Source organism: Cyprinodon tularosa, unplaced genomic scaffold, assembly GCF_016077235.1.
Source record: "Cyprinodon tularosa strain WSP-4 unplaced genomic scaffold, ASM1607723v1 ctg600, whole genome shotgun sequence".
Classification (NCBI taxonomy): Eukaryota; Metazoa; Chordata; class Actinopteri; order Cyprinodontiformes; family Cyprinodontidae; genus Cyprinodon; species Cyprinodon tularosa.
In genome coordinates, this window is record NW_024039342.1 from 324,197 (window position 1) to 396,285 (window position 72,089).

The window sequence follows — 72,089 nt, forward strand, 5'->3', positions numbered from 1 at the left end:
AATAATATTCACCAATTTAAGATAGACAGAAGCCCCAGCAAATCGCATAAAAGAGTTGCAGAGTTTTACCTGATTTATGCACAGGTACATTTTCCAAACTTGGAGATGTTGTAGTAACGTAACACAGAGGAAAGAAGAAGCTTTTAGTTGAACAATATAGGTTGGATAAATTCCGGAAACTAACATTTATTTGGATGAAAATGTGTTTCGATGAAAGACACAGCAAAGGTAAAGTAAAGGTAAAGGAGTTTGTTGATCGTTTATTTGCTGAAGAGTTTGACTTTGGAGGATTCAGTCTCTTTTTGCCTTAAGTAGAAATACACAATTCAGCACTGCTATATATGAACTTGAAACCATCCCCCCCAAAAAAACTTGGTTGTAAACTGCATTTTGGCTATCTGAGTACTCTTGTGGCACAGTGTTGGCAATAGAGTTAATTCCTTACCGCAATCATCGCAACCCCCACCCCCTTACAGGGGAATTTGCTTGTTTTCTAAGCCAAAACAATGCTTTGTTGGGCTACTGTATAAAGCCTTGAACTCAACACTAATTCTGACATTTTGAATTGAAAAAGCTTCCTCAATTTAAAGTTTGATCTATTTTTCCCATCTGTCCTTTTCACTTCTCTTTTCACCACACTACACTAGGATGTCGAAAATACAGCTGTTTACAACTTTATCAAAGCCTCTTTATGCTGTTCACTTTTATGGAGTTTTTCAACAATGTTTTTAATAGTGGTGATACCTATGAGCTAAATCATGGGATGTCTTTAAATGTTTACATTTCCAAATCCTCACCAGCCGGAGCTGCTGCTCGTTCTCCATGTTTTCTACATGGATCCATCCGCGTAGAACAGGGCAGATGAAGCTACTCTGATGAGGAAAGGCAGAGTTTGGGGGTTAAACTAACAAATACTTCAGATATGGAAAATAGAATTAGATAAGCAGAATGATGAAAAGTGGTCTTGTTGTCCTCCAGCAGCCTAACCCTATAGCAGCATAAATGTAGAGAGAGCTCAAGACAGACTAAGATACTTTTATTTTATCAGAAAGGAAAGCTTTAAACTAGCCTTAAATTTTGGCAGTTTCTGCCACAAAGACACTGGGGAAATGCTTACTTGCTTGGCCCCATTACTTTCTTTTTAAGGCCATAGTGGCCTTTACTGTTCTGTCACTCCTGAAAGTAGGCAGACAGGAAATGGGACTAGAGAAATGGGAAAAAGATGAAGAAAAGGTCAACAGGATGGACCTGCATTGGTTGCATCGAGCACCAAAGTCTCTGCACATGTGCTTTGCACCCAACCCCTGCTCCACCGCTGCACCCTTAGCTCCATTACTTATGCATGCACAACATTTTACCTCTGATCACATGGTGTTATGGTAAATACAGAATGGGTTCAAGTCTACTAACAAATAGACCCAACCACAGTGAGCTACTGGTGCTGAAATTCATAAATGTGACTGGGGCCCTTTAAAGCAATGAAATCTAATTAGGTGATTGATAAAGTGACTCCATAAAATAATTTAAGCAATCTGGACTTTCTCTGATTAGTGCTCCTATCAGGACTGCTTTACTGATGTGTGTTTCTCTTTGTTTGGAGCTTTTCTCTGTCCTTATTTAAGTATTTCTCTCTCTACACAGTTTTGTAGGGATTTTATATTGACATCTTACCCAAGACTTTACAGAGCAACTACCCATTTTACTAAACAAGTAGGTTTCAGGACTTCAAGTAATATTTACCTCCACCTACTGTGGAGGTAAATGAAGCTGAGCAGAGGTCTAATCAAAATAATCACAAACATGTGTGGGTGGGCACAGCCAATTTAGATGTGATGTACAGCGGCTCAGTAAAATAAAATATACAATTATGTGTTGAGGTTAAACTGGTACACAACACTTGACCTGCTTTTATATACTTTCAAATTTAGTTTGTTCTCTCGGGAGTAATTGGCTTATTTGTCTGTATGTAGATACCTCTTTCTATGTATCTGAATAGATGTATGCATAAACATACACGTTGCCCAGTTTTTCTTTTTCTATAAGGCAGCAGTTGTTCAAAGGTGTACCTAAAAGTAAATCCACATCGGTGCTATCAGAAGCTTTTAAGGCTGTTGTTTTTCTCTCAGACAGAAATTATGGAGTAAAATTCATTCCATTATTGTGGCAAGCAAATCTTTTTTTTTTTTTTTTACTTTTGTTTTTTTAATAAAAATCCAATCCAAAGTTGAAAATGTAAAAGTCTTTTTAATAAAAAAAAGAGTTAAATTGCTGTTTGCTCAGATTTTTTCATTCAAACAGATATTTTTTCAGATTTTGTATTTTATTTTTTCAAGTGTTGTTTTCAAGTTTTTTTTTTACAGTTTGTATATTTTGACTTTTACTTTTAAAGTACAAATTCAAGTCTCCTCCCATTACGTTTCACAGATCACATTCTTTTAATTTCAAACGCTTTCTCCTGACGTGCACAGTGACCATAAAGAGGATGTCGGTAACGTCCTTACAAACGCATAGAAATACTTCATTGCTCCTTACTCTAGAGGAAGGCTCGCACCCAGGGGTGAAGAGAGTGTGATCTGTAAAATGCAATTTTAGAAAAATGCAATTCATAAAACTCAATCTGAAAAAGTGAAATAAAACAATGCAAATATAAAATCTATACCAAAAAAGTTGACATATTTAAGTACATAGTACAATTTGAAAAATGAAATGTGAAGAAGAAATCTGGGGGGAGAAAACTAAGTCTAAAAAAGCTAAACTTTTTTTTCTGATTAAAGCTTTTATAAAGTCAAATTTCTGGATTGTTTTTTTCTTTTATTTTTAAAATGTGGTCATTGCTTGCAGCAGTATTCGAACTAAACTCAGTGATAACAATTCACAACAACCATCATAACTATCGTTTATAAATGGTAAAGAGACCAATTATTAATATTTGATCATCATTCATAGACTGCATCTAAACCAGTTATGAAAAGTAAAAAGTTATAAAAAGTAAACGGTTCAGATGCAGTTAATAAAAGGTTAAATTATCTGTTAATCATTACTGTAAGGTAAATTTTCCAACTATAAATGATGGTTATGATGGTTATTGCAAAGTGTTACCAACTCACTCCTACGTAGATTATTTTCTACCAGTTGGGGTGTGATAAGGAACAGCCTGAACAGTTCATCAGTATAAAAGGGCAACATGGAGGCACACAGGAGGAATGAACAAAAACATGCATGCACCTAATCACTGCTGAGGTATGGCAGAAATATTTATAAAGGATATAGAGAACCCACTCTCCAAGGAGAAGAAGATGATAACTCCATGCAGAAAGACAGCAGGCTGGGATTCGAACCCAGGACCTTCTAGATGGAAAACAGAAGTCTGACCAACTGTTCCACCATACTGCCCTCAGCTGTTAAAAATTAAATAAAATATGTTTTATCCTTGTGTTTTTGTGCAAAATGATTAGCCATACTTAAACACATACACATCTGTGTACTTGATTTTTACACACAACTGCTATATTTGTGTGAACGTGTGTTGTAGTAGCTGTTAACAGTTAAGAGTCTATAAATTCACACTCATGTTTTCATCACCCATTTGCAATAAAGGACCAGTTCATTTATTTATTTAAGCTGTAACTTATAACAGTACCCTGGAATTATTCATGAACAAGTCCAAACCAGAGCTCAATTTGTTCCATATGTCAACCAAGCACAAAAGAAAAACATCTTGTGAGCATGTTTAACTTTGAAACGTTACCCTGTGATCAACTTCCAGTCCTTGCAATGTATTGTGAAGGCTGCCACCGCAGATGTAAAGTGAATGGTGAGAAGTGATCCCAGAGTGATCGTTTTTTAAATCACTCTACTCGTTACTTTCCTAAAATGTTTGCTTTCGCCTTTCACTGAAGCTGAACTTATAGCTGTTGTTAGCTTTTCCTGTAAATGGTTGGCTATGTATTTATTTTATTTATTTTTGCAGAGCTACAAAGCTGAAGTCAGTGTTTCTTTAAATGTCTCTTTATCCAAAGAAGCTTTTGGTGTTATTAATATCACTGACACTAAAATGAGCTAAAAATACATCTAACGCTTCTTATTCCATGACTGATAACATCCTTTTGAAAATACAAGTCTTGACCTGAGACCTAAAAGTATTAATATCTTTTGAACCGTGTCACTTTTTTTTTTACATTAGAGCCACAAATTTTAAGATGTTTTAATAATCATATATGTGACAGACCAACACAGAGTAGTATATTATAGTCAAGAGGAAGAAAAAGTGATTCTTTAAGGTTTGTCTCCTTCAGCTGTGAGACAGTTACTGAACAGGGGTTGTCATAAACGGCCACAGATTCTCAGATTGACATCTAATTAATTTTCACACATCAATACGCTTCAGACAAACCACTTCTTTAAACATCTTGCCAGGCCCAGTTTTCTTTCCTAAACTTTTATTAATTTATTCATGCTCTGTATTTATCTCCACCTGTGTTTTTAGTTTAATGAACTTCCTGCTAAAAAAAGAAGCGCTACGTAGAGCATGATGCTTCCATTGCTGTGCTTTTTAATCCAGGGTTTCTGCCATATGAATTTGATTGCCACAGAAAAATAAAAGCCACCACACCTTCAGCATGAATTACAAATATTCAAAAACAATAATAGGTATATAATATGGGATGCTGCTTATTTGTGCAGTTATTCGAATCATAAAGTTCAAAAGAAATTTAAATATCATAACACTTTGAAATTGCTTACATTTTTTCTTTTGCCATTTGGTAATTTTTCAGACCTCTCCAGCAACTGTATTTAGCTGACTAGAAACAAATCTCGTGGCTTTTCACTGTATTTTAGCAAGTAGTTTCTACTCTTACCTTCCTTTGATAGCAAGAAGAGCTGCTGTAAGTCTACCCTACTTCCCTAAGGTTTGTCTCACAGGCAGCTGTCTTGTCCTGAAAGTGCTGCATGCAGTCGGAGCAAAGAGTTATGAGTGTGTCATTATACTAATGTATACTGAATGTGAAACTTTGCTGTAAAGTTACACTAATAGAAACAAACAAACAAACAAAAAAATTTAATTAATGGCAACTTATACCTATTGAGATTCTTTTTGAATTACATGAATCTTCACTCCTATAAAATACAGTCAGACAACCAAGTTGAAACCTTTAATTAATGCAAGCGCTGTTGCCTGAAATCCTCCAGTTCTAACATTAGAGGGGTTCCTTTTAGATTGGGGGTCCTGTTGCTTTAAATGTCTCCTTGGAGCAAATTCTTTTTCCTGCTCTTTCTTTTGTTCACTCCTCTGTGGAAGTTTGCATCCTTTCTCTGGCCACACAGGCTGCATAACAAGTAAAAACCACAGTTAATCCCTAATGTTTTGATTTTTATATATCTCCCTCTTAAACCAATGTTAAAATTTAATTTTTAAACTGCTTGCAATTTTCTCCTTTGTGTTAGCTGCATTTGAAATTACTTTATTTTCTAGACTTGTGCAAAAACATCTGCACTTTTGTGTCAGTCTTCCCTTATTCTTTTAATTGATTCTTTCAGTCATTTATTGAAGGAAGAAAAGTGCAGCTTTCATCGCTTTCATGGCCGGCCTGTCCATGCTGGGTTCAGAGATGTCCCCCTGGGCCATTGTTCAATCATTACAACATAACAGGATCGGTAAGAGTCAGAAATGGGGCCTTTTATTATATATTTGCTACAAATCACTCACAGAAAGCAGATTGTAGCAGTTTCCCCTTAAAACTTATCTCCCTTTTTTTTTTTTTTTTAACAATGAAATGTTTCTGGATGCAAGCCATTTCAGTTCAGCATTGAAACCTGGGACCCAAATGACTAAAATAAATTCTTGCCTAAGAGTGACCTCTAGTGGACAGAGTTGGGCCTTTTTAGTGACCCTATTAGTTTTTTTTAATCGCTGTTCTGGTTAATAATAAGGTTAATTATCTTATTGGTCAGCAAATTATTTAAAAACCCTTAATTCCAAATGGTTTTAGAGAAACCCAAATAAATTTCCTATAACCCTGAAGATGTTCTTAAGGTGATAGAGGGCTGTCTTTGTTACTGTTTTTATGAACCTCTGAAGGTTTAACAGGTCTGAAATAGACAGTGGAGTCTGCGCCATGGATGTCAGTCTGTGATGGAGTACTGACTGCGGCTGTACAGCCTGATCCTGGACCCACAGGTTCTGTTGCAGATGCTGCAGGTTATAGTTTAGCTATGGTTATAAACACTTTATTAACCACATACTAACAGTTTAAAAACTGCTTATTAACACTTTGTCAACACTAAAACTAAACAGTTTATTAGCAGTTGCATAACAGCTTATAAGCAGTTCTTTAACTAATGTTATTTTATTAATAGATTAGCTTGATTCTAGGAAAAGTTGAGCTACAGCCTTTAAACAGTTTAGTAACCAATTACCAACGGTTCAGCTATAAACAATTTGGAAACAGCTTATAAATAGCTTTCATGTTCAAACATCTTTCTCATCTTGAGATTTGTTTTGCTCTTTAGTTTATTTAGTGGCTTTTTGGTTTACCTTTCATGATCTAATAGATTTACTTAGTAAAATTTGAAGAATTTGTTAAATCCCCCACACACAAATTTTCAGCTTACTATGTGCTGTGAGAATGCTGCATTAACTCTCATGAACTTCCATTCGTTTTAAACCCTGAGACCACCTCTGAGACATTACCTGACCCTGACCAGAACGCAGTTCATAAAAAATAAGGTGGGGATCAGGAAAATATTCTGTTTGCAACAAAAGCTCCCCACTTCACCGGCAAAACACAATAATGGTTTTTACTAGCAGTGCAAATGGAATCACACACACAAACACACATTCATGTGTAAAGCATAAAAAGAGAACACGTCAAAAATTAACAAAAGTTTCATTTTATTGAACCGTTATTGGTATAAAATATAGAATTTAGTACAAAAATCAGTAAACAGGTTTTTTCCTTGAAAAATCTTAGACTTTGGCAGCTTAGTTAATACTAAAGCAAAAAAGTTTAATAATACTGTAGTGTTTAAAAAAAAAAAAAAAAAAAGGTAAGTTTTATGTTTAGGTGCATAAAGGAAAAGAAAATTGTAATAGGTGGCCCGTATTTCAGCTAAGAGAATGATAAACAAGCCTTTAAAACAATGTATACAATGCTATCAGCATTCTGTCAGTAACGATGGCGGATCTATGAAAATAAGAATACACGTATTTGTTAGGTTTATAGTTTGGTTATAAACAAGAAAAAACAGCAGCTACCTGGCAGAAACATTTAAGGCTGTGGACGTGGAGAGGAAAGCCTCTGGTGGTTCAAATCGAGGATCAGATGAAACAGAAAAACGTTTTTAGTATAGGACATTTTTTTTCCGGTGGCAGCCAAGGTTTGTCTGACTGTCTCAATAGAAAGGAGCTGCAGTAATGAGGATGGAAATGCATTGTCAATGTCATAGGTCAGAAGAAAATGTCAGAGTGGTTTAGCCTCTTTGAATGTTCCACATATAAACCCTTCTATCAGATGGGAAACAGCAGCAGAGAACCAAAGCAGGTTAAAATCACCAGAAACTGAAGCAAAAATTTCCACCAGATAGTTAAAGTGAGAAAATGAAAGATAAAAAAAAAAAAAAATTACTGGTTTGAAGGATCCTGAGTTCTGCTGCTACAAGATCTGCATCATGGATTTACGGTCAGCATCATGTCGAGCAATGTACCAGATAGTTTAGCATTTAACTTCTACAATCCTTCCAAAAATGTCTTTAAATTGTTGTTCCATCATGTTTAGAGGAAACTAAATCAATTAGAGCTCCTTCAGGCTGTTTTTTCGTACCCCTTTTTTTCTTGCAAGCATATGTACAAGAATTTGAATACAGAAGCAGGCATTCAAAATGGCCCTTACCAGTCAAACGCCAGCCGAATGGAAGCCCAGTTGCCTGAAACTCCTGGGCGTGCATATTTTTTACTCTGACTCCACCCTTTCACTGAATTACAGGGTCTGACCAGGAGATGATGCTTCTCTTTAGATCTTAATGTCCACAAATCATGACAGAAACAATATTTTCCTACAGAGATTGATGTTTAAAAAATAATTTTTTTTAAGGGACAAGACAAGGGCCTGCCAAGAGCCCAGCAAGGAAAGTGGTGGTATTTTAAATGGCTACTACTGTATAAGTTGGTTTGATGGGCTGTAGCATTAGCCATGTTAGCAGTGAGCTAAATTTACCATTAATTCCTAATTTTTTACACAATAGGTAAAAGAAAATGTACACAAGCAGCAACGTTTAACTAGCTGCTTGCAGCCTATGATTGGTGGAAATTGGCCGTTTTAATGAAATAGAAATGGACGTGGTGCTAATTAATTTGAATTGATGTAAATCGAGCAGAACCATAATCTCACTTTGAGGAGAGTTCACTTTTGTGGGCTTTTCTGGTTTGAACAAAGTGTCCACTTACAAAAAAACAAAAAAAAACAACAACACTCATTTAGAAAAAAAAGTAAATCCAGTTTGCGGCTGATGGCTGATTTCATATCTGCATTAAAGATTTAAAGTAACTCTAAACCCAATCCGAGCTGCTAAAAGATACTACTAATAAAGTGAGTGAATATCGTAAATATCTTTGGTTAATTCTTAATGTTTACCTACTGCATTATATTCAGTAACTTTAATCCCTTTAATATTGACAGGCACTGGTTTATGCAGAGACAGAGAAGGTACCATGGAAGCCATAAGGCATGTTTACAGGCACGTTGGCCCGACCCAGCTCCTCAAAGGTTCTCGCATCCAGAACCAGGAGAAAGGTTCCTTTATCCTGCAGAGAACATGAAAAAGAAACAAAACAGGCATGTCAAGAACGGCCAAAGCAAAGTTCTTTGGAGTTTACTTTAGTTTATATTTTAGTGCATAGTTGACAATAACCTTTTGGTCACATTTGATTAAGAATTTAATTCAAAAGCTTCTCACATCTTGAGAAATTGTGAAATACCATCCATGGTGGGCAAGTTATATTGGGCCAAAAATAACTCCTGTTTTCTTCTATTAACATTTTCTAGTTGGTATCTAATAAGGTGCTGAAATAGGAAAATTCAATTCCATCCCTTTTTTTTTTTTTTTTTTAAGATGTGTGCTTTGGAAATAAAGAAATTCTCTTCTTTTTCAAGTCACTCTTAATTCATATGAAAAATATCATTCAGGGTTTTCCAAGGCTAAGGTAAGTTTATTAAAGTAGTCTGTAAGGAAGAAATTAATTTAGAAAAGCAGAAACTTCATAATTGAAATAAATATTTAGGGACACAAATACTAAGTTTGATCTTTGTTTTCTGAAATGTTGTGTTTATTGAGTAAACATGAACAATAAATGACATTTTTTCCTTTCTAACGTAAGTCATGGTGTGATTCACAATATATGATTCTGTCAAAAAATATTTACCAGTCCCCTTCTCTTACTGTTCAAGTAAAGTATAAATAGTAGAAATAGGTGTTTGAGTATAAAATTGTGAGGTAAGTAAAATGATCTGCATATGGAAAAAGAAGTTTGCACTACGAACGAAAAATATTCTTTTAATTTAGTTGCAGGATATATCATCTTATCTGACAGGCTAAAATGTTAAATCTGTTGGCAGATACTTTGAGTTAGCCAATCAAACTAAGAGCGAGTAAAATTATATTCAGAAAAATCAATTTAGTTTTAGATCAGTTTTTTTGCAGGGTTAAATCCAATGTTAAATTCTTGAACACACCTTGGGCAGATGTTGCTGTTGTAATTACATAAGTACATTTTATTTATTTAGCAAGTTTCACAGATGAAAACCACAAAGCCCTCGATGTTAAATATAACCTTCAGTTATCTAAAAATTTGTTAATTAAAAAAAAACATGCAATTAAAAACTTAGACATACATATATTTTTCTTAGCACAAACAAGATATTGTTGTTTATAGTATTTAAAAAAAAGACTTCATTTAAGTACAAATGAGGCCGAATGAGGAGAGATGTACCTGTGAGGGTGTGAGAACCACAGACAGGATGACTCCATCGTCCTCCTCTACTGCATCAGGCGACGGCACAAAAACCGGCTCTGATGGGTAGAAGCCCTTCTGGTTCCAGGCCTGCAATCATCCATCATTCACACATCAAACCTCACTAATTCAAATCTCCAGCATGTTTTATGAAAACCAGCTTTCCTGGTTTTGCAAAGTTTTGCAAAGTTAAAGTTAAGGTTCAAAAGAGTTTTATGCCTGTTGCTGGTGAATATTCTTAGTCATCCAGTTCATAGTCATTCCGAAAAAGTAAAAAAAAAAAAAAATAATTTCAATTAAAAATGTCAGAATTTCAGAATTAGTGTTGAGTTCCAGGCTTTATAGAGTAGCCCAAACAAAGCCTTGTTTTGGTTTAGAAAACGTGGAAATTGAACCGGAAGAACAGGTCCGCCCCTTAGTAACGGGGAGTTGTTGAGATCTTTGTTTGCCTGCAATACCTGATACTGGTCTATGCCTCTAAAGTTATTTAATATTTAGTTTGCTGAGTTACTTTTAAAAATAAATGTACTTTTTGAGGTAGTTGTATTTTACCATATTCCTACTTAATTAATAATCTCAAAAATAAAAGTATTGCTATTCTCACTCAAGTTTATTTTCTGCTTGCTATTTGTAAATCAGAGGAATATGCAGTGAACAGATGCATATGCAGTGAATACATGTCAGATTAAATAATACTACTTATACTTCAGCCATAGTATCTAGTTGTTACTTTATTGTATGTCTCGTATAATGTCCGTTGGTTGTGCTGTACTTTTTACATCTCTTTGCAGGCGATTAAGCAGACTGAAAATGTTTTATCATTGTCTCCCTTTTATCTTCTCTTTCTTTCATCTTTTCCCCTTTTTTTCTGTTTTTCCTTTCCTGTTTTACTTACATTGCAGTGTCCATATAATCTGTAAAACTCCCTGCATAATTATAATAAAGCAATTTATATGCATAAAACAAGCGGAACACTGTGGCGATAGCCGTACTGCTCCACTTGTGAAAGCAAAATCTGTTGGGCTGTTTTTGGCATCAAGACAATTATTCTTATTGCCACATTGCCAGACAGGACACTGTTAATAAAAAAATTTAAATAAAATAAATAAATAAAAGTAGTATTAACTACTAAAATTAAAACAACTTAGTTGCAGTTTTTATTGGTGTTACACCAATCAAAACCCTTCTTTAAACTGCTGCCTAGCATTTTTGATTTTTTTCTGCTATTCTGAGTTTTAGTGTTCGATAATGAGCTCCTAGTCTTTAAAATTAAGAGGCGATGCTGTGGCTAAAATCTTATACTTTAAGCTACAGTTTAATCCTCTTAATTTTTCGTTCCTTTGTTTTTCACTCAATTAATATTCAATATGCAAATGTTCCTTTTGACTTGCAAACATATTCATTTATTTCTCTGCCAATGTCCGTTTATTTGGCCATCTCTATTTTTAAACAATCCACGATGACTTAAGCACATTCAGCAAAGTAAAAACATAATTGCCCTTTCTGCAACACTGGGTTCAAACCCACCCTTCTCTTCCTGATATACTCACAATACAAATTAAAATGCACCGCCTTGTGGGGATAAACACAAAGAAACCTGGAAATGATTCCACAAACCTTAAGTGTCTTGTCCTTTAGGTCCACCTTGAGCAGGGAGTCTCCCACCATGTGTCTGAAGCCACAGCCATAGAAATAACGATATGGTTTGGTGTTAAATCTGCTGTAGTTGATTTGAGGGAACTCCAGGCCACCGTACTGGTATAGGTCATCTCCATGGAGATCCTCATGTTGGCAGAACACCTGTGGACAAAAACAGGATCATCAGACTTTTGTTAGATCCACTCATTTAGAGGAACGTTGAGTCATCAAATTCCATAAACAGAAAAGTTAATTTTATGAATACCTGTATATACTAGTTTTTGGCCCCGATACCATACTGGCTGATACCGATACCATACCAATACCTGTTTGAAATTGATATGTGTGTATATATATATATATATATATATATATATATATATATATATATATATATATATATATATATATATATATATATATATAAAGAACTGCATACAACTTGGATGTAAAATAATTGCCATCATGGCTTTGTCAAGCTGCTGTCTACCTTTGTGAAGCAGGAAATAGACTAATACAAAGTAATTCCAGTAGAACCTTTTATTGCCTACCTGGAATGGGTGACAATATTTGAATAAACTTTTGGCTCTCAAAATGGCATCGGTGCCCTATTTGTTGCTACTAACCAATGCCGATACAACCATTTTAGTGCTGGATCGGGGCCTCGTCCTATACTGGTATCGGTATCGGTGCAACACTAGTATATACAAATATAATGGAGAGCCTATGAGGTTGTTGTTGGCCTGCAAATTAACCCGAATCTGGCCCATGCCTCTGTAATGGGGAATTTTTAGGGTGGTTATCTGCCTGGCTTACAGCAGAGATCTTCTGACCACCTGCATGGCGATGCGTTTGAGATGAAAGAGGCAAGGCATCAACTCTAACACCATTACAAAGGGGTGGACCTGTTTTCGGTTAAATTTTCATGTTTTCTAAGGCTTAACAGAGCTTTTGTTAGGCTACTCTATAAAGCCTGGAACTCAACACTACTCCAGACATTTTGAATTGAGAAAGCTTTCTGGATGGGAAGCGAAAGGTCTTCAAACTTGGAAAACAAAGTCCAGTGGTTTTTAAAATGTTTTTTTGGAATGACCATGACCTGGATGACTGAGAATCTTCACCAGCATAGAAATCTCACTCGACACAGGATTTTTTTTCCTCTTCCAGCACAAACTAAAGATGGTTTGTTTGTTGACTAAAATACCCTACAGCTTGGAAAGTCACCAGGGCTAAGAAAATATCGAATTGAGTTAAGCTTGTTTGCTTAACTGTTATCACCTAGAGCCTCCTATTAAGTTTGTTTACTGCTACCTTCTCTAACATAGAAATTATTTATAGATCGGTGCTTCTATGTTTCTTTTGTGTATCTGCTTCTGTCTCCTTGAACTCCCAGCTGGCCTCAGCATAAGGAAACTCACACTGAGCCTGGTTCTGCTGGAGGTTTCTTCCTGTTAAAAATGAGTTTTTTCTCTCTACTGTCGCTGCATGCATGCTTGGTGTGAGGGATTGCTGTCGAGTCAACAACACAATGCAAGGTAATATCTATCGGCTCTACGTGCTCATCTAGTAGGAGTGAATGCTGCAAAATCAATTACTGGATGCAATCGGCTGGTTTTCCTTTGACAGAAAACCTTAAACTAATCATACATTGTTACAAAACCTGTCAGTGGAATTAATTACATTTTGAGGCACTTATTTCAAAATGTAGCTGCATTTTATTACCTTCGGACATTTGAATGCAATCCATTATTTCATAATACAGTGTTAAAACTGGTAAATAAGAGTGTCCCTATTTAATAACAGAGATTAAGATTTTATGAATCACCAGTTAATAATGGATTTTTTTTTCAACAAGACCAAATGTGACATACAGTGAGGAAAATAAGTATATGAACACCCTGCTACTTCTGAAATTGTCATCGTAGGTTCATGTCCATTGTGAGAGACAAACTTTAGCGAAACCCAAAAATTCGTTGTTGGGTTTAGGTGTGGAGACTGGCTAGGCAACACCAGAACCTTGATATGCTTCTTACAGAGCCACTCTCTGGTTATCCTGGCTGTGTGCTTCATTTCGGGGAGGGGTGGCCTCAGGGCCGGCGATTGCTACAGGCGAGCTAGGCAATTGCCTAGGGCGACAAATGTGTTGGGGGCGCCCTCTAGCGTCGCCCTTAGGCTCACTTCCCATTAATCATAGAGCGAATTAAACATTATGAAGCGTCCGTCAGTTTGACTTAACCTTACGTATATATAAATAGCAAAATATGAACAAATAAATATACCACCGTTTTTTTATTTATTTTTTCACATTTAAGAGAAAATCGGAAAAAATTCTGATCACTTTTCAAGCGCCCTCCAACCCGGAAGTCGTGACGTCAATCACTGCAGCATGTCCACCAATGTTTTGGAATGAAATTGTAAGCAAACGTACTTGCTTAACTTTGCTCGCGGTCGGGCTCGTCTTCATCATCCACTCAGAGTACCGCTGGTAAGCGCGCACACAGACTTTGTAGCTTGTCCGGTCAGTTAAAAATATTAATTGTGAAATCCGTGTTGTAATCGGAAGCATACAAGCTAGTTAGCTTGAAAAGTAAATAAAGTTTCAGACGTGCTGCGTGATGATGTGTTCAGATTGGCTCAGTAAAACGACAATTAGGTTATCATGATGCGTTCAAGTGTAACGTAAAGAAAACGGGACATTTTGTTTTTGGCGAGAAACATGAGTAATACAGTTGTATATTGCTCTATATATAATTAAACTACTGATGCCAACATTTATTAAAAATTACATTTAATTTAAAATACAATTATTTATTTGTTAAATATTTTCCTAATCACTAAAAACATGATGAAAAGTGACAGTAGACAATACATTAACCAACAATTGTGAAAATATATTCTAGTTAGTTTTATGTCATTTCGAAGTGGCCTATTACATTAGCCATGTTTATTGAAGGCTAGAAACGTTTTTGTTATGCTCACTTGTTAAGCAATAGAAGCAATACCAGTTCTGTTAAAAAATTTTGTTGCCACGTCTTTCCACCAAATAACAGAAAAGTATCGATAGTGGTATCGATAAAGACTCGGATCGATAAGGAGTATCGATAAAGGTATCGATATCAATAAATATTAACGATCCCCATCCCTAATGTTGACATCATTTTTTTCTCAGTATATATGCAGCAGAATTATGTGCTATATTATTAGCTTGAGAATGGGTAGAAGATACTAATATAAATAAAATATTTTGTAGTGATTATCTGCATTGAGTATTCAAAAGGGATGTACAAATAATCATCAAAATATATGAAGTTATGGCTGTTCATCATAGAATATGTGAACAAAAAAAAAACAACTTCAAACTTTTAATTTTGTAATGGTATTCATAAAAGCACTTTTGTTTGTAGAGGGTTAATCCTTTCTTTAATCACTAATCAATGTCAGAAATCAGGGTAAATATACCTGATATATTTTATTTAGAGGAAAATTTTGTTTATCTCATTTCTATTTATGTTCAAATGATTTAATTGAACTGGAACAGAAAATTTAATTTAATGTTTATCAATTACTTTTTTATGTAGTCCTTGGTTGAAGAATTTCTTAAATTTATAATTTTTTATTGTTATTTGGTAATTTCTGAAATTGATTTATTTAATATTTGTTTAATGTGTGTTAAATTTGTTAATTGTCTGAAATAAATTCATTCATTGATTCAATCCAGTTTTTTAGTTATACTTTACCTAAGTGTCCTTACAGATGGTTAAAAGTGTTTCTGCACAGTCCGAACCCAATCTCGCCTAGGTCAACAAAAGGGCTGGAACCGGCCCTGACCGTGGCCTAGTGGTTAGGGCATAGAGCTTGGAATCCAGAGGGTCTGAGTTCGAGCCCCACTCCCACAGAGTGCCACTCTGGGTCCCTGAACAAAGGCTCCCCGAGTGCTGCACAATGGCAGCCAACTGCTCCCCATCATGATAGGTTAAATGCAGAGAGTTCATTTTGTTGCTCTGTACTTGTGACAGTTTAAAGACAATAAAAAAGCATAAAACAAAAAGAACCTTCCGTGCCATGCATTATTTAAGACCATGATGTCTTACTGTATTACCAACAATAACCATGGAAATGGTGGTCCCAACTACTATCAGGTCAGCTCCTCCCTTATAGCTCTGGGCTGATTTCTCACCTTTTATTAGAATTATTGAGACCCCACCAGGGGAGATCTTGCATGGAGTCCCAGTCAGAGGGAGATTGACAGTCATGTTTAGCTTCTTCCATTTTCTAATGATTGCTCCAACAGCTGACCTCCCCCCCCCCCCCCCCCCCCCCCCCCACCCCCCCAAAAAAAAGAAAAAAAGCTGTTTTGTTATTTACCCATGGCCCTTTCCAGCCTTGTGGAGGTCTACAATTTTGTCTCTAGTGTCTTTGGACAGCTCTTTGGTATTGGCCATTTTAGTAGTTGGATTGTTACTTATTGTATGGGGTGGACAGGTGTCTTTATGCAGCTAATGACCTCAAACAGGTGCATCTAAATTAGGATAATAAATTGAGTGGAGGTGGACATTGTGAAGGCAGACTAACAGGACTTTGAGGGTCAGAATTCTAGCTGATAGACAGGTGTTCAAGTACTTAGATTTTTTCAGCTTATGTGTATCACAGTTGACATGTACGTACAATTACATTTTCAAAGCTATGGAAGTAAATATGTGCCATCAGAATTTGAATAAAAAATACCTCTGAAATTTGATTGTTGTATATCAGTGCTTACTTTTTCAGTATTAAAATAAATTCAGAATATATTTTTAACCTAAAAAAAATTCAATGTTATTATTTGTACATTAAAAAAAAATTCAGTGTAATTTTTTTAACATGGTTGCAATTTTCAGTTATTAAAAAAATTCACATTCCTATTTCAAAGTGATCAAATTTTCCATATACATATTTTTCACAGTTTAAATTTTCAGTGTTAAAAAATTCAGCATATAAAAAATTCAACTTTTCAAAATTCAAATGCAATATTTTCGTTGTCCTCCAATTCAACTTGCTCAAATTCATTGTCTCAAATTCAGCGTCTAAAAATTCGCTGTAAAAATGGCCAAGGTTACTTCAGGTCACAGACATTAGCAATGGATGTCCGATTCCAACATCCACCTAATCACGTGACACAACCGTCATATTGAAGAAGTACTAGTATCACCCAGGCTGGCGACCATGGAGGCGAACTCAAACCCAACGGTGAGTTTAATGCTTTCATATTTCTGTAGTATATTTTATTTTGCACATGAAGTTTGATACATTATCTTAAAGCCTGATTTAAAACACTGGTTTGGGCCGTTGTTAATCTTACACCGTGTAGTGCCGGCATATTGCCCCCTCCCCCCACCCAATTTCCCCCGTTTTATTTCAAAAAGAAATACCACTTTTCCAGGCAGTCTTAGTAAAGTCGTAATTTTTCAGGAGATGCTACCGCTAATGTAGTAAGCTAATATGGCTGTCTTGTGTGCTTCAAAGAGGGGCTGTGAACAGTTCCGACCCCACTCTGATCAGCTACTGTATTGTTAGCTCGGAGGTAGCGAGAAGTAATATGCCGGCACTACACGGTGTAAGATTAACAACGGCCCAAACCAGTGTTTTAAATCAGGCTTTAAGATAACGTATCAAACTTCATGCGCAAAATAAAATATACTACAGAAATATGAAGCATTAAACTCACCGTTGGGTTTGAGTTCGCCTCCATGGTCGCCAGCCTGGGTGATACTGGTACTTCTTCAATATGACGGTTGTGTCACGTGATTAGGTGGATGTTGGAATCGGACATCCATTGCTAATGTCTGTGACCTGAAGTAACCTTGGCCATTTTTACAGCGAATTTTTAGACGCTGAATTTGAGACAATGAATTTGAGCAAGTTGAATTGGAGGACAACGAAAATATTGCATTTGAATTTTGAAAAGTTGAATTTTTTATATGCTGAATTTTTTAACACTGAAAATTTAAACTGTGAAAAATATGTATATTGAAAATTTGATCACTTTGAAATAGGAATGTGAATTTTTTTAATAACTGAAAATTGCAACCATGTAAAAAAAATTACACTGAATTTTTTTTTTAATGTACAAATAATGACATTGAATTTTTTTTAGGTTAAAAATATATTCTGAATTTATTTTAATACTGAAAAAGTAAGCACTAATATACAACATTCAAATTTCAGAGGTATTTTTTATTCAAATTCTGATGGCACATATTTACTTCCATACAAAGCCCTCCATGATTTGTAAGTTGGAGAACTTGCAAAGTAGCAGGGTGTTGAAAAAATAGTATTTTCCTCAGTGTTTCTCAAATGTAAATTTCATACCTGTTGACTGCACTGTCAATGTCTTTTACCTTGTCCGCACTGATTTTGACACATGTTGCGCTGCTGGATGGCCGGGTGTTCAGGTTCTGGTCCAAAGGCGTCTCATTGGTCACATTTAAAGGCAGAACAAACCTCCGAGGAAAGGTTCTGTCAGTGGTTTTATACACCTGGGAATATTGCGAACATTTCTGTTTTAGAGAACCCCTGACATCAGCTACAGCTCATGTTTTTCATGTCTTTATAAGCAAAGCTAAATTTTTGTACAAACACAGCGCATAAAGCTGATTCTAATTATTCAAATTAATACGACAGGTTAGGTTGTTTTACTGACTTCATCCAGTGCCTCTCCTGATTTGCGTAAGTTCTGAATGAGGTAGTTGCTGATGGCTTGGCCGCCATCTGCGCAGCACATATCCACCATGAGGAAGCCGTCCTCCTCAAAGGCATTGATCTGATGGAAGGTGGAGATCGCTTTGGTGTGGTACCTAATGGGAGTGACCTAGACGACAATACACAAAATCAAAAAGGGACAAAAATGACAATAATGTTGATCTAAAATGGAAAAATCCAATATTAAAATTGTATCTAACCTCTCCTGTACGCTTGTCAATGAGATGGAAGACGGTGTCCTGTTTCGGGTCCCAGTATATTCCCTTATTCAAAGCCTTTCCCCTTATCTTGCATGTAACTATCTTCAGGAGGTCCATCTTAATTGGCTGCTCGATGAAAACGACGTAGTTCTCAGACATGGCTGGAAAGGAAAAAGATGAAGAGAGATGGTGTTAGAGCTGAGAGCCAAAAACGACAATTAGTTAAAAGGAAGAAGGCTGGATCACCGAAGCTGTGGTAGTAGGAGGGATGGGACTTGTTTTCTGGAACAATTGAACAGAGAACTTTGGCTCCTTGCAGGGTTTCATTGCTTTCTGTTTTCTTAGGGGGCACTTTGATGATGTTGTACAGAGCTCCTGAAACAGATGAGATAATTGCCGGCTTAGGGATGAGCATTATATATAAGATAAGAAAAGAAAAAGTAGAAAAAAAAAAGACAAAAACACTAATATGTGTTATTAAACTGACCTTTGCTTCCATAGGAGTTTCCCATATTGTAGGCTGTGCCATCTGGGTCGTAATGGGGATGAGCAGTGGCTCCATTCACTGCAATAAACTTGCTCCAGTCAACCTGGAAAATAGAAGGCATCTGTCTGTTTTTAACGTGTTGTACAAAAGTTTTAGCCTGGGTGCCATTCCTTACTAAGTCCTGCCCACAACGTTTGAGGTCGGGAAGTTCGGTCTGGCATTGCTTAATAGTAGCGCGAGTATGCTCGCACAATATCTGGTGGGCCAATCAAATTGTCAGGGCGGGCTTTATACGATGATGGACAGATGATCAACAGTAACGTAATCAACCACGTCACCAAAGCGCGCTTGGTTGACAACAACAATGGCTGCCGCTGGAGAGTTGAGGTGTGTAGATTCTGCTATTAGGTCTGTTTGATCATTTCATTTCATTTATTTATTTATTTCGAACACTTAATAAAAAGCAAATATAAGTAAATTAATGAAGTCATAACAAAACAAAACAAAAAAGAAAAAAAAAACATTAGGATTCTGCCAAAAGTACCCAAGCGTAATTCGTTATTTAAACTACTCTGTACAAACATTTTGAATATTTTTTGAGTGCAGATTTAATAGGCCCCCCAATATTTCACAACCATGAGTCTAAGCATCTTCTCCTGCTTTTTATGCCTGAGTAAATTATCTCCTACTCCTTTGTGGATTTTTTTACGTGTACTTATGTCAACTTTTGTCACTTTGAGAATGGAAACAACCAGAAAAGTAAACTGCCTGCTTTTGTCTATTTTTTAAGAAATTCCAGCCACTAGAAAGAGAACTGTTTCCCTTCTAGTTGTGGATAGTTTTAACAACATAATATTATCAATTTGTTTTTTTTACATTCCCTGTTCATAAATGTTTATAAAATCTTTACCAATTCTCTCTGATTTTGTAAATGTATTAAATGTTAATAAAGCCCCTGCAATTAAACCTTTCTCTTAATATAGATCATTGCGAAACCCCTACTAACTCTGCTATCTTTTTTTAATTTATATTCTTTGTTTACACAGTCTGGTGAAATACAAAGTTAGGGTGATATTATAATGTACAAAACCTTTTTTGTGTTCTGTTTTTGTTTTTGTATTTTGTTAGAGAGGTATAATGCTTGACCTGGATTTTTTTTTTTTTTTTTTACAAAAATTAATTTGTTTTCTGTATCTTTTGTCTGTGATTATTTTTTTTTATTCCATTTGTTGTTGTTTTTCTCTCCATAAAAAGAAAAAAGGTTCTTAAATTAGCTTGAATTTTTTTCCATTGTTGTTGAAATTACAAAACACATTTTGGAAATGAAAATTAAAAAAAACAATCCATTAATGAAGCTTTAAAGAACTTACTTAAAAAAATGTAGATTAAATTTGTTGCTTTCTCAGATTTACCTTTTCACTATGTTTTTTATAGATTATATATTTACAAACTTTATTTTTCAAGTTGATCTTTTTCAGATTGAGTTTCAGGAACTGCATTCTTTTCAAATTCAACCTGTCTTCACTTCATGGGTTGGGAGCAAAGATGGATTTCTATTTATCTGCAAGAAGGTCAGCAACATTTGTATTGGGCTTGAAGTGCAGTAAATGTGATCTTTAATACACATTTTGGAAAGAATGCAAAGAGAATGCAGGTAAAGCTGAAAAAAACAGAAAAAAAACGAAAATTGAAAATATAAATTCATAAAAATAATAATAAATTCTGATAAAATAAAATAAAAAATATAAAAAAAAAACTATTAAGAAAACAGCAAAGTAACTTATTTTTTATTTTTTACTAAGAGGTTTCTGAAAACTGGATTGATTGTTCTTAAATTTCCATTTTCTTCTGCTTGCAACAATAACTCCAATATATTTTTGATGATGATGATGATTGTACCTTTTCCACCATTTCCAGGGTTTCAGGGTTCACTCTGTGCATGAAATTGGTCTCTGTGCTGACATAGTAGTCACCCTTGTATTTTACAAAGCTCACGCTGGCATTGTCTGTGGGTTCTGTAACAGAAGCGAAAAAAAGGACATATGTTCTGCTTTTATGCTTATGAAACAGAGTTTTCAGCTTGAAGTTATTCTGTGGAGTTTGCGGGTTATATAAAGCGTTTTCCCCTCCCTAGCTCCCTGCTATATTTCATTATTATGTAACTGCAGCTTAGACAGAATTCCTTAAGAGGCTTCACTCCAACACAGCTGGAGAACAGAGGGGTTTGCACAAACAAGGATTGAAATGTATTTTGTTCCTACGCTTGATGCACATTCCTTAAGCTAAGCTGTCGACTGTCTTTATCTCATACTTCATCATTTTTAAAGAATAAACTCTGTCCTTTATTTAGAGCCTGAAAGAAGTTTAAAAAGTTAAGTGACAAACTAAAATCTAGCAGCATTCCTGGATTCTGACAAAGAAGAACACTGTGTTCCTTCTTCTTCACACTCTGTCAAACATTATTTAACAATCCATCCATTCTGCTGCTTACCCATCATCTCAAAGCGAGAGAGGAATCTCTGGAAGAAGTTTTTACAGGGATCAGGCATCGCCAGAGTACCGAACTCTGACATCATGATGCGATCCCTCTCACTGTTCTTCTTGTAGGCGTCGCTCTGTAGGAAGCGGCTCATGTACGTCACCTGGCCCTTCTGGATCTTAAACTGGTGGAGCATGGCCATCCCATCAAACCAATGGTTGTAGCTGATAGTGAAACACTAATGTCAGGATGAATGTTGAGAAGCGTGCACAGTTAACTGCTTTCTCTACTTACTGTGTGTTTCCAAATTCAAACTTCCCCGGTCCATTGCGAAGGAAGTTACCATTGATCCAGGATGGGATAGTGCCTTGGACCGTGGTGGTGATTGGTTCAGGGGTTTCCTCCGCTGTCTTGATAAGTGGAGCGATACACTCCAGTCCTGTTATTACTTTGGTCTTGGTATTGTCAGTACACTTGGCCTCATCTGGAAGAAATACAACAAGTACCTTCTTTATCTCTACAGATATAAAATAACTTGCTGCTAATTTGCTTGCTCAGATCAGATGGGTGTGCAAAGAATAACAACCTTTCACCAACTGACTTTTCTCTGCATTGACTAGCAACTACAATTAAGCTGTTGTGTTTGTCAAGACTTTTTTTAAAGATTCAGTTGGTACTTTTCTACATTTCTCAACTGAAATTGGATCTTTTCGTAGATTAGATTAAAAATTTTTATAATTCTTGAGCTATTAAACATTCTATTTTAAATGAATTCCTGACATCAGAGATTCTGGTAATAATGGTGTGTAGTGGCACAGTAATTAGTACCATTTGCCTTAAAGCAAAAGAAGTCCTGGGTTCGACTCCAGGCCTGATTTGTCCTTTCCCTGATTAACTAATACAGCTTCCTTCCAGGGGTGGAGCTAGATGGGGGCCAAGGGTGACCATGGCCACCCTTAATCATTGGCCACCCTCTTTTTTTTTCTTTTTTACAGGAGAGTAGAGAAAGCCATATGTCTCGTCAAGTCATCCAGGAGCCTTCTATGTATCACAGATAAAAAAAAACAACAACTAAATCTATGTAAAAGTATGCATTAGTATATGTATATATTACAATTATGCAGAATAGTTACTGACAAAAGTATATTGAACATTTTTTGCAGAACTGTAAGAAAGAAATGACCAGTTTGTTTTTTGAATAACTGTGGATCTTTAAGACCGTCCTACCTAATAATACCACAAGTACACTCAGATTTATATTTCCTTCTTGTGAGGGATTCCTCTTATTTTAATGAGCTTGAAAATCTTCTTTTTGTAACTCTGACATTTTTATAGTATACAGTGAGAACTGGAGCTAGCTGAACCCAAATCTAACTGGATGCATAAGCACCAGAAGGGCTCATGCACAGCAGGAGCAGACCAAGCATAAAGACCCTCAGAACTAGAAGCTGAAAGATCACCCACTATACTTTTAATTTGGAGATCATGGATGAGTAAATATATTTGTCTATTTATTAGCAACGGCTTTAGGAGAGGCTAGTTTGTCTTTATTTGGAAACTATAGACATTTTGATTTTTTATTTTCCTGTTGGTGCAAAGTAGATTGACCCCTAACTGATCCGCTATCATCCACTCCTCTCTGCACATTGGTTCCTGCCTGTCCACTCCTATAAAATAATTCTGACTTTTTCCACTCACATACCCGAAATATACATGTTAGACCAATTGGATGCTGTAAATTTACCACATTTAGACTGGGCTTATTTATGTGGTATAGAGGAATGTAGAGGAAGTCTTTTAACGACTTGTTTATGATTGTTAATAATCAAAGCAAAAAGCCCAACAACTTTTTAGATCAGTTTCAGACAGTTTTTACAACATTGCATGACAATTACAGAATAACACAGTGTCATTGTTTGTCTGCTTCACAGCATATCTTACTCCCCTGGTACCAGAGGAATGACTTCAATTATTGAAGACATCCAGCTGAAGAGTTTGAATGCTTCTTTACATTCCAAATGTCATTTGTTTCTGAATGCAAAACATAAAAATATGTTATTGAAATTGAGAAAATCCTAGAAGGTATCTTTATAACTAGAACTGAATGAATGAATCTTATATTTAGTGGTACTATAGTGATGAACGACTAAAATAACCATTTATAAAACTTAGGGACCTGCATAGCTGTGCCTCCCACAGCATTTATAACCATACAATCAAAATAAATACAACTCTTTCAAAATATAAAAGATTAAACAGGTTTCTTTGCAACAACAGTTACATAAAGATGTATGATTTATTTTGCAAAAATTACAATTATTTAATTATATTATTTTATTTTTTAAGTCCTCCAATGAAAAAAGAGAAAGAAAATGAATGAAGAAAAAAGTAAAAGTAAAAATAAAAAGACAATTCAACAGTATAAAACATTGATAATTCTAACTTATCTGATAAACTATAAATCTGTGTTCTGATTAGAAATGTGTCATGAAAACAATAAGCAGTATGATAAATGCCCACTCAATTTATGCAGTTTGCTTGCTCTTTTTTTTTAGATTTACCTTAAGTCAAAAAGAAGTTTGAGCGCAATGAGGACAGATATTTGTATCACTGGTAAATAAAATTTACAATTAAGATTTGTTTGATTTAACACTAAGTCAATTTAAAGGTCTAAAGATGGTATTCATCTTTTAGTCATGGAACTACACATAGAAAAGAAAAAACAATATGGGGGGAATTCGCTGTTTACTCAATGGTATCAGTTAAAGGAAATATTTTAAAATAAAATAGGAGTCTGACTTAATTTTTCCTGGAAAGACAGTAGCAAAAGTTTAAAAGAAAAATCAATACTTTTATTTATTCGATCAATGATGCCTTTTTGCACAATCCACTTCTTTAGAACAAACAGGACTTTATTTTTGATCGCCCACGATACGTGATAGGCATTCATCTAATGTAAAATGTTAAATGTTAAAACAAAGATCTGACATATTAAGATTGTACAACACTGATCAGTTTCCTGTTCCTTCTGTTCTTCCAAGCTTCCCTTGTTCCATCAGTTTTTTCATTTTTTTTTCCTTGACAAACCAACTTGTGAGGTTTCATACTGTACTAAAGGACGGCAGGATTATTTCAGCAAAAGAGCAATTCAAAATAACAGAGGTGAAAACTATAACAAGGCAAACTTGTTATTACTCAAAAATGAGATTAAATGTACAAAAAAGCAACAATTTATCATTAAAACACACGCTGACAACCAGTTTCTTAAGAAAACAATTGCTTAGCTGCTATTTTCTATGTAAATATTGAAGGCTAATTTGTTGTAAGAAAGCAGGAAAATCATATTTTTGTTTTAACAGGATCTTTTAAAAGAAAAGAGAAGAAATGTTTAACCCTAAACTCCCAATAATCAGTATGACACGTGTTAAATTAAAGAATGTTAATTCGGCTCGCTTTTTAAATAAAATATAAAAATGGAATTTAAAAAATGTGTTTCATAAACTGTTGTTTATTCACCTTCTTTGGTAAAATCATAACAGTGACATATAACAGATAGGCTCTGTGGCCACAGTTTGGATACCCCTGTTATGATGGTGGAGGAGATGGCTGCTAATGCTTTCAATAACCCTATTATTGCCTGAATCGAATCTTCTGATTTTAGAGGAAATCTGCGATTTAAAAGGACATGTGGAACAATAGTGGGCAGGAAAAGTTTAGATTGAAAGACTTCAATGTTATTGGAAAAACAGAGATGAGTCATGAAGAGGCCACAATATTTTCCATGTGAGATAACTTCTTAAGTTCAAAATCTGAACGCTGTTTAGCAGCATCAGATGATGTAGTTTATAGCCACAGTCTGGACAGCATTGGTATGTAAACAGTATGACACTTGTTGAATTAGGAATTTTTACATCCTGGTGTAAAATATAGTGGCCTAGGGGTGCAAATGCACAAAAATGAGACGTGCTAACTCAGAAATTAGACCAACACAGAGAAACACATTCAAAGGAAAACAATGGCTGAAGCTATTAAGAACAACTAATAGTCAAGAAAGCCTGCGAACTATCTATGATTGTGAAAGGACTCCAAACCACTAGGAGGAGATAATCCAATAAGCTGTCTGATCTAAGATATCAAGGAAATTTTACCTTGTTTTTTTTTTTTTTTTCTAAATCATCATTATGTTATGTTTTTGCATCAGATCTGTTTTTTTAGACATAATTAAATGGTGATGTCAATGTCCTGGTACCATATATGCTTATGAGTCTCTCCTCTTATTGGTCTGAAGCACTTCTGAAGAGCTGGTTTCCATCTCTTCTTAATTTGCAGTCTTGTCTGCTTTTTGCAGGGTTTTTTCTCCTTTCTTTGCATGTGGTTTGAATGTATTTTGTCTTTTCATGGCATTTCATATTTCCTGTAAATTCATCCATTTGCACTGTGTTTGTACTTCACGATGGAGTATTAGGGCCAGGTACGAGATTTTTTTTTTCTTTCGATTTTGAGATGTAATCGTAACATTATGAGATTAAAGTCATAAAATTACGAGAATAAAGTTGTAAAATTAAGAGAATAAAGTCGCAACCAGAATAGTCATAAAATTATGAGAATAAAGTGTAAATTTACAGTCATATGTTTTTTCACTGTTTTTATATATTTATTTTTTTTTAACTATTTTTCAAGGCCGCATTTTTAAAAAAGATAAAATTGTCTAGAGAGCTGTTCCAAACGAAATTTCCTTTTGTTTTATACTATGACAAATAAAATTTGGGTAAGTCTAATCTATCTAATAAAGTCGTAATATTATGAGAATAAAGCCATAAAGTATTGAGAATAAAGTTGTAACATTATGAGAGTAATCATAAAATTAAGGGAATAAAGTTGTTATATTAAGGGAATAAGGTCCTAAAATTACGAGAATAAAACTGTATTTTATGACAACTCCTATGAGAAGCACTGTCTTCCCTAAAATAAGGAATGTTGAGCATTATGTGAAGTTATACTTTGGCTCTGGTTTCACAAATAAGGAAATCTTTTAGCACACCAGCATCAAATTGGGCAGCAGGTCAAAGTGGCCTCAGGTTGCTGTTCGGTGGTGCTGGTCGGCCTTCATATGCTGATCGGAGCTCAAAGGTTTCTTTCTGAAACGGGTTGTGGTATGATGACTTCATTCACGTAATATTATGACTTTTTTCTTGTAATGTTACAACTTTACTCTTGTTATACATGTATTTAGGTTTATTCCCAAAATAAAAAATAAAAAAAATCTCTAGCCTGGCCCTAATACTCAGTTGGAGTACCTGTCTGCTACTGTACATGTTAGACATAGAACAGTATTTTAGCAATCTAATCTTTTATCTTTTTTTCTGCCAGCTGGTTGCCTTCAATGCACAGGGCAATCAAACCATAAACAGACTCTGCACATCTGTCTCCATTTAATGAGTTACAGTGTTTTTCTAATTAAAAACACCCTGGAGACCTGTTTAAAAAAGTCCCCCTCAATTTTATTAGCTTATTAACATTCTTCATTTGGTAACTTACTTAGATCAAATATATCCAGTTTAGCACTGAGTTATCATGTATTTACACACAAGAGTGGCTGTGCTGGATCAGAGCAGCTTCATTGTTTAAAGCAATGTGCTGCACATGCTGTCCCTCACTTTAATACATGTATTCAGGTTGTTGCTGGCTCAGGTGTGCGTCAGCAGTCAGTCAGGTCTCTATGCCCCAGTATATTCACATATCCCCTTTACCCATGTGAGAAATAGGCTGAGGAGGAGTCAAACATGAAATGATCTCATTAAACCAATATGCACTTTGTTTCCTCGGATCAAAATGTCTAAAACAGTAAAACATCCCCTGTTACCAACTCTCACACCTAGACTGAAATCAATGTTGGCTACAGCTGCTGGTGTGTTTTTACAGTTTTTAAGCATGAAAAATTATTTATATAACTACTGTTTTTGCTAGACAAGTAAAAGAGCCACATCACAAGGGATGTTTACTTTGTAATGATTCTCCTTAAAGTGTATTAAAATCATTTTATTCTGAAGAAGGTGTGAAGGTACTTTGGGGAGTATTAGGAAAGCAGGTTCAGTGCCTATTTTTGCTGTTTCCTTTTCTATACATTTATGTTCCTACTGCAATGGAAGAACTTCCCCTAAAGCAGTTAAAAGAAGTAAAATTTTAAGATTTACTGTTTGTATATTTATGACATAACAAATCCCTATTTACATGTTTTTCATCATTTTAACGCATCTATTAAAAGCTTACATGATAAATATTCTTTTGGTATAATAAAGCTAATTTATTTACGATCTGCTGCTCCGGGTTTTTGGTTCTGTTTTCAAAATTCTTAATATTTGGGTGAAATATTTATGTGAGTGCATCACACAGTAGCATTTGCAAACACATTAGATGTGACTTTTTCTTAACAAGAACAGTTTCTCCACAATATTACAAATTTTTGACTCTTCCACAAAGAGATAATTTCCTTCCAACATGTGGAGACCAGAATCATCAATACCTAAATATCAGGTTCCTATGGTATGTGAATATCTAAACAAGTTTCTATTTTATGAATTATACAATTTTTGTAATTTTGAAATTATTAAATGTATTTAATTTATGAGTAGTTGATTTTAGTGATGAATGTATTATGCATTCTATGGTATTCAGTAGAGTAATTAAATGTCTCTATGTCTATTGACAGGACTTTATTTAGCCCATTAATAGACTTTAATTTCTAGCTCTCTTTCTCTTTTGTGAAATTCAGTTAAAGAAGTAACAGTTTTCTTGTTGGGTGTCTGACTGACATGGCCATACGTCTGATTGAGTTTGCTTCTGATTGGTTTTTCAGTACCATGTGACTCTTCCTCTCCGGCTGTTGGGGAAGCTGAGACCTGAGGGGTGTTTCATAAAAAACGGACTTGGACACCCATTTCAGACTTAACTTAAGCACAAAATGTGAAACCCTGATTACTAGGCTTCACCAAACACCAAATGCCTCTTTTGCTTAATTTCACCAATACAAGACAGGTTCAACTAATCAGTTTTGTCACGCACATCAGCATAGTGTGCGGTCTATCACAGACGTTATTAAGAATTCCTGGCGGAACATGAACGTGTACCTTATTTATTGGTTAAAGGCTAGCAGGTGGACAGAAATTTACTTTAAAAGTAAAGGGAAACACTGCTACCCTCAATAAAACTAGGGAGAAGGAACTTAATTGCTAAGAGATTAATGCCTAAATTGTCACATTTTTCAACACACACATTTTTTCCAGAGATATTTCAAAGTTAATTGTGACATTGAACCATTTTTTATTCCGACAACGTTTAGTCTTTTGATGTAAATATGGAAATGATTTTAGGAAAAAATTTAGTTCAATACTTCGTTTCAATTCAAATCTAGTTTCACTTTGGAGATTTTACTCATATTTTTAGTCCCATTAACTTCTTATAGTTCATATTTCGTGAGATGTTTATTGGCAAAAATCTTACTTGAAGTGAAGAAAAAATGAATTATTGCAATCTAAGAAATTAACACTGTTTACAGATTTAACTGTAGTGAAAAACACAAAAGAAGCACTGCTTATGGCTGACTAAGTACAAAAACCTAATTTAAAGCTACAGTGTGTAATTTTCAGCGACATCTAGCGGTCAGACTACAGACCGCAGCAACATGAACATCTCCCCCCCACCGCTTCTCCCCCCCAACAGTACGGCGAGCGTTACGGGACAAAATTTCTTCTACGACGTCCACATCACCTACCCTCTCAAGTGATGAGGTTTGTTTACATAGATAATTTTACAGATAGTATTTCATTAGTCTGTGTAGGGTATAGATTTCATGTAGACTTAAGATAATAAATATACCCGTTATTTTTTCTACATCGTTGTGACGTCTTGGTGAGCTGCTTTGCATGGTGATATAAACAGACGAAGTAATTGTAGTCATTAGTTTAACAGCGAGATTGTGTTCGCTGGAAGAATATATATCCCCCGTTTACAGAGTCCAAGTCATTTTGGTGGCACGGGGGTTACAACGCGAGGGAGAGGGAGAGGACGAGGGCGAAGGCAGGGAGGCCGTGCAGCTAGGGCCAGGCGAGAGAGGGGAGCCAGCGGGGTGAGAGCAGAGGAGGAAAGGCTTGAAGATCTCCAAAGGAGCCGGAGAGAAGTAACCGAGGTATATATCCAGAAAATTATTTTACAGAAAATTACTGAATCATTACCTGTGAAACGTCAGGGACGTTGCTGAATAAGTATACTGGAGAGTAACAGCATCATCACGCAGCATGTTATTGTTTTAGACAGGTCTGAGCATCCTGTACTCCAAAAACTGCAGTGATATTAGACAATTGTGTGTGTAGGATTAATTACCTGTCCAAGAGAAAACTGGCAACTTGAGCGTCACTTTGAAAACCTTTTTCCTCCATCAGTGACTTCCATCGTGTAAATGCCGTGCCAATGTTGATCCGTGTTTTTTGCCGTTTCTTGTCACGCTTGCGTTTATTCTCGTCGTGTTTCCGCTTCTTAGATGACGGGGGTTCGGTGTCCGCCGCTTTTCGTTGTGATACAGAGTAGGCATGATCCTCCATTCGTCTGATGTTTGGCCACACAGTGCCAAACAGTTTGCAAAGTCACTCACGCCTGCCGCCTTGTTCACCTTTCTTGTTACTGAGGCGCAGTATACCTGCTTCTTCTTCTTCTTTGGTTTCAGGCAGACTAAACGATTCTCAGGCATAATACTGCCATCTACTGTTCAGTACCGTCTCAGTTAATCTCTCTCAACTTGCCGTAGTTATTTTCGAGCGTCATGGGAGATCTCGCAATCGCTAGTTTGTTGCCTCTGCGCTTGCCGTAGCGCAAAGATGTCAGCCTCCATGGCTGCGAGACCCGCTCCTATGTAATTATAAATAACGAATTCTAAGGCAACGCAAATATTATGGTTAAAAGGCTGAGCTCATAGGTGATGATAAATAACATAGTTATGTATAATATATTAAATTTCTGACTTTATATGCCTGTAATTATTACACACTGTAGCTTTAAAATAGTAAGCTTTAATTAACAGATTCAGGCCTGAATGAACAGTTATTTGAACTATTTGTATTAATTAAACTGCAGCTACAAAAAAGAGTGATGTCATATAGACTTGGGGAAGACTGTCGATGCCCGACTTTACCCTATACCGGTGAGGAGGTGCAGGCCCATGCAGTGTCAGGAGAATGGTTCTGCTGGAGTGCTGAGGTCCAATTAAGGCATTCATATAAAGTAACCCTTTCTAGAAAACCTGTGACATTCATGCAGATGTGACCCAGGAAAGACACAAAGGTTGGTTGATTCTAAGCACTCCTTAAAGGAATAGTACACCCAAAACATGATTAGCCTTCATTTTCTACTTACCTCCATGCTGAACAACACTCTGGAGTACTTTTTTGATATCTCAAATGCATCTGGAGATCTGGGAGGCTTCTTGCTGTCTGCTGACATTCAAATAATGGAGGTCCATGGCGCCCGAGACAGAAAGGTCCATAAAAGTCCACAAAAACGTGTCAATATTCCTCCATACTGCTCGTCCAATGTAATCCAAGTGTCCTGAGTGGGTAGCATCCAGAATTTACTCGAAACGAAGTCATTTAGAATGTTTTTAGAGCATAAACAGTAGTGTATAGGATTTCCTAATAGCGCCCCCATGCGCGCTCACGATTCTACGGAAGCCGGCAGACCAAACCGGAAGAAAGTGCGCATTCAGCGTCTGGTCTGCCGATAATGCAAGCGTAGAAGAAGAAATGTGCTGTTTACCTGTGCAAAGAAAGAAACAACGAAAGAAAAATGTCTGAGGACTTCAGTGTTGAGGAAGAGCATGAGTTCTTTGCCGAGCTGAATGCGCTGGTTTGGTCTGCCGGCTTCCGTAGAATCGTGAGCGCGCATGGGGGCGCTATTAGGAAATCCTATACACTACTGTTTATGCTCTAAAAACATTCTAAATGACTTCGTTTCGAGTAAATTCTGGATGCTACCCACTCAGGACACTTGGATTACATTGGACGAGCAGTATGGAGGAATATTGACACGTTTTTGTGGACTTTTATGGACCTTTCTGTCTCGGGCGCCATGGACCTCCATTATTTGAATGTCAGCAGACAGCAAGAAGCCTCCCAGATCTCCAGATGCATTTGAGATATCAAAAAAGTACTCCAGAGTGTTGTTCAGCATGGAGGTGAGTAGAAAATGAAGGCTAATCATGTTTTGGGTGTACTATTCCTTTAAGGTAGCTCTTTCCTCTATAAACAGACAGGCCATCTCTGAGCCGCTGTGAGGATGCCTTTTATTGGCAGAGGGGAATGTTCATCACAAAGTCAAATAGGCGATTTAAAAATTTGGTAATTCTGTAAATATTTGTTTAAGTTTCAAAGAAACCAAACATTTAGTCCAAACGTTGAAGTTGATACCCTTCCTGTCAGTTACAGCGCCCCCTGGAGCTGGATTCAAGAAAGAAGACACACAGTTTGAACCCAGTTGGCTGTAAACCCGGTCCCCATCAGGCAAAGTGAACTGGGATAATTACCATAGTAACAGAGTCAGACTTAGAGCGATCCAGCTTATAAAAACCTAAAGAATAATAAAATAAATCAGACTTGGAAAGCTAAGCCTTACTTATGCCAGTTTTATGAAACAAACTAACACAAGAAAAACAATAACCTACCAAGCTAGAGGTTTTTGTTCTGCTGAATCAGAACCAAAGTCGGACCAGTTTTAAAAAATATGGTAGCAACAACTGTTTGGTTGATTGATAGATAATGTTTGGTAGATTTAGAGTGTATTTTGCTGATTTTTTTTTTTTAACCCATCTGCTTTGCTTTGAGAAATTATGGTGGAAATTAAAACTGGCTGACTCCCATTTAGAAAGAGGTAATATAAGATCTAGGCCACATTCTGCTTCTTCTGCTATTTGTTGCTTTCTGGAAGCTTTAAATTCCTTCCTTTCTTCTCATTAAAACTTGTATATAAATCAAGGTATTAAAACTCAGCACTATTAAACTTGCTATTTAATCCCCCAGAGAACCAAGTATTTTTGCATTTTGAATCATACCTAGAATATTATTTTTCTGTAGCAGTATGTTACCTAATCGATTGCATTTTAATGTAGCAGGACTTACTAAGAAGGATGATTAATGCAGTAGTTGCAAGTAACTTTACTGGGGAAAAATAAGTCATATCCAGAGGAAAATGCAGAATCGCCTTGCTTCTTTATAAGAGTAATGAAATTCATTGCATAGAAAGGTAAATAATTCATTCATTCTGACTGACGTCCTGAAATGATTATGAAACTGGGTGGCTACACTGTAATATAGGTTGGCAGGAGCAACACTTTAACTGTAAAAAGTCTAATTAACATGTTAGCAAGGAAAATGTACAATAAAGTGTTAGAAGGAAAAAGTAGATATGCTGCAGGCAGCGTTTTTCTGTATTTTTATTTTCTGTATTTTTTTCTAACCAATGCACTTCCTCTTAAAGCCTCCCTTTTGCAATGACGTAGGTATGTTCTGTAAAAATAAAGTTTTGAGTTACCTGCTGTTGCTTCCGTGTTTACCAATCATCAGTTATAAGAGGTGCAGTTTACAGCTGCCTGAATGACCATAGAGAGGCAGCTTTATGCAAACCATTGCAGTAGGACAGCAGTTCATAGTAAAAGGGAATGTCCTGCTGCATCTACAGTATATTTAATTTAAAAGTTCTGTTGAGGGAGGGATGCATTTAAACAAAAGAGCGTATACAAATGGAACCTGACACTCTTGGAGTTTAGCTGCAGAGAGAACATTATGTCCTGTATTGTACCCATCACTGTCCTAGTCCACAGAGGAAAACCTTATACTGATCTACATCATATGCAAAAGCAAAAGTTACAAAAATTAGATGTGTCCAAGATCTAATCCAAGATCAGTTTACTAGTACCATCCTGATATCACTGTAGGTGCTTTCTCTCTTATTTAAAAAAAGCATGCAGAAAGCTTACCTGGATTCCCCTCCTTAACTGGAGCCATCAGGATAGATTGATTCAGATTATCTCCTCTATATCTGCAACCTGGTTGATTATAAAAGCTTTATAGCTGTGTGGGAAGGTTTTTAATGCTGTGCAGTAGCTCCTCCTCCTCCCCCTGATGTCAGCTCTGCTCTATGCGCTGTTGTGTAATGTCAGCTGAGTGTGTGGCACAGCAAAGGCAAGGCGTGCGAGGAAGAAGTGGAGCTCCATGATATGAGTACAGTAGTTAAAATTTAAGTGAGCAGAGGAAGAATATTTTCTTCACATTTAGACAGAGACATTAAAAGGATAACAGCAGGAACTTGATCAAAATAATTAAATTAAACATCTCTAATATATTGGTTCTGGTGTCGTATCATATGTCACAGAACTGCAGCAGCAGTTAGTTGTTATATAACACCCTGCTCAAGAGGATTAACCCTCTGCTGTGCTGTCAAAGTGAAACATGTTCATTTTATTGTTTTATTTTGCCTTTTTTCTCACAAAGATACATAAAGTCACACCTGTTTTATAAGTGGTACAGTATGAATTTATGCATTTCATAGCTTCAGGGTCACAATGTGTCTTTATTCAGTTAACAAGTATTCTAACTGAATTATTTTATTTTTATTTCAAATGTATGATTACTTTATTACCTGAATTGAAGTATTAAAAAAGTTTTAAAAAGCATTTTAAAATAGGAGAGGCAGAGAAGCTCACACAGCTTTGTTTTCATAACATATGGGGACATATTATATATATATATATATATATATATATATATATATATATATATATATATATATATATATATATATATATATATATATATATATATATATATATATATATATATATATACAGTATATAAGGAGACCCAACCGGAAACCCTGGAGCTGTTCAGTATTTCATAATCAGTTGGTCCTGGATATCATGGACTATATTTCGGCTTTATTTATGAGCAACTGTGCATCTAACTGCTGGGACTCACTCATTCCAAGTTGTTACAGAGTCTCACACCCTAACTGCAATGGCCTTGCAGGTAGGAGTAGCAATACCTCATAAGAATTTTACTCAGGTGAAAGTAAGAGTTATGGTACCATAAAACTACATCTAATTAGATTTTTTTTTTTAAATGTTACTATAGCGAATATATCTGAATAAATGTAACTTGTTACTACCCACTTCCTATGTTTATCTATCTTGACATCAATATTTGACAGGTCCCCTGTTTCTAATCAAGAGAAGCATCTTCAAAGGGCACATTTGCCACAATGTTTCGCAATACAAGGTATTTTGTTTCATTATTGCAGTGAACTCTTCTGGATAGAAACCTGCTGCCTATATGGACAGCTGACTGGCTGAGAGAAGCTATATATATGTATTTGTATATACATATATATATATATATATATATATATATATATATATATATATATATATATATATATATATATATATATATATATATATATATATATATATATATATATATATATATATATATATATATATATATAAACTGTTTTCTCACCCCTCGTGGGGTGGTATGTGTCATCCTCAAGCTCGGGTCCTCTACCAGAGGCCTGGGAGTTTGAGGGTTCTGCGCAGTATCTTAGCTGTTCCTAGGACTGCGCTCTTCTGGACAGAGACCTCTGATGTTTTACCTGGAATCTGCTGTAGCCACTCTCCCAGTTTGGGGGTCACAGCCCCCAGTGCTCCAATTACCACTGGCACCACTGCTGCTCCTAATTTCCACATCTTTTCTAGCTACTCTTTCAGCCCTTGGTATTTCTCAAGCTTCTCGTGTTCTTTCTTCTTGATGTTGCAGTCACTTGGGATTGCCACATCTATCACTACTGCCTTCTTCTGCTGTTTGTCGATCAACACGATGTCTGGTTGGTTAGCCATCACTAGTTTGTCAGTCTGGATCTTGAAGTCCCATAGGATCTTAGCTCGGTCATTCTCAACTACCTTAGGAGCTGTCTTCCATTTTGACCTTGGGACTTCCAGCCCATACTCATGGCAGATGTTCCTGTACACTATGACAGCTACCTGGTTGTGGCGTTCCATGTATGCACTTCCTGCCTGCATTTTACACCCTGCTGTTATGTGCTGTATTGTTTCAGAGGCATCTTTGCACAGTCTGCATCGGGGGTCCTGTCTGGTGTGGTACTGTAGACCCCAGCCTCTATTGATCTTGTATTGAGTGCCTGTTCTTGTGCTGCCATGATTAGTGCCTCTGTGCTGTCCTTCAGTCCAAAGTTTTCCACCTACTGGTAGGATTTTTTGATATCAGCCACTTCTTCTATTTGTGTTTGGTACAGGCCGTGCAGCGGCTTGTCCCTCCATGGTTCTCCTTCATCTTTCTCATCCTCACTTTCAGTTTTCTCCTGCCTGAGGTATTCGCTAGGCCAGAGTTCTTCAACAGGGGGTCCGCGACCCCTAGGGGGTCCGCAGAGGTACTGCATGGGGGTCGCGAAAGTCTTGGTTGATTACTTTTTTTTATATTCCCTCCTGCAACTTTTTGCACTAATTAAAATGTCTTTAAATACACATTAACATGAATTCAACGCACTGTAGTAAACATATAAATGGAAGCAGAAGATGTCCTTCAGTCGTCAATGCACACATTTAGCGACACACAGGAGCTCTTTCAAACCTGGGCACCATTTCATTGACCAGTTTGATAGAACACAATTTCATACAATATATATAATTAGGGGGTCCCCGCTCCATCTCGCAATCAGTTTGGGGGTCCTTGGCCTCGAAAACGTTGAAGACCCCTGCGCTAGGCCATGTGTCTTTGGGAGCCGTCTTTCTGATGTATTCCTGGATCTTAGTTGTTTCACCCTGGACAGTAGTCTTGGCACTCACTAGCCCTCGGCCTCCCTCGCTACGCCTCCTTGAAACCTGGAACTGATATATATATATTTATATATATATATTAGGGATGGGACGATTTATAAAAACCGTCAGAATCGTTCGGTTCGACTGTCTCGGTTCGGTTCGCGTGTGTTTCGTTCGGTTCATGCGCTGCTCCTCTTTCTCATAGAGGAAGCGTTTACACTCCAGAGCAGAAGGTGGCGGTACTGCGACCAAAGCCAACCGCCAGTAGTAAACAAGAAGAAGAAGAAGCAAAGCAGCTTAGCCGAGTGTAGCAGGGGAAAAAATCAGTTGTTGCGGAGAATTGTGTCGGACTGGCGAGTGGGAAAGAACAGGAGTTGGAAGATTTTTTTGGGGGGGATTTTTTCATTAATTTCATAATTTTTTATGGAATTTCGGTGTAACAATCAACATGTATCGAATCGAACCGAAAACCGTGACCAGAAACCGTGAATCGAACCGAACCGTGGATTTTGTGAACCGTTCCACCCCTAATATATATATATATATATATATAATCCCAAGTGACTGCAACATCAAGAAGAAAGAACACGAGAAGCTTGAGAAATACCAAGGGCTGAAAGAGGAGCTAGAAAAGATGTGGAAAGTAAGAGCAGCAGTGGTGCCAGTGGTAATTGGAGCACTGGGGGCTGTGACCCCCAAACTGGGAGAGTGGCTACAGCAGATTCCAGGTAAAACATCAGAGGTCTCTGTCCAGAAGAGCGCGGTCCTAGCAACAGCTAAGATACTGCGCAGAACCTTCAAACTCCCAGGCCTCTGGTAGAGGACCCGAGCTCTACCCACGAGGGGTGAGAAAACAGTTTATATATATATATATATATATACAGTGTTGTGCCTGAACGCGTTCATTGAACGAAAGTTCATGAACTCGTTCATATTTTGGGCGAACGTGAACTGAACGTACTGCATTATTGCCTGATGAACGTTATTGTGAACTCGTTCATTCTGGCGTCTGTGAACGGCACGCTCTCTCAGTTCAACTCCGTTCAATAGGTTGCCAGATTTCTATAGAGTCCTCCAGGCGAAACCCCGGCTAAATCACACCGTAAACTGGCCTTAATATGTAGCGGGAAAAACACCCAATCTGGCAACACCAGCTACCAGCGTCGTAGCCTACAGCCGCGTGCGTCATCAAAACAAAATGCAGCGTGAAGCCACAGCAGCATGGAGGCGACTTAAAACAGGTTTATGACCAGGTGGTCGGTGAGGATGATGGCAACAAGTTTGCCCGCCGGCTTTCAGTAAAAAAATCCGCACTTCAGTAACCTTAATTCCTACCTCAGCCTGGTCCCTCAGTTTGTGTTAGTAAAATCTTCTTGAGCGGAGGTCTTCAACAGGGGATCCGCGACCCCTAGGGGGTCTATGGAGGTACTGCATGAGGGTCTGCATGGTTAGTTGATATTTTTATATTCCCCCTGCATTTTTTCCCCCCACTAATTGAAATGTCTTTAAATACTCATTAACATGAAATCAACACACTGTAGTAAACAGATAAATGGAGGCAGAAGATGTCTTTCAGTCATCAATGCTCACATTCAGCGACACACAGGAGCTCTTTCAAGCTGGGCACTGTTTCCTTCACAACAACCAGGAATCAGAATCAGAAAAACTTTAATAATCCCAGGGAGAAATTTATTTCTTTACATTACTCCATCTGTAATAGAGTGACTATAGGACACAATTTCATACAATATATATAGTTAGGGGGTCCCCGCTCCATCTCGCCATCAGTTTGGGGGTCCTTGGTCTGGAAAACATAGAAGACCCCTGTTCTTGAGGGTTTTACTATCCATGTAACTTGTTTGTTAAACCTGCCTGGTATAATTTTCCAGGATTCCTTTTTAGTATGTATTGAAATGGAATTTCAAATGGAAAAAATTATAAAAAAAAAAAAAAAAAACATTTGCACCTTAAAGACTACTTTCCTATTTTTCTTTTAATAATTACTCATAAAAAAGACCATTCAAGCAGCACATTTTTCCTGATGTTTTTGAGAATATACTGTAGGGGTGAAAGCTGCAGCTGCTACTAGTGTGAAGTGAATGGACAGCAACAAAGCATTAAAGCAACAATGGGGAAATGCTGTCCTCTCAATGCTAATGTAAACCCTGGTTGGATAAGGATTCAAAACTGGATATGAAGATGAAATCTGACGCACAGTTTCAGAGTTACAACTGATAAAATAATTGCTGTCTGTGGTTCTACAGTAGGCTATGGTGTAATTGAGCAATATATGAAAAAAAAAAAAAAAAGAACTATGAACTAGTTCATTTTTTGGAATTGTGAACTATGAACTGAACTAGTTCATTTTAAAATGTGTGAACTGAACTTTGAACTAGTTCACGTAGAAAGAGAACTTTCCCAACACTGTATATATATATATATATATATATATATATATATTAGTGCTGTCAAAAGTATCGCGTTATTAACGCGTTAACACGAGGCCATTTTAACGGCGATAATTTTTTTTAACGTGAGATTAACGCTATGTGGTTTTATGGTACAATTTTCCAAGTACATCCCGCTGCAGCCTGCGAGAAGGCGGGGCTATTTTCCCCCAGTGTATGCATTTCTCATAGGCTTCGAGAGCAGAGCTCCTCAAGGAAAAAAGACGCTCATACACTGGGTGACGCTAGTCTCTTTTCTTTAAGCCCCACCACCAACAAACAAGTTGAGTGTCTGGTAACTAGTAGCAACCTGAAATACGCTGAGAAAACAGATTACTGAGGTGAAATGGAATCTCGTAGCAGCACTCTTGCCGTCTGTGTACGCCACAGGTCGGTATCGTGTGTGTGTGTGGGTGGGTGTGTCTGTGTGTGGGTGAGTGGGTGTGTGTGTGTTCTCATTTTTGTTAAGAGGCTGAAAAGTAACTTTCTAGAGCATAGATTACCTTCATCTAGTGATGTCGGTCTATTGATTTTGATGTATTGATTGAAAATTGTTCATTATTACCTTGGTTAATTAACATCTAATGTTAACTCTACTGCATTTTATAGCAGTAGGGTAAAATGCTTGTCTTTGTTCAAAAGACTGTATTAACTGTAAAGACTGTCTTTTACGTCAGCCTGTTTTCAGGGCCTTTTTTTTGGCTACATATTTGTTATTTTTTGCTACATGCCTCCCCATCTTCTTGCCATATGTTTCTATGGCATAAATCAGTATCTGTGACCTGTTTTCATTTTAAAAAAAGAACATTGGCACAAACCTAGCCTGTATGTATTTTTTTGTATGTCATCGAGAGTATTTAAATGATTTTCAATCAGGAAAAAAATGTGCGATTAAAATGCGATTAATCGCGAGTTAACTCAGGCATTGATGCGATTAATCGCGATTAAAAAATTTAATCGATTGACAGCACTAATATATATATATATATATATATATATATACACTATATTGCCAAAAGTATTTGCTCACCCATCCAAATTATTGGAATCAGGTGTTCCAATCACTTCCATGGCCACAGGTGTATAAATTCAAGCACCTAGGCATGCAGACTGTTTTTACAAACATTTGTGAAAGAATGGGTCGCTCTCAGGAGCTCAGTGAATTCCAGCGTGGAACTGTGATAGGATGCCACCTGTGCAACAAATCCAGTCGTGAAATTTCCTCGCTCCTAAATATTCCACAGTCAACTGTCAGCTGTATTATAAGAAAATGGAAGTGTTTGGGAACGACAGCAACTCAGCCACGAAGTGGTAGGCCACGTAAACTGACGGAGCGGGGTCAGCGGATGCTGAAGCGCATAGTGCGAAGAGGTCGCCAACTTTCTGCAGAGTCAATCACTACAGACCTCCAAACTTCATGTGGCCTTCAGATTAGCTCAAGAACAGTGCGCAGAGAGCTTCATGGAATGGGTTTCCATGGTCGAGCAGCTGCATCCAAGCCATACATCACCAAGTGCAATGCAAAGCGTCGGATGCGGTGGTGTAAAGCACGCCGCCACTGGACTCTAGAGCAGTGGAGACGCGTTCTCTGGAGTGACGAATCGCGCTTCTCCATCTGGCAATCTGATGGACGGGTCTGGGTTTGGCGGTTGCCAGGAGAACGGTACTTGTCTGACTGCATTGTGCCAAGTGTAAAGTTTGGTGGAGGGGGGATTATGGTGTGGGGTTGTTTTTCAGGAGCTGGGCTTGGCCCCTTAGTTCCAGTGAAAGGAACTCTGAATGCTTCAGCATACCAAGACATTTTGGACAATTCCATGCTCCCAACTTTGTGGGAACAGTTTGGAGCTGGCCCCTTCCTCTTCCAACATGACTGTGCACCAGTGCACAAAGCAAGGTCCATAAAGACATGGATGACAGAGTCTGGTGTGGATGAACTTGACTGGCCTGCACAGAGTCCTGACCTCAACCCGATAGAACACCTTTGGGATGAATTAGAGCGGAGACTGAGAGCCAGGCCTTCTCGTCCAACATCAGTGTGCGACCTCACAAATGCGCTTCTGGAAGAATGGTCAAAAATTCCCATAAACACACTCCTAAACCTTGTGGACAGCCTTCCCAGAAGAGTTGAAGCTGTTCTAGCTGCAAAGGGTGGACCGACGTCATATTGAACCCTATGGATTAGGAACGGGATGTCACTTAAGCTCATATGTGAGTCAAGGCAGGTGAGCAAATACTTTTGGCAATATAGTGTATATATATATATATATATATATATATACAGTGTTGTGCCTGAACGAAAGTTCATGAACTCGTTCATATTTTGGGCGAACGTGAACTGAACGTACTGTATTACTGCCTGATGAACGTTATTGTGAACTCGTTCATTCTGGTGTCTGTGAACGGCACGCTCTCTCAGTTGAACTCCGTTCAATAGGTTGCCAAATTTCTATAGGGCCCTCCAGGCGAAACCCCGGCTAAATCACACCGTAAACAAGCCTTAATATGTAGCGGGAAAAACACCCAATCTGGCAACACCAGCTACCAGTGTCGTAGCCTACAGCCGCGTGCGTCATCAAAACAAAATGCAGCGTGGAAGCCACAGCAGCATGGAGGCGAAAAAGCAGCAGTATGATCACTTAAAACAGTTTTATGACCAGGTGGTCGGTGAGGACGATGGCAACAAGTTTGCCCGCCGGCTTTCAGTAAAAAAATCTGCACTTCAGTAACCTTAAATTCCTACCTCAGCCTGGTCCCTCGGTTTGTGTTAGTAAAATGTTTTTGAGCGGAGGTCTTCAACAGGGGGTCCGCGACCCCTAGGGGGTCCACGGAGGTACTGCATGAGGGTCTGCATGGTTAGTTGATATTTTTATATTCCCCCCCTGCAATTTGTTTTCCCACTAATTGAAATGTTTAAATACGCATTAACATGAAATCAACACACTGTAGTAAACAGATAAATGGAGGCAGAAGATGTCTTTCAGTCATCAATGCAAACATTCAGCGACACACAGGAGCTCTTTCAAGCTGGGCACCGTTTCCTTCACAACACCTGTCCCATCAACCAGGAATCAGAATCAGAAAAACTTTAATAATCCCAGGGAGAAATAAATTTCTTTACATTACTCCATCTGTAATAGAGTGACTATAGGACACAATTTCATACAATATATATAGTTAGGGGGTCCCCGCTCCATCTCGCCATCAGTTTGGGGGTCCTTGGTCTGGAAAACAGAGTATGTATTGAAATGGACTTTCAAATGGAAAAAATTATTAAAATAAAAAAAAACATTTGCACCTTAAAGACTACTTTCCTATTTTTCTTTTAATAATTACTCATAAAAAAGACCATTCAAGCAGCACATTTTTCCTGATGTTTTTGAGAATATACTGTAGGGGTGAAAGCTGCAGCTGCTACTAGTGTGAGGTGAATGGACAGCAACAAAGCGTTAAAGCAACTATGGGGAAATGCTGTCCCCTCAATGCTAATGTAAACCCTGGTTGGATAAGGATTCAAAACTGGATATGAAGATGAAATCTGACGCACAGTTTCAGAGTTACAACTGATAAAATAATTGCTGTCTGTTGTTCTACAGTAGGCTATGGTGTAATTGAGCAATATATGAAAATAAAAAGAACTATGAACTAGTTCATTTTTTGGAACTATGAACTGAACTAGTTCATTTTAAAATGTGTGAACTGAACTTTGACCTAGTTCACGTAGAAAGAGAACTTTCCCAACACTGTATATATATATATATATATATATATATATATATATATATATATATATATATATATATATATATATATATATATATATATATATATATATATATATATATATATATATATATATATATATATAAAATTTTTTTGCTGTGAGTGTGGTCAGGTATATGCAGACTCAGTAGCTCCTCTAAGCCAGTCAGCTGTCCATATGGGCAGCAGGTTTCTATCCAGATAATCTTTGCTGCAGGATTAAAACATGTTCTGGAAGCTTCAGGAGGAGAAGGACAACATTTTCCCACCTAACATATGCTCCTTAATCTAACAGGTACTGCAATCTAATATTTTCTAGTCATAATTTATATTTTCTTTTCCATCTTTTACCTAGCTTTAGTATACATTTGGCAAGGATAGAGGAGTTATATCAGTTCTGACCTAGTTTGTTGCTTGGTTGCCTATTTAAGCCCACAGGTGTAAGTGATATGTATATTGACTAAAATTACTTTCAGCAAAACCATAGTTGAATTATAAACTTTGACAAATGTGTATAAAACACAAACCAGTATAGGGGACAGGTGCTTGAACAATATCAATCTGTTGGTTATTATCGTAGGGTTTGAGTGAATAACTGACTAAAACAGCTAGTCTGTTAAACAGAAAACACTATTCAAGGCTAAGTAATGAAATGAAATGTGGATGGTTTTAGCTCCTGCTATTATTTAAGCTTTATACTTGCTTTAGTTTCATTGTCTTTTGTAGTTATTCTTACAGATAAGGTTTTTAGTGTATTGTACATCCCACAGCTACTACTTTTTAACTACAAAATCTCTTCTGCTTTGCAACATGTATAACTTATTATTTTATGATTCTAATTTTATGAAGGTGATTATGTGTAACATCACCACATCAAACATCTCAAAAAGCAAATAAAAATGGATTAAATGTAACTACTTACTTACCATCTTTGTTATTACTAATATCATATATAGCATTTTTTTTAAATACCACTATCACTTCCTAAGGAATGTTTTGACTTGATTCCAATTTCATAAAATTCAGCTGGTTACTCTGAAGTTGTGAGAGGTTGCTTTGTGAAAATATGCATACCTGTAGGTCATAACGGGAATTTCATTGCGACAAACAAGTAAAGACCCAGGTTTTATGATGTGATCGTATGGACCTTTTTTTCAAGAGGCACAACATGTCATAAGCCAGCATTTTGTTTCATTACTGTTGCAAAGAACATGTTCTATAAATGGAATTTTGAAACGACCAAAAACAAGATTTTTAAATGAAATTTGCCACGGAAAATGCAATCCAGAAATGAATCTTCGAAATACTTCAAAAAAGGTTTTGAGACGAACTTTAATGTTTTCTCATTATTATTTTTTTTAAATGTCCTTTTTCTAATTTTATCTTTTCGAAGATCCATCCATCTTCTTCTGCTTTTCATATCTGTCAGGGTTGCAGTGTGGCTGATGCATGTCTTCAGCAGTCTTAAGGCAAAAGGCAGTGTTTGATCATTGTTTTGATTGCCGGGTCTGAATCCAAGGAGGGAAGGTGTTACTAGACCATCTCTGGTCATCATAGGTCATCTTAGCCTACATTATTGGATTGTCATTCTGGCTGATTTACACAGAAAGTGAACAGACATACAGAATGAATAGTTATTTAAAAGAGAAAATAAAATAAAAAGACATTAATCTTTAACAACAGGTAACACAGAGACACAGAACCATGAACACACACACTCACACCTAGGGACAATTTAGAGATCCCAATTAACTGTCAAGGTTTCAGACTGCAGGATGGAGCTGGCATATCCAGAGAAAACGGACACATGCAGGGGGAGTACATGGAAACTCCATGCTGATTTGATTCCAAGTCCAGGGCTTTTTTTTTTTTTTTGATTTTATATATAAAAAAAAAACAAATATTTTTTAAACTTCCCTTTTGCAGATTGAGTATTTTAAATTTGGATTCTTTGCAAATAGTGTTTTAAAGATAACTTTTTCTTCAATTCACCTCAGGCGTAGAGGCTCACCCTTGACCAATATAAATGTTGGTCCATTCTGACCAATAGAAATGTGTCTTTTCTCCCAGCTCCAGAGGACTCAAGTGTTATAGTAACTTAATTTTGGAGACATTCAATTATTTCTCTAGGTAAATATAAAGCCCTTTGCACGAAATGCCCTTCTCAGAAACTCGCCCATGTAGATTAAGAGGGTCGGATCCATGATTCATGTTTTATTTATTTATTTACTTATTTATTTAATTCCTTCAAAATTCTTTTTCAGATTGAGTTTTACAAACTGCATAAAAAAATAAAACATGAAAAATATTAAATCTCTCTTAACCATTTATGATTAAGAGATCTTCAATGTCCTGGAACAGACTGGCGACCTGTCCAGGATGTACCCCGCCTCTCGCCCATAGACTGCCTGAGATATCCGACTCTGAAGGACTAAGCCTGAGAAGATGGATGGATGGATGGAACTCTCATTGTTTTTCATGTCTGGATTACATTTTTTTAAAAATTTGCAATTACAACATGTGTTCTTTGCATGCAACAATAACTAAAAGAAAATAACTCCCTATAATTATACATTTAATTTAATTTTAATTTGAACCCTAATGGTTTCCTCTCCAAAATAATTGATCTTGGTTTTCCACAGGACATCCTCTACCATATTTCTGAGATGCCTTCCTCAAAGAGTTCCATTCATTGGACTGTTTCCGAATTATTCGGTCAGCGGAGGCTGTTAGGGTTCGGTGCTGTACTGGCATGGCTCATCCTGTTCCATCTCCTGGTGAATGTATGGCTGCTGTGTATCTTCACGAGTCTTTTGGTGGTTCTCGGTGGTTGGATCGGTTCCCGTGCTGCCCTGGATGCAAACAGTTTCTTACATTTGGAACATTTTCTGCCCCTTGGGACGCTTAACCCTCCTCTGTGTTCCCCCGAGCATGAGTGGAGGCTGAACCATGAGATCCACTGTGTTGTCCACAAAGCGGTACGCGACTTTGTTTCTTCGTGGTATCGAACTCTGCTCCCTGAGGTGGAGGGAGAGTTTGAACGTGCAGTGTGTCACTCGATGCTGGAGGCTGTGATGGAACTAAAGGAGCGTGCACAACGAGTGGACAGAAAAGCTCTGATTCAGCAGCTGTTAGAGCTGTACGGCTGTCACCTGCAGAGCTACATGACTGTAAGGCAGACCCAGTCCACAAAAGAGAGCAATGGCTTATGGCAGCTCTATAGTAAAGTCAAGTCCCCTCATCCAGCTGTGAGCAATTCCGATGCTGAGCTCAACTACTCCAGAGCCATGGTTAACCTTGTGTTACATGTTCTTGTCCCATACCCTCAGATGGAAACCAGGACTGGCGCTCACATGGTGACAGAACTCATCACCTGTAACATGGTGTTACCACTCATAAGCCGGGTTTCTGATCCCGACTGGCTCAATCAGACAATCGTTGACATATTTATGAGAACCAGAGAAGCAGAGGAGATGACTCTGGATGAATCTTCTGTCAATGCACTGTACACATGTCATGAGCAGCAGGAATCGTGGTCCACCTGCAAGTCCCTGTCTATATCTGAACAAACCAGTTTCCACTGCAAAACCTCCGATGACATAGATGAGCCTCAGTACCAGAGCATAATCTCTGGGATGGACTCATCTCAAAGCAGCCTCATCAGCCTGACATCTGCAGGACGAACACCCAGTTACCAAGCTGGTTTAAACACACCGTCTAAGGTGAACTGCTGCTCACTCACATCAGGCCAACATTCCCAGTTAGTGTCCAAAATGGTTTCTGTGAACCAACTTATCCATTCAGATTCAGATGATGATCTCGCCGAAGGAGTTTGTGACTGTGCTCCCACTGCCAACCTCTGCAGTCTTCTCCCTGTAAGTGAGGGAGAAGCATTTGGATGTTTTCGACCTCTAAAAAATCTTGGACTAAAGGTAGTTGAACCTAAAGACTCCCAATGGCCAGCCGGCATTGCTCAGGTGAAGTCCCCCATCATCCCGCAAAGAAAGCTTTGCCTAACCTCGTACAACTTTGACGCTTCCAGTGGCCCCATTGCGTCTTCTTTCAGAATTCAGAATGTTCATGTTTCTGGGACAGTCAATGTGAAGGACCAGCGAAGCACAGGCATACATCCCTACACACTCTACACTGTTAAGGTGCTTTTACCTACTGTTTGACTCTATTTTATCATTACATATTATTAACTATTACTGCCATGACTTTCTTTGTGAAGTCAGAATTCTGCAAAGGAGGGCAGATGTGTAAGAGAAGTTTTACTAAAAATACACATTAAGTACTCTCCACATTTATTTTTTACCTTTTATGAATGCAGATTCAAAACCATAAGGCCCCCAATATATCACAAGCATACACTATATTGCCAAAAGTATTTGCTCACCTGCCTTGACTCACATATGAGCTTAAGTGACATCCCGTTCCTAATCCATAGGGTTCAATATGACGTCGGTCCACCCTTTGCAGCTAGAACAGCTTCAACTCTTCTGGGAAGGCTGTCCACAAGGTTTAGGAGTGTGTTTATGGGAATTTTTGACCATTCTTCCAGAAGCGCATTTGTGAGGTTGCACACTGATGTTGGACGAGAAGGCCTGGCTCTCAGTCTCCGCTCTAATTCATCCCAAAGGTGTTCTATCGGGTTGAGGTCAGGACTCTGTGCAGGCCAGTCAAGTTCATCCACACCAGACTCTGTCATCCATGTCTTTATGGACCTTGCTTTGTGCACTGGTGCACAGTCATGTTGGAAGAGGAAGGGGCCAGCTCCAAACTGTTCCCACAAAGTTGGGAGCATGGAATTGTCCAAAATGTCTTGGGATGCTGAAGCATTCAGAGTTCCTTTCACTGGACCTAAGGGGCCAAGCCCAGCTCCTGAAAAACAACCCCACACCATAATCCCCCCTCCACCAAACTTTACACTTGGCACAATGCAGTCAGACAAGTACCGTTCTCCTGGCAACCGCCAAACCCAGACCCGTCCATCAGATTGCCAGATGGAGAAGCGCGATTCGTCACTCCAGAGAACGCGTCTCCACTGCTCTAGAGTCCAGTGGCGGCGTGCTTTACACCACCGCATCCGACGCTTTGCATTGCACTTGGTGATGTATGGCTTGGATGCAGCTGCTCGACCATGGAAACCCATTCCATGAAGCTCTCTGCGCACTGTTCTTGAGCTAATCTGAAGGCCACATGAAGTTTGGAGGTCTGTAGTGATTGACTCTGCAGAAAGTTGGCGACCTCTTCGCACTATGCGCGTCAGCATCCGCTGACCCCGCTCCGTCAGTTTACGTGGCCTACCACTTCGTGGCTGAGTTGCTGTCGTTCCCAAACACTTCCATTTTCTTATAATACAGCTGACAGTTGACTGTGGAATATTTAGGAGCGAGGAAATTTCACGACTGGATTTGTTGCACAGGTGGCATCCTATCACAGTTCCACGCTGGAATTCACTGAGCTCCTGAGAGCGACCCATTCTTTCACAAATGTTTGTAAAAACAGTCTGCATGCCTAGGTGCTTGAATTTATACACCTGTGGCCATGGAAGTGATTGGAACACCTGATTCCAATAATTTGGATGGGTGAGCAAATACTTTTGGCAATATAGTGTATGTGCATAATGGTTCTTCGCACCCATGGATTGCTTTTCATGTGCATGTTCCCTCTGTTGCCAACTCTTTAGCAGGAAAAGCCGCCATTGGCTGTACTACAATCGCTAGTCCCTAATACAGCTGCAAAAGAGTGAAATCATAAAATTGGCAGGACAGACAGCAATGAAAAGCTCTTTAAATAGCTTTAAAAAAACTGCAATAAATAGCTTCAAGCATTAATTTATACATTACCTGAAACTGCATTGATTCATTTGGTTATGTCATCAAATTCAACTTAAAGATACAGTAGCAGCCATTTAAAATGGGCCATCAGTCAAATACCGGCCGATTGGCAGCCCGTTTCCATGCAACTTCAAGCTGAATCGCCTCCAACTTCCACCCACTAGCCTACTCCTGGGTGTGCATCTTTTTTTAACTCTTTTTTTAACTCCACCCTTTCACTGAATTACAGGGTCTGACAAGGAGGTGACGCTTCTCTTTAGATCTTAATGTTCACAAATCATGACAGAAAGAATATTTTAGTACGAATATTGTTCAAAAAAGAATTGTGGGGGACCAGCCAAGGAACAGCCACAAGTCTCCAGTGGATAAGGCGGTGTGTGTAAATTAAATAATTATCACTTTTAATTAAAAACACATCACATTAAATATATATATATATATATATATATATTGTTTACTTCAGGCACTGTTGGCTGCATGCATAGTTTGCCATTGATTTTGCCTGTTACTGCTTTGGAGGGGCTTTCAGCTGCCCTTGCTGCTAGCTGAACACAGAAAATTTTCATTAGATTTGTTGTTATTCATTTTAAAAAAAGTCACTAGAAAAAAAGTAATTAAAATATAGCAATTAAGCCAGTAACACCTCTCCTCTATATGTGCAAGGACCTGTTTCCACAAACTCATGCCAACCTAGTCCTCTTTGGGTGGGAACCAGCCGAAGGGAGTACAAAAAACTGCCTCTGATTGGCTACTTCTTAGCAAATTCTGCCTCTTGAACCATCCCGGTTTCCTGTTTGTGGCTGATAATATTAGCAAAGGGTCTATCGTTGTTCTCTTAAAGAGCTAAAAATTGTTCATCAAAGTCATTGAGTATTAGATATCTTAATCTTACACACTAGTGAATGTGTTCTTATAGTAGCAGCTACATAACTAAAAATTATGATAAATATTGAACTGTTTATTGATGAACAAAGACATTTCCAATTTAAATCAGTTTACAACAACTGTTGGGCATTTTTCCCTTTACGTTTTTCAGCATTGTGTTTATAAAATCATCATATAATGACAGAGGTGGCTGTTGGATATGAAGTCAGAATTAAACTCATGAAGAGAACAGCAGTTAGCCTGAAAAGTCTTTGCTCGTGTTACTAGCCACAACCAGGACAGAAGACAGGACTGTCGGAGATTTCATGAAAAGTAAACAATTTCAGTCTGTTAACTTTCTCTGGTTGGTTCTACTTTCAAAGTGACAAAAGTTGGCAACAGCGCAAAGAAGCAGATCTACATGGTGAGTAGAAAAGAAGCTACATACATATAAAAAGCAAGACATGAATGTAGACAGGGAGTATTTACTCAGGTGTCTGATATAATGGGGGCCCCATGGTATTAAATTTACATGCATAAAATCGTAAAACAATTGGTGTGAAGAGTATTTTATATCCATGTATTTTAAATAAACTGATTTACTACACATGCACACTTTTGGCAGAATTATAAGTTTTAGATTTTTCTATTCTTGTGTGTTTTTACAATGCTGTTCAATCCCAAAGCTAAGGCATTTTTATTTAAAAGTTTGAGATGGTGTCTGATGGGGGGAACGACGTTGCTACACCACTGGCAGTCGGCCACACTGTTGACCGCAGGTACAGCGAGTTCCTGAACCTCCAAGCAAGATTAGAAGAGAAGACTGAGCTTAAAAAGCTAATTAAAAGTAAATAATAAATTACTCTATTTGTTATTCTAGTTCATCCAATAGAGGGTGATCATTGCCTGTACACGGTATGTTTTTCAGATGTCAAAGGCCTAAAGAAAATATTCCCTGATCTTCCCTTTGGCAGTCAGGACAGTGAGAAAGTTGAAGCTAGGAAAAGCCAGTTGGATGCCTTCCTAAAGGTAGGTTTGCGATGTATGACATTACAATGCATGGATAAGCATGATATGTGGATTTTTCTTTTCTTGTAGCAATTAAGCAGCATTCCTGAGACAGCCAACAGTGAAGACATGCAGGAGTTCCTGGCTATTAACTCAGATGTTTGTGTGTATTTTGGAAGAAAGCCATTAACAAAGTCAAGAATTGATAAGGTAGCCAAACCACACTAAAGTAATCAGATTTAAAGTGTTTGTGTGTTGATTTATTGTATATTATCTCCAATCTTCATCTCAAAGATGATGGAAAATGCTTTGGATACTCTGAGGACAGCTTTCCCTCATCCTGAGCTTCTTAGTCCAACCGAGGACATTGAGGGTGATGCTGATGGAAGAACAATGGACTACAGGAAGTACAGGTGACAACTCAGTCTGTTCAATATACTGTGACGTAATTATTTATTTTTGATTAAAGATATATTTACATTTCCTTTATTTTGTGCTCCAGGAAACTTTTCCCAAGTAAAATGTCTACATCGCTCAATATACCAGAACTCCATCCTAAAGTGACATATTGCTTCAGTGAAGGCAGTTCTGTAAGATAACACTGGAAACGTTCTCTACATGTTTCAGCCACACATAAAAGACCCAGAGATTTGATATATGAAAATTTTTTTGTGTCTGTTCAGGTGCTTAATGGCATGTCTTTGCTTGGCTTGGAGATCTTTGTCAGACAGCAGGAGAAACTTTTGTGTGGGCCAGATGTGACCGAAGCAACCAAGCAAGGCTGCACCCTGCAGGACAAAGACAAGAAGATATCAGGGAAAAGTCATGGGACAGGTTGGGATAATAATATGGACCTTGCATCATCCCTTTTCTGGTCATTTCACATAGATTCCCTTACTTGTTAAATAAATTTTCCTCTATTTACCACAGTTGAATCTAAAGGTTCCATTACTCAGTTCGTGAGACAGAGACTCAGGTCGTATTGAATGGAGGTGGACACAGTTGTGACAGGCTGCACAGCCTCTTTGGCTACTTTGCCAAGTTTCCGCTACATTAGGAGATAACTTCTTTATTTTGAAACTTTCTTATTCTGAACAACAATAAACTGTTAAAATAAGGATGCTGTCCTCTTCTTCCATGCATTTGCATAACAATGGTGTCATTTTCACTTTCACCCCAGAGGGTGAAAATTTTTTTAAAACCTCTTGAATTTGCAGTTTCCCTCTTAAAGGATGAGCAACCCTGAAGGAAAACTTGATGCAAAATACTTTACCATTCTACATGGAGTTTAGCTTTTTAACAAGACAGCAGCCATAAACAGGAAGCTAGATCCACGGTAGAATGGCTTATATGAAATCATTTTCATTTGAAAAATGGCCTTGTTAAAGTCCACACCTGAGTCAGATTCGAAATCTGTAGAGATGAAGCCAAAATTTTCCCAAACAAGCCCCAGATGACTTCTTACTAAGTACCAGACTTAGACAATTAAGTTTTGAAATTTCTGAAATGTAATTTTGCACAGCTCTCATGACATTTCCATTTCGTAAAGTGCAGCAGTGATCAAACGTAAACAGTGTGGAAGAAAAAAGACATGGTACAAAAAAAAACAGAAAAACAAGTATTTTAATTATGTATCTGTAAAGTCAGTTGGTTCTGCTTGATTTTTATTTTTGGAGTAATACCATTAAATACCTGTAAATAAGGAAATGCAACATGTTTTTTTTTATTTTCTTTTTTTTAATGTATTTTATTTGAAATAGGACAGTGCACATTAATTAATGCATCTGCAAATCCTTCAACATAAATATGCCGAAGTTGGCACCACAGCTAAATTTAATATGTTTGTTATGAGGCAGGTACAAACATTTTACAATACATTAACAACACAGACTTTTCTACAGGAAAGCAAACACAGACGCAAAACATCGTAACAGACTATTAAAAATAAAAGAAACAACTTTTTTGTTAAAAGAGCCCAGAATTAGAATAATTTATGGTAGCATGACTAATTAGTTTTCAACCAAATTTTCAGGACTTGTTTGACAATTGAGCAGTGTCCACAGTTTTAGATATGCTCCAGCAGCGCCATAGATGTGTCCCTCTGACAGACACCAGCATTTGGCTGAATTTATTCCTATGTTTTAAAACATTACAATCACCTCTTGCTGATGTTCTGTTAATTATTCCAGAATTATTATTTTTTTAATTATCAAAACTATTCAAGGAAGAGCGCCAAGCAAATGTAGTACTTCGAAAATAAGACAAGCATTCAGGAACATCTGATAACTTTCAAAATCTAAAAAATATGTATTTTCTTAAAATGTTACAGTAATGATAGTTTAAAGGCTTGCTGTCTAAAACTTTAGTAGCTTCATAGCTCTCTCAGTTATCTGGCACCAGGTTGTAAAATGGTTTAAGTGCAGACTGAGTACATTTAAGTTATTGCCACATCTGCAGTTAGATATGACCTTCTGTGTTTCATATTTGATAAGCTTAATTTGATGATGTCAGGTATTTTCATTACATAGTGTCTAAAAGATAAATAAGAATCAAAGACTACCCTGAGATACTTAATATTTTTTACAACTTGTAAACATTCTTCATCAATGGCGTAACGATACAACAACAATAGGCCAATAAGCAACTTTATCTGGGTGGGCCCCATATGAAGTAAAACACTCTGGATTACCCATAATTCCAAGTCGTAGTGTAGAAAATAAAATACTCAAATACATCATTCTTTTAAGGTCTTTATTGGAGTTTGAAACATTTTATATGAGCATATTTTTTACCAACCATCTAATGATTTATACACAGTTATTAACATAGTAATAAAAGTACCACTGTCTGCTTTGCTATTGGTGTCGTGTTTAACCAGCTCACCATCATGTTGAAATCTGGCATTTGTTGGGGTATAAATAAGGTCTGGTCATTTAACTTAAAATTTTGCACCATAATGTCTGCAATCAGACTTCCTAGTCCACAATTGCGAAGGGGGCCTACCAGGCGTCAATGACAGGGCCCCTAAGAGGTCGGGGGCCCTAAGCAACAGCATTCTTTACTTAGCGATATTTACGCCATTGTTCTTCATTAACCAAAACAGTTGGTTGTTTTCCCCCTTGTCAGATTTTATATGAAAAATGGTTGTAATAATCTGTTTTAATACATTAAAATGACCTTAATTTTGAATTTCTAATTTGATATTATGTGAAGAATGGACAATAAAAACGTTGGCAAAGGCCCTCCTGTTTTACCTGTAGTGAGGCATATGCCTTAGCAACATGCAGTGACTTAGTATCACCACTGAGGTGCAGTAGAATTCAATTTTTAGATCAAACCCATCCTGTTGGTGGTTTAGTCCCTGAACCATTTGTTTCCAACAAGTAAAACTATGGTGTTAAAATAATTTATCTGTGTGCACTACAGACACAGCTGTGGCAGATGTTGCACTGAATATATTGTGCCTGTTGATGAAGGATCACTGGAGCTGGCTGTGCACTGAGAACATCCAGAAGGCAATCAGACTTCTCTTTGGCACCTTCATTGAAAGGTTTTTTCTTATCATTTTTAACCATACGATTTGTTATTTTACTCAATGCAGACACACATATATGAATAAATGAAAACAGATGCATTTTCCAAAACACAGCTGTGAATTGTACAGATCTTTTACTTAAAATATTTAATTTATGGACTTTTACAAACTCTATAATTTGTTTTAAAATCTACAAATATGTCTCTGTTTATTTGAATTATGTAATACTGATTTTTTTTATCAGACTATTTGACTGTTAGACTGCAAAAATTCTCCACATTTGATGTACAATAGAACTTTTTCATCTATTCCCATCCCAGGTGGCTGGATATAGGTGCTGCCCACCTAACCAGCGCCCCCTGCTGGATAATTTACCTTCAAGTCTTGCAAGAGGCTGTGTGGCCTGGCGGTACCCTTCCAGCTCAACCCCGGCCTGAGCGAAGTGTTGCAGAAAAAGAGGAAACCAAGGAGAGGTGTCTGGACTGCCTGATGCAGCTGCTTCCTGGTCTGTAGCAGCTTTTGGGGTTTTATTGATTTGATTGCCTACCTTAAGTGTATTTTGTTCTTCTTTTATGTTGCACAGAGCTAATAGCTGATATGTTGGGAAGCGAGAAGTACAGGCTGAGCTTGGAGACCATGCTTGAGTCTCTACAGGACCATCAGATAAACAAGTTAGTCAACTCTGTTTGGGCAAAGCAATTTGAGTCTATTCGTTATTAGTTTACTGGTAAACACCAAGGAGCCTTGTAAAATATGAAAATGAAGTTCTGTTTTTCCTTTAAGTTAATGTGTGTATCTGGTTGTTTGTGTTGCTGTCTGCAGGCATTTGATCTACAGTATCTGTGACGTGCTGCTGGAGTTTCTGATCCCCGAGTCATGCGATGTGGCCTTTCAGAAGTCTATGTTGCAGAGTCTGGCCAAAGAGTCGCAGAGAAACAGCATTTATACGTGACCAAAAATGTGTGACACACAAAGCAGGATCCCCTTTATGCAATATCTGCAGCGTATTTGTCTGATGAATGTAACAAATCGGTGGCTTTTGGTAAAAAAGTTTCCATTGACTCATTGTTCGTGTTTTTGGATGTAAAACCACTGACTTCACGCCGACCAAGAATTTTGTTGCTAGAGTAAATAGTTTGAATGTTATCTCTATGTGGAGGCAGCTCAGGATTGCTGCAAGGCAGAGCTACAGTAGGTCACAATTCTAGTGAGGCGAACGGCAAAAAAATGTTTTTGTTTTGCAACTGGAAAACGGGGACTAGATGTGGCTGTGACATAAGGTGAAGGTGCACCATTTCCTTAGCTATAAAACTTGCCCCAGCCAATCCACCGCTGTGTTTCCTTAGCTCCAGAGCTAGTCCCAGGCAATCTCCCGCTGTGTTTCCTTAGCTCCAGGGGGCAGCAGAGCTGGCCAAAACATCCTGGATACTGGGTGCTCTCTCTTTGCAGGGGTTCTAGTTCTGCTTTCCTTGCTGTGCCTGCCCGAGCTTCAGAACACCGTCTCACCTTACTTAAAGCTCCAGGGAAAGCAGCCTCTCATCAGCCGTAGCTTATGTAGCTCCAAAGTTAGAATCATCTCTGGACCCAGGGAATCCTATGTTTTGTTTTCCAACAAAAATAAAGCACCACGACTTGCTCTGTAAAACCCCTGTCCGCCATGTTAAGGTGAAACTGAAACTAGCAGACTAAATGAGGTAGTGGACCCCTTAACCTGCTTTTGCTCTCCAGGTGAATTCTGGCAAAAGATCAGGCAATAGAACATGAAAATGGTTGTCAATGCTTTTTTATTACTATTAAACCAGCAGGGAAGAAATGCGCAGTGAGGGTTGTGTTGCTATTGATGCCAATGGCCTTCCATTGGGCTTCTGTAAAGCTGCTCATTTTACCATGAGAACAAGAACTGAGGTGGAAAACTCAATGGGTTGGTGGCATAAAAATTGAAAGTGTAGTTTCCGCCCAGAGACAATAGAGGAGGGGGGACAGACACCTCAGTTGTCTCATAAAGAATTAGATTACCATCACAGGGACTTAGAAAATAATATATCAGTGTAAAAATGTTAATCAGTTTTGCTATAAATGCAGCACTGTATAGATATATAAAAAACACAATATTTCTTTTTATTATTATTTAATTTCACAGTAGTGCATCAAAAGGAAAAATAACCTTATCAGTACAGTTATATATTTTAATTTGAAGCCTGAAACAATAGAACAAAATTTGTCATGTCTTCTTTGACCCTGTAGAGGTGTCATTCTGATTACATTTCGACCAGGAAGGTTGGGAAGAAGAACAAAATAAGACAAATATAAACTTTTTAAATTCTCTTTGGTTGGAATAAATTCCCCCTTTTTGTGTTGTTCAACTTGTCACAGTTATATGTTTGAGAGGATTGATCAATCAGTCAATCCATTGATCATCCATTTTAGTTAAAATTGTTCACTGTATGATTGTTTAAGTCATTTTAATATCTACATGCTACGAGAAAATGTCAATTTGAATATAATTCATGTTAAAGCAAATTAAAATGTATCTTTTCTAAATGTATCTATTGATTTTACTTTTGATGTTGAATTTAAATCATTTGCTTATTAATGTTTTTAAACCTGCTCACCTTATAAGAGAATAACAAAATCAGGTAAAGTGAGAATGAGTTGTCCCAGCATCTTTGTTTGAAGCATGCCATTGTCACGATGATCAAGAGCTGAAAAGATAACAATAACTTGACAATACTTAAAGTAGGCAAACCTCATATCAGAGCGAGGTAGTAACTGTCATAATTTTTCAAGATGAACCCAGAATGCACACACAGACACGGAGCTAGTCTTGAGAGTTTATTGAAGGTTATGAGTTATGGATGAAGGTAACCAGAGGCTGTACCAGGCTAGAGTTGGAAGAGTTGGAGCCTTTCGGTGACAGCCGGCAGAGCAGGGCTTTTGGCGACGGCAACAGCGACAATGTGGCAGGACCCTTTGATGAGGCCTGGGGCGGCCAAGCAGCATTTCACCAGCAGGGAAGGAGGTCTTCCCGGTCACCATAAAAGAAATCCCACCAGCTGTGTCCTCGATGTGCGGAGCCCGGACCAGTGGGATAGTAACCCTCCGATCTTTAACCCGGGCCCACACCCAGGGGTACAGATGTGTTTCTAGAAGGTCCAAGGCGACGGGGAAGCGACAATCCTCCGCCATGAGTCCCTGGAGCTACCACGACGTTGCCAGTCCGCCTCTCTAGGAAGACGGAGGTGACGCCCCAGCAGGCGGAAGCGCTGCAGTGATGCTTGACTGGGCATCGGGCTGGAGAGTAACAGACCTGTTGCACCGACGAGCACGGCGGCTATGCCAGGAGGAGCCAGAAGGTGGGGGAGTTATGGCAGAGACAATGTATTCCACCTAAAACAGACTGAATGATGGAGTCTACAGGTACGTCTGCTGGCTCAGCCATTTTACTTTGCTTCATCCTGCCGTATGTGGTTGATTTCATACACTCCAATGCCTTTATTGGTTCAAAACATATCTGAATCTACTGGCTTCAGGCAATATATATTTTCATCTTGCTTGCAAGGTGACCTCCATATGCATCGTGGATTACATAACGATTGTCAAATCCATCCTGTGATCCTCCACTTTGGGAAACCCCTCATCTAAAGAATCTGTGCAGAGGAATGTTCAAAGACACTTACGCTCCTCCTTTTTCTATATAAAAAAAAGGGGTTTAAATGTAATTTAAGTGATTGAGACACCAGTTATTCTTTTAAAAACTGAAATTTCTTAAAATACAATTTTCTGGAGAATAAACAAATTTTTTCTTTTTTTTTTCTTCCTTTTTTGTTCAAAAGAAAACTGTTCTGGCTCTTAGCAAGATTTATTTCCTTTTGTGACTGTTTTCATGTTAACAGGCCTGCAAGCTACCTTTCTAAAACCATAACAGGTTATTATAGTTTGATTGTTCCACATGGGTACTTTGGTGTTATGTTTATTTTTCAAATATTTCAATTTATGTTTGTTCTGCTTTGTAATTTAACCCTCATCCATGAATGTCATAATATGGTTTAATATTTAAAGAGATTAATTCAAGCTTTCAAAGAAACGTTTTGGATAGAAATTTTATCTTAAAGTCAAGTTTCTTTTCCCCCAAAATACTTAGTATGAATACAAAATTCAGAACTGAAATCGAGCTACGTGTTCACAGTTAATGATTTTTTTTCAAACCTCTGACTAATAGCTAATATGAAAATGTTTGCGGCCTGTATGTCTCTGAGATCTTTTGATGTATAAAAATATTCTGTGCTTCACGTCTAATTTCTTTGATGGTTTTCACTTTAACTGGATGACTTATGAAACCACTGTACAAATATTCCTTTAATGTTTGGCTCAAGTGGCAAATCAAGAAGGGAAGCCAAAATAACCAGCATCTGTGACCTGCTTCCATTTTTCATTACTTTGTCTGACATCGCTAAAAAAGCCATTTCAAATGTGTAGACCGAACACCACAATAAATATGGATTAAATTAATGTGTTTTTCCTTTCCAGCGCTGCTGGATAAACTTTTGTGGTCACCACTACCAAACTGCTTACTATTAATGTTTTGCAACTAACTGAGAGAATCAGAGAAAGTGAGATGAATCAACCAAATGACTTTCCTCTGCTTTCATTTGGCTCAATCAGTAAAGACTTAAAAACAACAAAAAAAACCCCAGCAAATTATAGGAATAACACATAACATTTAAGTAAATATTGAGAAGTGCATTTCTTTTTTTAACAACTCTATGATTAAACTTACCCTGCAAGCTAGATGAGATTTGTGAATTCACAAACTCCCGAAAATATCTTGCCAGAAGGCCGTTGATACATTAGCCTCGAATACAGAGGTGTTTCAGACCAATATAATGCTGATGTATATGACGTCAAAACGTCAAGTAGAATCAGAAGGATGAATTAAAACAAACATGGCTGTGTCCGTTTTAGCCAAAATATCAACCATTTTTTTCTCGAAACGAGCAAAATGACATGATTTTTGTCTTTGTGGGTCAAAAAGATGTTTACGCATTCCTCAAGACCAGATTTGACATGAGTTTTCAAAGTGAGTAAAGAATCATTTGACTAAAGGTTATTGGTTCTTGATTAAGCAAATCATTTAATAAAACATTATTTGGCCAAATAATGTTTTAATCACCTCATGGATTTGCATTGTGAACTGGTCTGAAAACATTCCAATTTCTCTAAACTAGTGAAAAGCTAATTTGATCATTTCACAAATTCTTCCAGACAAACTTTGGTTTCCTGTTTGTACATAGTAGTTCAGGTTAGTTTAGTTGCACTAGTTTAAGTTAAGAGTGTTAAACTGAAATATGTTTGACTTTGAGCTGAATGATTTTTGTTACTAAACTTTTATATGTTGAACAGAAGTTGTGGTAAATTTATTCCATGTATGTGTAGAATTAACTGTTTGACCATGATTAGTGCTCGAACCACTCTTTCATTTATTGTTTTAACGCACAGCTAGTAGGGCTTGTGTTCATAAACAATGTATAACAGCAGAAATAATATCTGATTAAATAAGATATTTAACAACCCTACTGGGGAGGGAAATAAACATCTTAAAGTATCAGAAATTTAAATTCCCAGCTGGCTGGGGATTGAATAGAATATAAATCGACATCATTAATGTGGCATCCAACCCAGATGAGCATTGAACATAAAATCACCACAAGGGAATTTTAGAAAACTTTTTTCAATTACTTTTTTATTTGGTACATCTAGTTCTGGGTTTGGCTCACACATTTAAAGTGTTCTAATTCTTGGTAGAATAGTTTCAACGTATTCTCTAAAACATCTGTAAGCTTTTGTCTTATTTGAAGATTTGAGCTTTTTCACATGGTTCTATATCCTGATAAAATCTTTAGAAAATGAATACCAGTACACTGTGGTTTGAAAGAGATACAAGTGGTCAGCAACAACACTCAGGTAGGCTGAGATGTGATTGGCTGAAGCTCAGCTGGTACAAAGGAGTCATAATTGGATCTCTGTCCTTAAAAAAAAGAAAATTTTCTTACGACTGCAAAATCCCCAGCAGCCTTAACCATTGATACAAGGCTATCCAGTAAAGGCAGCTAAATGTTTCTATCTAATTTATGAACAAATGCGGAATATGTTCAATGCTGTGCTAAAAATGTAAGTCTTTACCAAAAAAATTCATGGAATAAAGTCAGAATATGCATTTTTTTTAAATCATTGTAATGAGAGGACTTAGTAACTTTAGAAAACTAAAAACCAAACCAAATGTAATGAAACCAATATCATGATAAAAGAGTGTGTCAAAAAATGTCACATTTTTGGCTTTTACTCCTGATATAAGTAAAACGCAGCACATGTCGCTTATGTTTTCAAGATTATTGTCTTGTAAAAGTTAACCCTTCACCCCAGACTTAACTGTTTTGAACACCTTTCTTTAATGTTTTTCTTAGGTTTGAATCATCAAATGAGCCGTTGAGCTAGAGCCCTTTGTTTTGGTATTGTTAGGTTCAGAAATGTAGGTTCGTAAAAGAAGGACTGAGTTCACATAGAAAGGGATTCTCAAACAGCTTCTGCAGAAGGGGAAAGAGCCAAACCCAACACTCCAACTGTCTCTCTCCGACCCCCCTCCTTGCAGTGCCTTATTTATTAACAGAACATAACACATGGTTACAAAACAGAGTATTGTTCTGACAGGACAGTTGATCAGTTCATAAGACAGGATGCTCTAGTGACCGAATCACAAGGCAGAGTGGTCTCTTGACTGAATTATAAGACAGAGTGAAGCATCTCTTTGCTTCAATGTTTATATGTACATACATAAATTTTATAATCATCATTGAATAAACCTAACAGGTATCCTTCCAGTTTTTTTGAAACTTATACTTTCTGAAAATTTCCTTTCAATCATAAGAAAAAAGATCTGAAATGGTGCTGCTATGCCAGACCAGTATGTAGCAATGTAAAGAAGAAAACATGAATGGGACAGTGCTTCATGGATTTACTTTGCATGCACTCAAACATGTAAGATGATATTCTGTATCTGTTCTGAGATATTTTGCAATCTAAGTCTGTATCTTGCTAAGGATAGTGTGAAATATGATTTCTTGTTTCTTTTATTTAACTAATTTAAACAAAATGCCTTGGATGGCAGGAAAGCCTCTGATACCAGGGCCCCACCATGCATAATGTCTTTTTTTTTTTCTTGGTTGGACTATATCAAAACTGAAATGTATGTATGTTATATTGAATATAGTCCTAATATGTGAAACCATGGTTCAAAAGGGAAGATGAAATGTATCATTTTCATCTGGGTTTAATGAGCACTCTTAGGGCCGGATTTACAGTATAAAGATCCAATTTTGCATGCAGTAATTTGCGCTCGCAAACTGGAATTTTGCGCAAGGGGCTGAACCATGGTTTGTGGGTGATTTAACAAGAGTGATTGCGTAACTGGTGGCAGGTGCTAAACTGTTGGAGACGCCCTTTTTAAATGATGGTTTTCGCGTTATGTGGTTTGCGGCAAAGTAGTGTGTAGTTTGTACAAACTAGTACATTAAGAAATTTAAATCTTACAGTGACCCCCCCCCAAAAAAAAATAAAAATATATATATATATATATATATATATATAAAGAAAAAAACTTTGGCAACCTTTATTCCCTAAGGTGGTATGTGGCTGAATTTCTACTTCACTGCAGTAAAAAAAAACAAAAAAAAAAACAGGTGTTTTGTATTGGCCTGTAGAAAAATGCACATACCAAATGGCTCACAAGAAGTGACTCTGGATGAGATGACTGCTCGTACGCATCCCCACAGCATTGGCATGTTGCTCCACAGGCGCAGGAGGGAGGTCGGGGTTCTCTGGTAGGGCGTCAGGGCGACATGGCATTTAGAACGTCAGACAGCACTTCTGAAAAACTAGATTGGGAGATCCAATGTTGCAAGGAGTTTTGTGATATCTGGTATTGCGTGGGTCCTCCTTGTGGCTGGCTCCAAATCCATACGGAGTTCCCCCAACAGCTCCAAAATGTCAATGCTGGATAAACGATATGTTTTGATGATCGTTTCCTCGTTCATTCCAAAAATATTCACACGGAGTGAAAAAAATCCGTTCTCTGCGTCTCCTTGCTTCATTTCGATGTCTCCTTCTTGCTACAATAACCGCTGCCATGTGTGCGCAATTACGCATACAGACCATTTGCACCTTCTTTTGAAACGTGTTAAATATAGAGTCAGATACCGTTAGCAAAATTCCTTTCAGGTTCAATAAATCACTTTGCGAGTGCTAAATTAATATATTTACATGTTCTCCTCCCACAAGACGCACTTTTGCGTGTAAACGCCCCATATTGCATATTCATTGCAGAAAAAGTACTAAATGGATAAGAGGCGCTATTTAGCACGTTTTAAAGATCAAATCCTTTTAGCACGCTGTTGATAGATCAGTTTGTAAATTTTTTAGCGTGCGCAGTGAAATAGCTCACGTTTTTATACACGCAAACCTTTGATAGATCCGGCCCTTAGGCTCCATAGTAAAATCCTCTAAAGGATCAGAGGAATGTGGTGACAGATTCCTTTCTTTTGGTTTGTCATTTTCTAAAATCTATAACAGAAAATTGTAAAGATAACAGATTGGCTACGATCTTGATGTATTTTTAATTCTTTTTATTACCAATAGAACCAACTTCATTGATTTCTATCTAATTCTTAGCAAATTTCAAGCAATTTAAAGCACTTTAGATTTTTACAAACTTTATTGTCATCTGGTATACACAGTGTATACAAAATGAAATTTTGATGTATACTGCTTTTCAACAGTGAATGAGGAGCTTACAACAGTGAAATGAACACTTCAATTTATATAGTGCAGCAGTGATCAAAAATGTAGACAGTGTAGGAGAAAATAGAATCATCTTCATTCTAAAGTCACGATGTAAAAGGCATTGATATGGAAAGGTTCATTGCAGTGCAAATAAATAAATATGGTGCAAAATGCAGTAGAACATTGTTGTGTGTTGTGTACTATTTAAAGGGATTATTAAAAAATTCAGCCACGTCGGTAGTGCAAATATGATGTTTACAAGTTTGATGCAGAGTCTTGATTGGAGTTTCAAGAGTTCAATAGACTAATGGCAGCATCCCTATGGACCCTAACACATCACCAGTATGGTGAAGCTAAAGGTATTGATGTCAGTATTAGTAGGGAGACAAAATTGTTTCTGTTCACATACAACAATATAATTATATTATTATTATTATATTTTTTTTATATATGGCAGCATATCTATCTTAACAAGTAATGTTTTATTATGGGCTTCAGCAGTTTGGATTTTTTTCTGTTAGATTCATGATAAAAAATATTAAACATTTCTATTCATTTAAATGTCACATATTTGAGGAGCATATGGTGTGGTCAGATAAGACACACTGCTAAGCATATTGATTTATTTTTGATAGCTATCCACCAGGAAAGGTCATCCAGCTATTATTTATATATTATCAAATTAAACCAGTTTTTCTTTCCATTCATTTCTATCTTTAATACATAACTTTTTTTCTATGTAGGCAATATATTTTAGAAAGTAGCATGCTAGGTTTGTGCAAAATGTGTCCCACTTCAGTGAAATGGATGCCACATGATGATAAAGAAAAGAGGTTATTGGGTGGTTAATATATTTAAGTGTGGTCCTCATAATGTGTCATCTTAAAAACTACAGATGGTCGTTTTATGTGTTCTGGGAAGTCAGCTGTAGGTGACAGAAATGACTGTGGTGAGGGTGACCACAGAAGACAACATGCTAGAAAAACGAAAACAGGCCACAACTGATGCAATATTGAGAAATGATTACTTAAGAATAATGAGAACTTTAAAATGTGGTGAATCTTTTTTTTTATTTTTTTTTTTTTATTCATAACTAGGTAACAACACATAACCCTAAAGCTGAAATGTAATCTTTCACATCATCTGATTTAAGAAGTGGTACAGAGTGTTTTGCAAATGAAAGTTGTACCATTGTACCCGCTTATAAATAGGATTATATATAAGAGTTCCTGGAAAATGGACAGACTTATGGGCAATTAAGACCGGATGCATGGTGTGCAAAGTGGTGCTGTGTGATTGTTCTGCACATCAATAAAGTACCCTTACAGAGTGTAAGCCATCGAAAATAATTTGGTTTAGAGTGGCGGGTTTACTCTATTGAACTTTTACCACAGTGTAGGCCACAAACGTAAACAACCGCTGCCAGCTAAAATTATCCAACAATTTCCCACATATGTAATAACTATTACTTTTGCAGAGCTTTACTAAGCTTGTGAGAAAGTATATAACTTTCCACAAATATCATAATGCAACAAATAATTGTCATTGTGTTTGTTGTTTGATTTTTGTTCCTTAATAGTACATAGTGCCCCGGTGAAGTCACACATCAGAGTGCAAGACCATGGACTATTGCTGCAATCATAGAATCATTTGCAACTATTGACGTAGCATTTTACGCAGTCAGTAGATTTTACATAAAATTTGAGTCAAGGTCGCTTATGAGCTTAAATCAGGCTTTGATCACCTGAAGAACATCTCTAGGATTAAAGGATTAATGTCCAAGTAGGATCTAGAATAAGACATTCAGGCCTTTTCTTTAGAATTTCAATTAATGTTTAAATCAGTTTGCTCTCAGTAACTCTCTTAACAGCCACCATATAAGAGAACCAATATCCTGCATGGGATGTGAAGAAAAAAAAACCCAAGCCCATTGTGGTACAAGTTGGATAAATACTACACACCAGGTTCCATATAGATACGTTCTCATCTATATATTTTTATCTTCTCTTTTGCCTGTTCTTCATCTTAATATGTAAATGTTATTAACCCATGTTTGTGTACTATATGTGTATTTTAAGATAGTGTCTTACAAAAATGTTATTGTGCTGACAGAATGACAATAACGAAGCTTGATTCTTGATTCAGCTCCATTGATTTTGAAGAGCTCTGTGCTGCTCTTGGGGAGAAGATTGAAAACATAATAGACTGCAACACAGACCACATTAATGTGTTTGTGGACAACAGTGTGTCCTTTATAATGCTGTAATAATAACTCTCTTAAAGGGGGAGGAGAAACGTTTTTTAGATCACAATACAAGGAGGAAGGGAGAGCTGTACAGAGGAAACAATTTAGATCATGTATGGAAAAAGTACAGACAGCCTCCGCATCAGACTCCATCACAAAACCTTTGTCCTTGACCTCCATCCTGTCCTTCTCAACACTTCAGGTGAGGAACAATCTGCAAATACTAAACACACAGACAAAAGATCAGAGTTGCAACTCCAGGCTCCTCAGGTCCTGCATGGTTCACATGTTTGGATCATGGGATACATGGACCTCAAGCTGGGAAACCACAGCTCTGGAGAACTTCCTTTTGCGGTGCCAGCGCTGAATACCAAACACATGTAGGACATTAGCAGCTACTGGCAAGTAGCACTGAAAGGAAAGTCCTTTACCATCTGTGTCCATTGTTGAGGTCTTCTTGGATCTACTGGGGCTCACCCACCAACCTAGCAACTGGATGGATGATGCCATCGTCTGTGTGCAGCACCAAGCTCTAACTCACCTGGAGAAACCTGGAAGCACTCTAAGAAACCTGTTATTTGATTAATGTAGGGCTTTTATTTCATCCTAGCAAGACTTCTGGGAGATAAGTTAGAGCAGGCAGGAATGAACCACCACCTAAGCCAGTGGATACTGGACTACCTCGCTGGTTGCCCACAGTATACAAGAACACTTTTTCTCTAACAGGGTGGTCTGCAGTCCCTGAGGTGCACTATTTAGTCTGGAAAATACTTGGGGCAGCAGATTATCTTCAGCTGAGCTGAAACAGATGAGTAATTAAGAAGGCCAGTAATGTCTTAGGATCCCCTCTCAACCCGATGCAGGTACCAAAAAAATAACGCTGTTGTACAATGTCTACCACTCCAGCAGCAAAATTAGAGAGCTCTTCTGGTGACAGACTGCTGCATCCTGGGTGCAAAAAAAGGAGCGTTATCATAGGTGCTTCCTACCAGCATGTCATGAACGGAGGACAGATGGGCCCAGTATTCAAGGAGAGACTGTCAGTAGGAAAGTTCAAAAAGTTTATTAAAGAAAACAAAAACTAAAGTGGAGCTGTGGCTCGCGGACACTGCAGGATGGGGAGCGGGGCACCGCCCAATCACAGACACTCTGGTTTAACAATCCAGTCCAAGAATGTCCCCAAGTGCTGCAGTCCCAGAGGACATGCTGGAAGCCGATCCTGGTCAGGGATCCAGAACAGACAGGAACAGGATCCAGATCAGGCAGGAACAGAACAGGTGGCAGGATCCAGACTTCCAGGCATCCACAGGCTCCCAGGAGGGTTCAGGGTCTGACAAGGTCAGAAAGCGCGACCAGGTGGTCACACACAGGAGCAGACAGGATCAGGTGCAGATGAGCAGGCTCAGTGGAAGAGGGTGGCCGAGACAGGACGTGGAACCAGAACTTGGTGCAGGACTTTAAACTGGTCTCCTCCCTGGAGCCAGGTTTATTGAGATAAAAACTGAACCTCCCCACATATAGAGCCAAAAACCAGAGGACTCCGTGGGGGTGGAACAGTGGACGATCAGGAGACGAGACAAACACAAAAACCCTCTTTCCACTGGCGGCCAGGATCACGGACATGAACCATGAAATAAAACTAACAGACAGACTAACAGAAAGACAAGTAATGATCAGGCCCTGAATGCTCAGGCTGAACTGAATATAACCAAGAGGAAACAGGTGAGAGGAATAAATTATAATTGAGGCAGGGAGGGAAAATGACAGGTGAAAGGAATGACTAATTAAGGGAGAGCAAACAGGCCAGATCATGACACAGCAGCTGTTTGACTCTAAAACCATTGTCCCCCTCTGTTAAATTGAAGTATGTTTTGTTTTTTTATAACTGTACATTATTTTTGTTGTGTTTTAAATGTATCTTTACTACTAAATCTTTTTTTTTTTTTGCTTATATTTAGCAATGTGTGTGTGTACCTGCTTCCCCTTGTCTCCACTACTCTGCTGGTAATCCTGAATTTAACCATTATTGAATGGATTTTTTTTTTATTTTCAAATCTGGTGAGACAAATGTGGGGAGACAAATTTTAATTTTTCTTAGTTGGGCAGAGCTCAGGACTGATAATTTTTGCCTTCATTGGATAACACAACCAGCTTTTCAGTATGTTGGTATGAAACATTTAATTTGCCTCTAATCCACCTGTGAACAAAAACCTGGGAAGAGAGACACCTCTGCAAATTTTTTCATTACATAACATCCTTGTAAAAAGCTTTACCGACCCTCTATGCACACTTTCTTTAATTGGCAAACTTTACAAGCTAAACCTCAAAGAAAGATTTTAAAGGCCACCTGCTATTGTAATAACTGCTTTTCACCCCTGATGGCAAAAGACAATCTTGTTCACACAGTCTTGTCTTTTTGTCTTTTTCCGGCCTGTGTTTGTTTTTGTTAGGATGCTATCCTCAATTTGACATGATGCATTATAAAATTCCTGTGTGAGATCCAGAAATAAACTGGATTGCATTTACTTGCTTTTAGAAAATGTATGTTACTTGTGTCTTCATAACTATAGTATTTTCATAACCCTTAAATTCTTTCAAGCGAAACAAAAAGGTGATGGGAGTTTGTGTTAGCACAACTATAAGTTGTACACTCCGTCCCAAATTGTAGAGCAGTTGTTCGAAAATCCCAATTCATGCCCTAGTTTGCCACACACGGTGTAGGGATCCTGTTTGAGAAAATACTACCTACTGTATGCAGATCATTCTGATCACAACCTGACTTGGTTGTGAAACATAAAACAATGCCTTCCAAAGAGCCTTCCAAATTAGCTGAAAACATACATTATTGTTTGATTTTAGCTTATTGACAATTTTGATAGTTTTAAAAAAGGAGGTCATAAGAAGAAGCGATCTGTCATATACTGAAAAAGATGTTGAGCCTGCAAACACTCCCTTTAGTAGTCAGTCTCACAGGCATCTGGTTTTGACGCCGGTAAATTGATAGCTGACTGTGGAACATCTGGAGATCTGCAGATGTTAAATTAACACTGCAACTGCTGTTTAAGATCAAGGTTGTGAAATCCTAGCAACGGCAAAACCATTACGAGTGAAAGAATTCACGTCATAACATTTACTTTTTCATTTCGCATGTGAAAGGGTTTTTGCTCCTTTACTCAGCTGATTAATCCCTCATATGAATTAGCAGCTATGACTCACATGAGTGCTTTTTTAGCAAGAAAAAAAAAAACTGAGACTTATTGAACCTTTCAGATTGGCTTTAGATGATCCATAAAACATTTGAAGTATAAATGAGGGTAAAAAAAAGAACAGCAAAACAAAAAAAGGATTGCACAAAAAAGTACAGGACAGCTGAGATGACAAAAAGCAGAATAACCACACTAAAGCCAGTGCTGACATAGCACTCCAGCTTTCTTATCATCTGCATGAACTTACCATCATTCATATACAATCCACACTGACAAAACATAAAGTGCAGCATTGCTTTGTATGACTTAAAGTCACAGCTTGATGAATTAGGTAAAAGAACATTTCCCAGACTCTCTGGTAAATCAAGCCCTTGCCAAAAAGAGACAGGGTTTACTCCACCACATGTTGTGACTTCCACCATTGACTGAAAATACCTATAAAACATTGATCACCATGGCAATCCCATTAAAGGTACATAGCGGCGTTATTCGAATTGTTTTTAAATGTATATGCCAGTCGCTCACTCTGGTTGCATATAAAGTTTTTCAGAAAGATGACCATATCCTGTTGTTGCTTATTATCTTTTTGTTCTACATGTTGTTTTTGCTTAATTTGTTAACAAATAAAGCCCTTTATTCATATTTACAGTAACAATAGAGGTACGATATTCAGATTTGTGCAGGGGGTAAACAAGGAGGTAGCCTTCTGTGGCTAAGCCAGTTAGCACCCCCCAGCAAAGTGTGGAAATAATAGAGTTCAAGGTGAAAAATATGCAAGGAAAATGTTTCCTCCCACACAGACAAGACTGGAATAAGACTCAGAATACAGTATGAATGCTAGTGTGCAGTGAAGAGGAAGCTAAAGTCGCGACTCAAGCCATTCAGATGTGGCTGCAAAGTTTACATATGTGTCAGTAAACATCCTATTAATACTGATACTAGTGTGACAGTATGGGATCTTGTCACTCTGACTGATCATGTGCCTTGGCTGCTTGGCCAAGGTGAAGGTTAGCATATTTATACCCATGTTCTCTGTTTTATTGTCACTTGCCACACCAGTGATAGCAATGCTGATCTTACTCTCTATAGTCTACATACAGAACTCATTATAAATAGATAGATAGACTAATTGATCGATTGGTTCTTTCCTTGGTGCTATGTGCTGTTTGTGCCTGTTCTGATAAGAGGCTCTCGGTTGGTTTACAACCAGACCAGGTTTTTCGCTTTACTGCGAGACATTGCAGGACAGTGAGGCTCTATTATTTAGCTGAATTATTGCTATCTGGCTTTCTGATAGTTCCACAATCCTGCCAGCAGATAACGCCACCTCTGTTTATGTCTAATCATTGTGCCAATGTTGGAAAAAGGACAATTATTTCCCAATAGCACTTTCAAGTCTATGCCATTTGTCAGAAAAGGCATCTTTGCTTAGCAGGGCGATTGCTTTCTTTCACACAGGGTTTCTTAATTTGAATTTGTTTTATTCTATAATAAAGTAAGCTATCTTTTTAAAAATGTTTTTTAATGAGTCATTCATAATTCTAAACTTTTCAAGAAGTTTACCTCTCCCTACCCCCCTCCCAAGAAAGAAAAAAATGGCTATTGTAACACATCAAACACATCAGTGTTCAAGTTTGCAAATTAAGACCTGCTGCTAGGTTTAAGGCTTTTTTCAGACAATGTGTTTTTGGTGGCTATTTAACTAAAGATATCTCTCCGTGTTAATTAGACTGTGTGATTTAGGATAATATAATCATTTAAGACCCCTTATGATGAATACAACAAATGGGCACAGTTTTCCCTCACTACGACGCAGATCACCGGTACCCTACTCTGGAGCCAGGCCTGGAGGTGGGGCACGCTGGCCACTAGCAGCTATGCTGGCCTGGTGGCTTTTACTCAGGGAGCTCAGCTGAACACAGCCCTAAGAGGAAACATGGGTCCCCTTTCCAATAGCCTCACCAACTGTCTGAGGGGCCAAAGGGGTTGGGTGCGTTGTGTAATGTGTGGCAGTCGAGGGCAGAGACCTTGGCATTCTGATCCTCGGCTGAAGAAGCTGGCTCTTGGGACGTGAAATGTCACCTCTCTGGTGGGGAAGGACCCTATGCTCGTGTGCAAGGTTAAGAGGTTTGGCTTGACATACTCAGACTTACTTTTACGCATGGCTCTAGCTCTGGAACCAGTCCTCTTGAGAGGGGCTTGACATATTTCTACTAGAGAGTGCCCCTCCTGGGGACTCCCTTGTTCTTCTGGGGGACTCCGAAACTCACATGGGCAATGACAGTGAGACTTCTGTGCTCATCATGGATTGTCCATAATGAACATAGGTCTCTTTAAGACCGGTCTCAGAGCCTGATCCTCATTGCCGGCAGTAAGTCGGACTCATTTCCAGTGTTGGACTCCGCCAAGGTTGTCACCGATTCGGTTCATAAATTTTATGGAAAGATTTTCTAGGTGCAGCCAAAGCGTTGTGGGGATCTTTTTTGGTCGCCTTATGATTGTGTCTCTGCTATTTGCGGATGACGTGTTTCAATTTCCTCTCGCTTGTTCACTAATGAAAAGAAGATCGAGCGAGAGATCAAGAGGTAGAGAGCCAAAAGGCAAAGCTCTTGATTTACCTTGCAAGAAAGAGTTCTCGGATACGAGTGGCAGAAATTAGTTTTCTCAGTAGTGTGTCTGGACTCTCCCTTAGAGATAGGGTGAGGAGCTCAGTCATCCGTGGGAGGACTCAGAGTAGAACCGCTGCTCCTCCATATTGAGAGGATCCAGCTAAGGTGGGTGAGGCATCTGGCAAGGATACCTCCTGGACGCCTCCTTGGTGAGGTGTTCCGGGCACGTCCCACCGGGAGGAGACCCAAAGGGAGTCCCAAGACACAATGGAGGGACTACGTTTCTCGGCTGGCCTGGGGGCACCTTGGGATTTCCACAAGGGATGACCTGGCCTAAGTAGCTGGGGAAAGGGACGTCTGGCCTGCTACCCCCACAACCTACTGAAGCTGCTACCCCTGTGACCCGACCCGGATAAGCAGAAGAGGATGGATGGATGGATGGATGGATGGATGGATACTCACTAAGTTCCGCATTTATTTGTCATTTTGAGGCTTTAACCAATAACTATCTCATGATATTATATTAATTATGTATTCCTGGCAATGTATCACTTAATCGATACATTTTTAAGCAATTTATCTTGTCAGAAACCAGAGCTTTGTTGGTAATTTAAGGTTCTTGGTTACATTATCTGAGCATTATCTAAGGTATCCTCCTATATGATTAACTCCTCTTATCTTTTATTTTATTTTTCTAATTTTGGTGAATTTCTCATGAGATCACATCCATCATAGGCCAGAATGATGAAGAGAAGCGTTACTTCACCTCCTCCCCTGAATCTCCTGTTGCGTCAAAGGGTTTCCATTAACTCTTGGCTGCACATAGAGGGACTTTCTGGATCATAACTTGTTCTTGGAAATTTGGTTGCTGCCACATCTCAGAACAGCTTCTAACGAAAGGCAAGGAGTCAGGACAAACTAAACAAAAACTAAAACAAGAGTGGCATGGAACGGGTTATTTCTGGAGTTATCAAACAGATACCAGCTGCTCTTTATTTGTTTGATGTTTGAAAGTTTGAGAGCACATTGATTGGATTATGATGTTTGAGAACCCACCGAGCATTTTACATGTATATGTCTAACTATATTTTATTCATGAAGAAACAAGAAGTAGGTTACAGATCCTTCCAGCTGTGGACCTCTGATCAAAGTCTGAACTAGTTCCATATCTGTGTTTGAGTTTTCAACATGTGAAAGTTATAAAAGCAGAAACTGGCATACGTTGTTCACTTAGGCAACAGCAGCCAAACATTCACTTTTGAAATATTGAACTAATTTTACAGTACTGTCAAAGCCAACCTTTTATCATAGATGCCACTTA

At 37.7% G+C, this 72,089-nt stretch overlaps 2 protein-coding genes across 6 annotated transcripts; one reads left to right on the forward strand and one right to left on the reverse strand.

Annotated features, from left to right (window-relative positions):
- Positions 1–8,071: 8,071 nt before the first annotated feature.
- LOC119797910 (beta,beta-carotene 9',10'-oxygenase-like) lies at positions 8,072–33,731 on the reverse strand. The gene is made up of 12 exons (XM_038307172.1): positions 33,568–33,731; positions 21,843–22,032; positions 21,561–21,772; positions 20,969–21,084; positions 19,070–19,172; positions 18,829–18,957; positions 18,583–18,743; positions 18,324–18,491; positions 18,022–18,159; positions 11,624–11,806; positions 9,986–10,096; positions 8,072–8,800 (listed from the first exon to the last, which is right to left on the reverse strand). Exons 1-12 carry the CDS (start codon positions 33,593–33,595, stop codon positions 8,684–8,686), a joined length of 1,656 nt encoding a protein of 551 aa, XP_038163100.1. The 5' UTR covers positions 33,596–33,731; the 3' UTR covers positions 8,072–8,683.
- A 9,101-nt stretch (positions 33,732–42,832) lies between these two features.
- LOC119797909 (sorting nexin-19-like) lies at positions 42,833–55,975 on the forward strand. 5 transcript variants are annotated; one of them, XM_038307168.1, is made up of 12 exons: positions 42,833–42,924; positions 45,272–46,783; positions 50,042–50,180; positions 50,262–50,362; positions 50,432–50,551; positions 50,636–50,754; positions 50,844–50,931; positions 51,025–51,175; positions 53,768–53,891; positions 54,197–54,381; positions 54,460–54,547; positions 54,699–55,975. In XM_038307168.1, exons 2-12 carry the CDS (start codon positions 45,296–45,298, stop codon positions 54,826–54,828), a joined length of 2,733 nt encoding a protein of 910 aa, XP_038163096.1. In that variant the 5' UTR covers positions 42,833–42,924; positions 45,272–45,295; the 3' UTR covers positions 54,829–55,975. The 5 variants fall into 5 exon arrangements, 4 of the variants coding, with proteins under 4 accessions (XP_038163096.1, XP_038163095.1, XP_038163098.1 ...); XR_005282639.1 differs by lacking the exon at positions 42,833–42,924 and adding an exon at positions 45,048–45,109 and having other exon boundaries at positions 54,197–54,349; positions 54,699–54,839; XM_038307167.1 differs by lacking the exon at positions 42,833–42,924 and adding an exon at positions 45,048–45,109.
- Positions 55,976–72,089: the final 16,114 nt, after the last annotated feature.

Coding starts and splice junctions, on each gene's coding strand:
- LOC119797910 (XM_038307172.1), bottom strand. CDS start 33,595: ATGGCTCCAGTTAAGGAGGGGAATCCAG. Junction 18,160..18,323: donor CAGGAGAGGCACTGGATGAA/GTCAGTAAAACA, acceptor CAATATTCCCAG/GTGTATAAAACCACTGACAG. Junction 10,097..11,623: donor TAAAGGACAAGACACTTAAG/GTTTGTGGAATC, acceptor GGATGATTGCAG/GCCTGGAACCAGAAGGGCTT.
- LOC119797909 (XM_038307167.1), top strand. CDS start 45,083: ATGGATGGAACTCTCATTGTTTTTCAT. Junction 50,181..50,261: donor GCTTAAAAAGCTAATTAAAA/GTAAATAATAAA, acceptor TATGTTTTTCAG/ATGTCAAAGGCCTAAAGAAA. Junction 54,548..54,698: donor CAGGACCATCAGATAAACAA/GTTAGTCAACTC, acceptor TGCTGTCTGCAG/GCATTTGATCTACAGTATCT.